The sequence below is a fragment of the Lissotriton vulgaris genome, chromosome 3_2, assembly GCF_964263255.1.
Source record: "Lissotriton vulgaris chromosome 3_2, aLisVul1.2, whole genome shotgun sequence".
NCBI classification, from domain to species: domain Eukaryota; kingdom Metazoa; phylum Chordata; class Amphibia; order Caudata; family Salamandridae; genus Lissotriton; species Lissotriton vulgaris.
In genome coordinates this window covers 236,563,654-236,635,742 of record NC_141690.1, presented here as the reverse complement: position 1 = coordinate 236,635,742, position 72,089 = coordinate 236,563,654, and the positions used below count along the sequence as shown (strand labels likewise).

Below are 72,089 nucleotides of genomic sequence, written 5' to 3'. Positions count from 1 at the left end.
TAGACATTTCTAATAACTCTCCATTAGTATATATACATGCACCAGTATACTAAATATGTGGTGTTAATGGTTGGGACATCTGAGGACGCCAGATAACTGTACCAATACATGTGTGTGTAAATGTATGCTTAATTCAGTATCAATATTGAACCTGACATTTATAAATGCACAAATGCGTGGGGCGTGGGGGCTATCATACTCAGAACATTTCTCATGAACTTGTATATACCACTTTCAATGGGCAAATGAAGATATTCAATCTGTCGCTCAATACCAATGCTGTTTAACTAAGGTATACAGGTTCTAACTAAACCTACGCAGAAAAATGCAAACCTAATAGACAATGCAGTAAAATTAAATAAACGTGTAAAAGTGCATGTGGTTGAATCCCATGGTGTAGTTTAAAAACCCACGTATGGGTTGATATACTGTAAGCAAATTGATGAAAGAAAGCTATGATCAGGCCTATAATACACTGCTATTCTCTATTGACATTTTACAGGTGTCCAAAATATCTAACTGTCCCCATCAATCTTGGGTTGAAACACAGATATTTGTGAGAATATAGATATAAGTGCTACAGCCTGTTTCACTGACTACATGGTGATGTTGCATTATGTAAAAACAGAAAACATATCATCATTAATTCTGTACTACACAGATTACCCAACTCAAGGAAAAACAACACTATATTGGAGAACTGAAAATTAGTCATCTTATGAGGAAATTAGAGGAAGTGGTGTATATCCTCAAAAATGTTCAGTCCCCTCAGGGTCTTGCTGTCGAGCTTAAGTATATACTTAGTTTCCAGTTGTCTTAGTTTCCTTTCACGATCACCTCCCTGTTTCCTGCTTGGAACACTGTCTATAACGAAATACTTGAGCATATCAAGATTACCTGAATGTTCTTCGTTAATGTGTCGAGCTACAGGGTATGTGCTATCCGAATTTACAGTAGCACGTAGGTGCTGTAAAATTCGTTGGTGGACTGGCAGTTTCGTGCTGCCTACATAACGTAGGCCGCAACCACATTGTAGCACATAGACCGCATGGTCAGTGCGGCAGTTGCAGTGACCTTTTAATTTCACAGGGATTTCGGAAAAGCCTGTAGTGTAGGTTTTGGTGTCAATTGAAAACTTACATGCACGGCAAGTGCTGCATTTATGAAATCCTGCACTAGCTGTAAGCCAATCTTTCTTGATATCCATTTCGGGACTGCTTTTTACAAGATCAGCTCTCATGGAGCAAGCTTTCCTATAGGTGTAATTAGGTCTAATGGGTAGGGTCTGTGACAATACACTGTCAGTGAGTACAATCGGCCACTGTGCATTTATGATGCCTTTAATGGCCTTAGCTTGTCTATTATAAGTTGATATAAAACGACAAGGTAATTTGTCTCCTATATTGACCTCTTGATCACGCTCGTTCCTGAGAGGGGCTGATGATTCGCTTTCTGCAGAGACTGGAGTTGTCTTTAACAGTTCCTTCCTGTCTTTTGCATTGGCCCTAACTAATGCAGAATCTAGCAACTTGGACTGGTAGCCACGTTCTAGAAGTCTGTCTCTGGCAGCTTTTTGGGCGGTTTCCATAGATGACAATGTGCTACAGGCTCTCCTTATTCTAAGGAACTCCCCGTAAGGCAAACTGGTGATGGTATGCTGTGGATGGAAACTCGTCGCATGTAACAGGGAGTTACCTGCGGTTGGTTTTCGGTACAACTGGGTCGTAAGCTCATTCTGTTCAACTTTTACAGTGATGTCCAGAAAAATTTGCCCGGATGCGATCTATGTGAGCAGTGAACTGTAAGTTGAGGTTGTTACAATTAATGGTGTTGATAAATGCCTGTGCCTCTGCATGGTTGCCTTTCCAAACAATAAATATATCATCGATATATCTCCACATATGTATCAGATGTTTTGCCACCAGGTCTCCATGTTGTCCCCTGAGTACATGCTCCTCCCACCAGCCCACGTGTTAACACGCGTAGCTAGGGGAGAAGCATGCACCTATGGCGACCCCCTGTCGCTAGAAAAACAGAAAGGAGTTGCCTGGTCCACAAAAATGTTTGTGTGTTGCGTCAGAACTAAAGACCGTGAGACCATCAAATCACAGCTGTGATAACACTGGGCTGAAAAAATTCCCATCAGCCCACCCTTCTGGTGGAATGTCGTCATGTGGGATACATATCATAAATCCAGATCTCACCCAACGCACCTGGTAATAATGCAGAGATGGATTTTGAAGATATTCTTCTAGACCACAGCGTTTCACAGGTAGTGCTAATGGAGTGCAGTGCTAGTGAAAAAGTGAAGGTAAAGTGAAAATAAAATTGGCTCCTGGGACAAAAATTGAATTTAATAGGTATTGTCCTAGGGTCAAAATTTAAAACAACGCCTGATAGTTTTAAATAATAACTATATAATGGCGCAGTGCATTGAGGTCGACATGTTTCAGCTCGAATGGACTATGTGTCCAAGCTTTCTTCAGGACCAGATGATAATAGCGACTGCAATTTGTGAAAATTAAGCTAATAATTGTGCATTGAATACCTTCCCTTCAAACAGGAAAAGATTGTTGTGTAGACACCAATGCATCATGGAAAGTAACATTTTGTTGTGGTTATAAAAGGAAATATCTCTATTCTGTAGAAAATATTCCGATGCTGCTATTCCATCTTGGTGTCTGATACTGGTATACAGGGAACAGATGTCAAGAGTCATTAGGAGATAATCGTCTGCCCATGTAATTGAATCCAACTTACAAAGAAAGTCTTTACTGTCTCTCAGGTAGGTGGGTAGGGTCATCACATGTTCTTGCAAGTAATGATCGACGTATTTGGAGGTGTTTTCGAATATACTGTCTCTGGCAGAAATAATGGGACGACTAGGTACTGGGGTGACAAGTTTGTGGACTTTGGGAATTAGGTAGAAGGTAGGTAAAGTTGGATGCTCCTTATGTAAAAAACAAAATTCGTCTTTTGTAATTAACCCTTCCCTTTTCCATGCCATTAATTGGATCTTATAGTCCTTATTTACTTTACTCACCGCCATTCCATTTGAATGTTCATAGCATTCCATATCATCCAAGTGTCGATATGCCTCAGTCTTATAGGCACTTTTGTCCCAGAGTACCAAATTGCCACCCTTATCTGAGTTCTTTAAGACAAGCGAGTTGTTATTTTTCAATTTCTCCATAAGTTGAAAATATTGTTTGGATTTGTTTGATTTGCATTGTTGCTCTTCTCTGAGTGTTTTTTTGTGTAGCTTTTTCAACTCTTCCGTGACGCGGTCGTGGAAGATATCCAGTGCATCGCACGGCATTATTGGCACGAAAGTTGACGGGGCCTTGAACGGGCTTTTCCCTGTTGCTGAAATTGCCACCCCTTCTGTTTCAGCGATGTGCTGTGTATTGGCTGGCTGTTGGCTGTTGTCAGAGGTATCTTGTCTTAGGGAGAACAACGTCTTTAGTAATGGCATTTGTTTAGCAGTAAGACCGGTTGGAGCATTTTGTTCTGATGGTTTAGCCTTAGGTTTGGTTTGGTTCTTAATCTTAAAATATTTGGCCAATTTTCATATATATATATATATATATATTCACTGAAAAAACCATAGGTTATAGACCATATATAGTTAGGAATTTGCATTTACAAAACCTTGAAAATTCACTGAAAAAACCATAGGTTAGAGACCATATATAGTTAGCTGGACATTTTATTGATATAAAACCAATGAAATTCCATATATAGTTAGTTGCACTAACTATATATTTCGCGCATCCGCAATCCAATGCTGATGATGTCACATATTACATCATTCATGACATGGTCAGTGGCATCACTGATGACATCACTGATGACATCTCAAATGACATCACTGATGACATCACTGATGACATCATCCAGTGTCTGTGTGTTTTTTAAAGTTTAAATATGTTTTACATATTGAAGAATGAGTGGATGTATAAGAGTATGGATGAAGGATTTGCTTGTATAAGTGAGTAAGTATGTGTTAGTATATGAGTGAAAATGTAAGCTGTTCTGTGTTTAACTGTATAGATGAAGAAATCAAAGTGTGATTGATTCTTTACAGGACTGACTAGGTGTGTGAGTAACTCCATGGATGAGTGGCAGTGTGTGAGTGTCTGCATAGGTGTATGAGTGCATATGATAGTGTTGTAATAATGAGTGACTGTATGTACGAGTGATTGTATGGGTGAATGAGTGAATGTGTGTGTAGACGTAGGAATCAGTGAGTGCGTATGTAGTAACTGGTATTGGTGTGTCAATGGTTTAAAAAATGATACTCTGTATTTAACACTAGGTGTAACAGAGGTTATATTAGAGTGTGAGGAGGTGCATTGTATTATCACATGACGTATATCATCAGTGGTGTGATCATTGATGTCAAATGAGATGTCATCAGTGATGTCATCAGTGATGTCATTTGAGATGTCATCAGTGATGTCATCAGTGATGTCACTGACCATGTCATGAATGATGTAATATGTGACATCATCAGCATTGGATTGCGGATGCGCGAAATATATAGTTAGTGCAACTAACTATATATGGAATTTCATTGGTTTTATATCAATAAAATGTCCAGATAACTATATATGGTCTCTAACCTATGGTTTTTTCAGTGAATTTTCAAGGTTTTGTAAATGCAAATTCCTAACTATATATGGTCTATAACCTATGGTTTTTTCAGTGAATTTCATTGTTTTTTTAAAAGCTAATATCTATAGCTGTAAAATATATTCTTTATTACGTGACGTATCACGTAGCCACGTGAGACGCCTCATGACGCGTCGCATAACCGTGACCTATCGGCTCTGCAGTGCAAACAAAACCCATAACGTAAGCGCGCCGGAGCACGCTTACAGATATATATATTTTTTTTAACCTTAATTAGACAAAATCCACACGTGCACATATCTTGAGGCCTTGCAAAGGCACATCAAACAAACAGTCCCTACAATTTTACAAAGTTTGGTGGAAATCTATTCCCTTAAATATTTTTTTACTGTTTCTCTTGGTTTTCCCCTTGTTACGCTTACCGGGACGCTACCCGGTACGCGAACCGGACGCTCCAAAAACACAGGATGGCGAACTCCCGTTACGCTGCCGGTTAGCTGCCCGGTTCGCGTACCGCAGGGCACTTTAATAGCCCCCTCATCAATCCTAGGGGGTCAGGAGGGGTCTACCTTACCCCCTTTCATTCATTTCCCCCTTTTTTTTCCACCTCTTGTCTCTCGATCCTTCAGAGAGACAAGATGGCGGCCGCTCCGGACTGTTTACAATGTTGACAGACACCGGAGAGCCAATCAGCTTCGCTTCGCGAAGTTCCGTGGCGCGTCCGGTACGCGAACCGGGGCGCTAACCGGAGCGCTGTCACAGATATATATATTTTTTAAAACCTTAATTTCTCAAAATCCACTGGAGCACATATATTGAGACATAGCAAAGGCACGTCGGGCAAACCATATCTACAATTTTGCCAAGTTTCATGTAAATCCATTCAGCCGTTCGAGCTAAAAGTGAGTCCAACCGCCCTATAGAAAAATGAATGGGAAAAACGTGTTTTGGGACCCCCCTTTTTTCTCAACCCCCCCTTGACGAAACCCCCCCAAATTTTCAGGGGCTGCTCAGGAACAAAATGTGCCATTTTCCTGAAAATTTCAGCCAGTTCCGTCCACAAACGCCAAAGTTATTCGACATAGAATTTTCAGAAATCCCATAGGAAAAAAATCCTAACTATATATACCTACTGGCTATCGCCAGTAGGTAATATATATATATATATATATATATATATATATATATATATATCTTCCTACAAAGCACAGCGCTAATCAGTGATCTTTAGATTAACTTCCATAACGAGGAAAGAAATACAGAGCCCTCATACCTATATACCAATACAATAAGGGGCCCCCTGAGAGCGATGTAGGGCGAGCCAGCAGGGGAAAGAAGCAAAAACAATCGAAACGAAGGCTGCCCTATATATTTAGATTCCTGGCTCAAATGAGTCCAATGATTTCAGTTGCGCAATTGTGAGCTCACTAGGTTTCAAGGCCGCACCACATCATGAACAAAACACGAAATAGAAAGATACAAACATGATTTCATTTATTTTCTTTTTTCAGAGAATTCACTTTTTATTTTAATTAGATTATAAAAAGACATTTAATATGACAAAGAGTTCATAACAATATAACAAACAACACATCATAATCAATGCCGGAGACCCAAGGTAGTGGTCTCAGGACGGAGAGTGGCGCTTCCACTCTCCGTCCTGAGACCACTACCTTGGGTCTCCGGCAATGTGCTGTATCTTCATTTTACAACCTTGGGATTTGTTCAGATTATGATGTGTTGTTTGTTATTAACTAGATGTGTTGAATGGTGTGTATGAGGATATGTTTGATGTGTGATCTTGCTGTCTCTGAATGAATGACGGTTAGGGTAATATGGGGTTGTTTTTATGACTGAACTCTTTGTCATATTAAATGTCTTTTTATAATCTAATTAAAATAAAAAATGAATTCTCTGAAAAAAGAAAATAAATAAAATCATGTTTGTATCTTTCTATTTCGTTTTTTGTTCATGATGTGGTGCGGCCTTGAAACCTAGTGAGCTCACAATTGCGCAACTGAAATCATTGGACTCATTTGAGCCAGGAATCTAAATATATAGGGCAGCCTTCCTTTCGATTTTTTTTCCCTCATACCTATATGCTAAGCCTGCAAGCCTGTGCTCAGCTAAAGTCCAAAACTGCAGCAGACTGTGTCTGGTGTGAGTACCAATGCCTTCTCTCCAGACATTCCACACTGGGATGCATTTGAAAGTTGTTCTTCTGATCATAATGTGAAGTTCGAACAGTAGCGTGTGAAAATGTAGAACATCTACAGTTTTATAGCAAGTCTTCCAAGAAAGGTAGTGATGTGTGTTATGGAGGAGTAACACAACTATGTATGAAGTGTTATATAAATACTAGCAGGTAGTGTAAGTGTCACATAGTTATTTCTGGAATGCTGCATAAATCCTGTACCAATTATGCATGGGGAACATAATGATATCTGGAATACCCAATAGTGCCACTTAAGTGTGACATAACTATTTCTCAATAGTTAATAAAACTGATGCATGTAATATATAGGTAAAACATAGCTATTGGTCTCATATGCATACAATTCTGCATGTGCTGCACAGGGATTATGTAGCAATTTGTGGATTACTGTATGAGACCCCTGCATGCAATGTTGCTATTATGAAGTTTTTTTCTGGAATACTTCTGTCAAGCTGATTAAGTTGATGACGTACATAGCTGAGAGTCCTGCTGTCTCCGAATCTCTCTGGAGGTATTGATTACTCAAATACCCCACAACAGAGAGAAGGAAATGAGGAAGGGAGAGCGAATAGACAGCAGCACTTGATGCCGCAGGTTGGTGTTGGCAAAACCAAGGGAGGCCAAGCTGTGGATTGGCAGCAGGGCTCATTCTTAGATGGTGTATGAAGGGAAGGCCAAATCCTGGACTGTTGGGTAATCATGAGAATAGAAGATACCCGGATACCAGTGTCTCCCCCCCCCCCCCCGCAGTGACCAGGAGTCCGAGATCAATGAGCAGCAGCAGGCGGAAGGGCTCCAACAGCAAATAAAGTAAGCACTACGCAAGGGAAATAGAATGGGTAAAAAAAAAAACACAAAGGGTGAGACAAAGAAAAGATTTACTGCTAGTGACTCAGGAGCACATTTCCCTGAGGCTGTTAGTGGTCTAGCTTTCCATTCTCTTCCCTGTCTGAGTCAAGGGATTCGGAATGGGGTTTTGGGGTGGCGGCCGACCGGGATGGAGGCTCGCACTCCCGGGGTTTTTGGGCCGGGTGGTGCAGTCCAAGCCCAATTGGGCTCGCATTGGGCGGTATTTGTGCGGCAGGGCGGGGGGTATCTATACGGTCATTTGCGGGAACCGTGTCATCATTTTGGAAGGACACGGCTGCTGTTCGTGGTACCGCCAGCTAGGGATGTTTTTTCCCTCCCTCCAACCCATTTTAAAGGACGCAGGGAGGGGTTTTTCTGTTTTTGTTGATATTTGATGGCTTGTTTTCATTGGGTACAGGTACATCAGGGGTTTTAAATGATATGTACTTTGGTTGTCGCTTGAAGCAGTTGCGTGGCATTGGTTACCTAATTTTGGCCAATTGTTACTGTTTCATTTTATGGTTGGGGACAGGTAGATAATGTGGTTAGGATAGGTTAAACTTAGTAGATAGATTTGTAGACAGGTAGAGAACAGGTTACAGGGTTAAAAGGGTTAACAGTTTTTGATCAAGTAGATAGATCTTTAAATAGTTTGAGATGAGGTTACAAAGTTTTAAAGGGGCGAAAGTATTGATCAAGTTGGGGGGTCTGTTAAATAAATTGAAATTGTGTGTGGGAAACCTTAGGGGTGGGGGGAGGAGGATAAGTAGATGAAGTTTGTAAAGTTACCTATAGTTTTGTGAGGCAAAGGCCGAAGCTATGTTTTTGTAAGGTGCACGTGTCTTCAATAAAGCAGCCTTTTTCACACTTAACAGTGAGTCAATTGTGGTTTGTTCCGTGCATTGCAGCCCAAAGTAGAACGAGCGGCAACACGTCTATTGGCGAACCCCTTCCTTCAGTGTTTTTTTACCAATAGCTGCATAGTTCCCCCGCCTACTACGCAGGCGCCATGTAGCTATTTCCTGCATGCATTCCTGGCATGCATTGCAGGTGCCACACAGGCATTTATATATGCCGCCTAAAACCCAAGTTTTATGCAGGTGTGATTCCTGCTCAATCCCCTTGAGTGTTTTACAAGGGCCACATAGCTAGGTATGGGATACTGCATAGACCCATTGCGTGTTTGCAGGAGTTACATAGCAATGTGTGCAATGCTGCGTAGATCCCATATGCTTGATGCAGTGTTATATTGGTATTCCTGGAACACTGCATAAACACCCTGCATGTTAGGGCAGGGTCACAGAATTATTTCTTCAAATACTCCTACATCCTTTTATTATGCTTGGTCACAGATATTCCTTGAACATTGCATACATCTCCGCTGTGTTATGCAGGAATCACACCGCTACTTATGTATTTCTGCAGGAATCTCTTGCCAGTGGTGCAGGGATGACATGGCAATTTCTGAACTAACAATGAAAGATACTTCATGAAACAATTTAAATCAAAGGCTGACGTCACCACTCACTAATGAAAACCCTTGTGTTGCTCCATGTTTCCGTTCCTTTAGGCAGCCCACCACCCATATGTGGTGTTTGGGCAGGAACAGTGGCAGATAGGTGTTCTATCAGGTCTTGAAAGCATTTAACAATTCTTTACACACGCGTGTCATCGTCTAGTTCATTCTGTCCAGGAAGCCTACCATGCTTTCGTCTTTCCGTCAGTCCGTCCACATTAGAGACACGCGTGGAAAGACCTATGACTAGATCAGTACCTGACTTTGTGCTGGATCTATGCAAGGATCCCCCGATACCGGAGTTGACCCACCATGCCTCAACCTCTCACTGCACCATAGGACTACAGTGGAGACAGGGTCCACATCTCTCCTCTTCACCCCCAGAGATTACTATATGCTTCATAAATGGCTTCAGCGTGAAGGCTGCCGGTGGCTCCAGGTAGTCTATCTCAAGCCTGTACAGATCTTGTGTATTCAAGAATCAAAGAAGTTTGCAGAATCATCTGGACCCTTCTCCTCCTCTCACTTGGGGTGCACCTTTTATACCTATTTTACAGTGTTAACGTGCATCACATGCCTTGAAGCGTGATAACATGTTGCTAATGTTTATACCTGTCTGACAGTATTAACAAGAATTACAGGCCTTGAAGCGTGCTAACTTGTTAGCACTGTGTAAACTTGTCCAACAGTATTAACATGCATTACAGGCCTTAAAGTATGGTAATTTGTTACTAGCGTGTAAACCTGTCGTACAGCGTTAACATGATTACAGGCCTTAAAGCGTGCTAGCATGCTAGTACTGTTAAGACCTGTTCTACAGCGTTAATATGTATTACGGCATTGAAGCGTGCTAACTTGTTAGCACTGTTTATGCCTGTCCAACAGAGTTAAGTGCATTACAGGCCTTAAAGTCTGGTAACTTGTTACTAGCGTTTAAACCTGTTGTAGGGCGTTAACATGCATTACAGGCTTTGAAGCGTGCTAACATGTTAGTACTGTTTATTCCTGTCCTACACTGTTAACATGCCTTACAGGCCTTGACGTGTGCTAACATGTTCAGTGTTGCTGTGTTTAGAGTATGTTCAGATTCTGCTCAGTTAGCATAAGTGCATCATCCCTGAAAATCAGGCATCTGAATAAATACCAGCTTCCCCTTCCTGTATCCCCACCACAAATTGCAGAAAGTCTGTGGCCTTGGCCAGGCTTGCAGAGGGCCCTTCTTAGGGAGGCCACTACAGCATGCCCTACCCATCCCCTGAAATATAAATCCCATAGGAAATGATGGGATTCATATTTCAGCGGACAGGATATCCGTCAATGTTGTGACGGAGTAACCCGCCCACCGAAATCTAAATCAGGCCCCATGTATCAGGGAGCCTCCATCATGATTTGTTGATAAGGGCCTTGGAGCCCACGTGGCCCCCAAAGCATGCCCTGTTGCAACGGGCAGATGCAGGGTCATATGTGGTGACCAGCGTTGGTCCTAGCCTTCACAGGTGTGACAGGGTTTCCTCCTCCGACAGGCATCAGAATGGCGTTGGGCAGGCTTGGCCATGGGGTACAGAGATGACAAACCCTGGGCCACAAGCGGTTGCACTGATAAGTGGGGTTACTTGGCACAAAAGGCAATTTAAAATGGAGCAGGAAATCTCTGGTTAATGCCATCCCTGATGGTTATGCCTTAGTGAGACTGGACAGAGAGGGACGTGAGGGGGGGGGGGGGGGGGGGGGGGGGTAATTGGCATTCTACACAAAACCTCAGTAAACTGCCGCATCGAGTGTCTTCCATCCCCCCAGAATTCCTTCCAGGCTTTACATTTCTCTCTTAGCCCCTCTCCTACGGTATCCTTTTCAGGCATCCTTATCTATAGGCCCCCCGGTCCCAGGTCCGCTTTCATCGCCGAGCTCCTTCAAATATTGGAACCCTTCATTGATAAGCCCAATCTCACCATCCTTGGTGATTTCAATTTCCATTTGGAAAACTCCATCTCGGCCGACACTTCATCCTTGGTGGACTCGCTGGCCTCTTGCGGGTTCTTACAAATAGTGGGAAGTCCTACCCATTCTGCCGGCCACACTCTGGACGGAGTATTTACCAATGATTCTAGGTTGAAAACAGACCTTCCCCTTCCTCTCTCCTGGTCAGATCATATGGCAGTCCCCATAGATTTTACATTTTGTCTACCCCATGTACCTTCAAAGGACGAGAATAACTGGGCTTCGAAAAGGAATTACAGAGGCCTGAATAATGAGTCCCTTGGCCCTCTTATCCCCAATCTCAAGCTCTCCTCCAATTCTGATATTCATGTTGCTGCTGCTGAGCTTGTCACTACCATCTCGAAGGCTGTTAACATCTTAGCCCCGGATAAGCCTTATTATTGTGCCAGGAAACGACTGTCGGCCTCCTGGTACTCAGACTCCCTCAGACTGCTTAGGCAGGGATGTAGAAGGCAAGAAAGGGTCTGGAGGACCTATCTTGACCCCGACGAAAGGACTAAACACAAAGACCTGATTAAAGAATATAAAACCGCAGTCCTGGCTGAAAAACAGTCACATTTTACTAATCTTACTACCTCTCTCAGCTCTCCCAGCGAAATATTCAAAATTGTAGACTCTTTATCCTCCGCGCAATACTCTGATCCCATTGTTGCATCCCAAGAGCTCTGCAATCAGATCTCCACATTTTTCCATACCAAAATTGTGGACATCTATACTACCTTAGAAGCCCTTAATCGTACCCCCGCTCTATCCCCCTGGCAGGAGTCGACTTCTGTTCCCTGTGGAAACCTATCCAATTTCCAATCCCCTTACCCTCGAAGCGCTCAATAAGCTCCTCGACAAACTTAAATCTGTATCCCCCCTGGACCCCTGCCCCTTAAAAATTCTGAAGAACTGCAGAGAGGTCTTGCTTCCCCCGCTTCTTGAAGTAATTAATCTGGAAATCTCCAATGGGGCTTTCCCCTCACCCTGGAAAATGGCCATTGTCAAGCCCCTTCTAAAGAAGGCCGCCCTATTTCCCTTCTCCCTGCTCCTGCTAAGATGCTCGAGGCCCATCTCAATCACCATCTCAGTGCCTTCCTTGATAATTCCAACCTGCTAGATCCCTCTCAGCATGGCTTTCAGAAGGCACACAGCACAGAATCAGCGCTTACAGTGGTAGTCAACAACATCCGGGCTAAGGTCGGCAGTGGTCAGACGACTCTTCTGATCCTGCTCGACCTTACAGCCGCTTTTGACACCCTGTCTCCCACCATTCTGGCCACCCGTCTTAGTGAGTGGATGGGTCCGCTCTGAGCCTCCTAACTTCCTTCCTTAGCCAGCGTGAACAAAGGGTAAAACTGGGCGACTTCCTCTCCTCTGCCAAGCCTCTGCAATGTGGGGTCCCTCAGGGCTCATCTTTGAGCCCTACCCTCTTTAATATATATGTGGCCCCACTTGCTAGGCTTGTAAGATCCTTTGGATTGGAAGTTTTGTCGTACGCTGACGACACCCAGATCATGGTCTCCCTTTCGCAATCTGTGGAGAACACGGCCTCTAATTTCAGGAAATGTATGGAAGCAGTGGCAGGTTGGATGACCTCTAATTTCCTCAAATTAAATGGGGAAAAGACCGAGGTCCTCATCTTTGGAGGTAAACAAGATGTCTGGTCGGCCGACTGGTGGCCCACTGCCCTTGGAACATGCCCCAAGCCCTCCTTCGTTGCCCGTAATCTGGGTGTTATCCTCGACGGGAAACATCACTTACAACGCATTTATTACAACGCACTACCATTACAACGCAACCATTACAACGCAAACCATTACAACGCATTGCGCTGGGGGGCGCTCTAGGATAGGGAATATATTTAATTTACTATCCAACACCTTCCCTACTATCCACGGGGACTGGAGTTGGAATAGTAAATTAAATAAATCACTATCCAGCGCTTAAAAGCACTATGCGTTGTAGTGGTATGCGATGTAAAAACCGCGTTGTAACAGCAGGCGTTGTAATAGCCTGCGTTGTAACGACACCAATCCTGGACACCACACTCTCCTTTGATAAGCAAGTCAACAGGACTGTTTCTACTTTCTGTGGTGTCCTAAGGATTCTGAGAAAACTTACACACTATCTCTACCCGGCAGCACGTAAGCAAGTCTCGGTGGTTCTCATCTCCCCTCGTCTGGACTATTGTAACGCCCTATATTTGGGCATTAGTAAAAGACTAGTCCATCGCTTACAAGTTGTCCAGAATGCAGCAGCAAGGTTTGTTGTTGATGCTCCCAGGCGGTCCTCAGGATCCTGGATCAGAAAGAACCTTCACTGGCTTCCTGTGCAGGCCAGGATAAACTTCAAGGTTCTTGTACTTACTTTCCGTGCTCTTCACGGTTCTGGTGCAGAAGACATTAGGTCTCTTGTGTCCTTCTACACCCCGGGCAGGCAGGGCCCTGCGTTCCGCCAATAAAAACCTTCTGTCTGTCCCTCGAACCGCCAGGGCCAGATGGGGAGGGAAGGCTTTTTCTTCATTGGCCCCGAAACTCTGGAACCTCCTTCCTGCAGAACTTAAGGGCATGGCGTCTCTAGATTTGTTCCGTAAAGGTCTGAAAAATTGGCTCTTCGCAGAAGCCTACCTGTAACCCTTCATTTGTGTTCACATTCTCACTCAGCTTTTTTTCCATCTTATGCGCCTTGACGCCTCCGGGCAAAGTCGTGCAATACAAATCTCTCATTCATTCATTCATTCATTCTTGTAAGGTTCAATGCACATTTCACGGATTTTGTGTTTTCTTTTATAAGAGAAAAGGCTCAATGACTCTAGAAACCCCAAAGCATTTCATGTTAACACATGTGAAATATGGTGACATCAAAAAAGTAATGTTTTAAAACATTGCAAGTACAACTGAAAACATTTATTAGACAGACATTTATGTATTTGTGTCAAAGATACGTATTTCTATGTTGAGGATAAGCGCATGGATGTAGAATTTCCCTCCAGTTTCCACTACACAGGTTTAAAAACACACAAAAATAAATGGTGAGCTTTCCCTTTAGATTTCCTCCATAACAGAAATAAAATTTAAAATAATAGGATGAAAATAATGAAACTTACAGAATACCACTGATAAGCATAAAACAAATGAAAGAAATTTGTTGGGAAACAGACAGCACCCTCCTTCTGTATGTACCAAAATAAGGTATTTTATTCAATCCAGGGGAATTACAAATCACAATGAAAAACAGCTGATCCAGGAGCCGGGTGAGTGATCTTCAAATGCAGCCCAGGTTACCCCAATCTTCAGACCCTGCGTTCGATCCCGCTTCAAGGGCAGCCAATGAGGCTTTCGCATGGACCAGCGGACATGGCAGACATGTTGGAAGAGAAGATGCAGATTCCGAAAGAGTGTAAAGTTGAGATGCTGAGGCACTGGTTTAAAGAGTCTACAATTCACAGCATCTTTGCCAATTCTATCGCTGCATCCGCCTCGCGAGAAGATCCGCCTGAGGGAACAAAAGTAGATGCATCGTAGTGTATAGCAAAAGGAACACATATCACTGTCATCATGTCACACATATTAGGTCTAATTGTGTAGAAACCCTGGGAAAAGAAAGATAAGTTCACCAACGAGGAGACCAGTATATTATATCTGAAGAATTTGAATATTTATCCATCAGTATTGAGTTTATTGCCCTTTGGCAGTGAGTTGGGCAATGAAGTGCTGCACACAATAGGAAAAGAGAAACATGGTAAATAAGGATAAATATCACAGAACATCAGCTGAAGTTGTAAAAAGATTCTCAAATGATGTTGTATTATGTTTATATTTGCTCATGAAGAGGCATGGTAGGAACCATATGTATATTCATGAATGTGTTAATTGTTAATCACATATGAATGTTGTTCTCTATTTGTGTGAAGCCTCTAGTATTGTATTAGTTGAAAATGTTTCACGGCCATAACAGGCCCAGGAGCCTTAGTGCCCCTTGTAGTCCATTGCACATTTTCAGTAAGCACAACCTCCTTTTCAACCACCTTTTCAAGGCTGACAATAGAAGCTGGATCTTGTGAGAAGAGTTAATAATTGTGCTCATGAATATCTCCCCATCAAGGCCGTCCTGCACTTCCTTGCGGGGAAGATCTTCACACTGGGCACTAGATGAGGTTCTAGTGAGAACAACAAACCTGCCGGTGCATAATCCCACCTCAAAGTCTTCTAGCAAGAGACTTGGTCAGTTGAAATGACATACATGGTCTCTGTGCTTATTTGACTTCTAGCCTTGTTGATATTCTTAGACTCGCCGGTGTCCAGGTACCTTGTTTGTTTTACGCTGAAGAAGCAGTCCTACTGGCTCGTACCCCTAACACCTTGCGTATGCTAATGGATCACTTCATTCTCTTTATGAGTAGCCTTATCAGGCTACTAACTATGGCAAGTCACAAATCATGGTGACCACCCCACCGCCCAGGAGGAGGACTCGCCATCGCTCATAAGACCTCCCTTCGACTCTCCACCTCCAACACAAAGAACCCCACTCCAATACAGAACACCTCGACTTCCAGATCCAGACCAACCCCAGGACCATGCTAAGGGCCACCCTCACCTACAGACCCCCTGGACCACGCATTCAGTCCACAACCACCATCACTGACCTCGTCGCACCCCACGCCATTGCTTCCACGGACTACATTCTACTCAGAGACCTCAACTTCCACCTCCACAATCACAGCAACCCTGACTATATTACCCTCCTCGATAAACTCTGCAACCTCGGACAGGAGCAGCTAGTCACCACCCCCACGCACAAAGCTGAACACACCCTCGACCCCCATCTTCGCAGGAGAGACAAACATCCATTTCAGCCATACCATGCAGCCCCCCTGGACGGACCACCAATGCATACACTTCACCTTCAACACATCCACCGGACCCAAACCACCCCCACGCCCGCCTCGAAGGAACTGGAGCAAGATCACAGAGGAGCACCTCAATGCCACCCTCCTCCTAGACCCAACCAGCGACACGACCAACGCCAACTCCACAGCCCAGGAACTTCACTGCTGCATCTCCAGCTACGCCGACAAGTTCGCACCCCTCCACCACCCCGGCAATAAACGCCTGCTAAAAGCAGCTTGGTTCACCACTGATCTTCAAGCAGCCAGGCACTCCTGCAGATGCCTCGAGAAAACTTGGCGAAACCGGAAGACCTTTACAGCTACCGGAACGCCCTGATGGGATACCACCAGTGTTTAAGAGACACCAAGCGGACTTTCATCAGGAACAAAATCCACACCAATGCAACGAACGCTAAAGAACTCTTCAACATCATACAGCAATTCATTAAACCCCCCAGCGAAGCCACAGACATCACACCATCCCAGGAACTCTGCAACAAGCTCAGCTCCTACCTCCATCTGAAAATCAAAGCTCTCTATGACAACTTCAGCGAACAGACGCCAACCCCCACCACACGCCCCACCACCTCTGACAAAGAGCCGGCAATCACCACCTGGAATCCTGCCACAGTCGAACACACGACAGTGACCATGAAGAACACCCACTCAATTGCTCAATAGGTGGTTTAACGCTGAACTCAAAGAGAGGAAACTCACAGTACGGCAGGCAGAGCGCGCCTGGAGACGCGCCTACTGTCCCACACTCAAACTGCAATACACCTCACTTCTGAACCAATACAAGAAAGCCATTCTCTCTGCCAAGACTAATTATTTCTCCTCGAAAATCCTATCTGCCGAAAACCAACCGAGAGAAATCTTCTCTATTGTGCAGGACCTAGCCTTTTCCGACAGAGTTACCCTCAAACCTTCCCCTTCCCAGGCCCTCTGCGACTCTCTCAATAATTACTTCATTGAGAAAATCACAACAATTAAGTCTAATATTCCACTTCCCTCCCCCTCCTTCTCCGATCCCCAGCCCCCTCTTAATTGGTCATATCTTGATCAAAAACCTCCCCTGACCAGGGAGACGTTCCTGTCCCTACGTCAAAGGGTTAAGTCAGGATCCCCCTCAGACATCTGCCCTGCACACATCCTTAGACAAATCTATTTGGCTTGCCCCTTGCCCCCTCTCACCTTTCTCAATGGCTCCCTTGCTCAGGGCATTGTTCCACAGCCACATAAATCAGCTCATATAATCCCTATTTTAAAGAAGCCCGGTGCTGTCCCCACCTCCATGGCAAATTATCGCCCCATTTCCCTTCTCCCCTTTTTAGGTAAAATATTAGAATGACACGTTACCAAAGTGCTCAGTGCTTTCGCTGAGGATAATGGCTGTCTAGCCCCTTGTCAGGCAGGCTTTCGCCCCGCGCACTCTACGGAGTCAGTAGTTCTCTCCGTCATGGACAAACTTAGAGAGGGATTGGACACCAATCTACCCCAGGCTTTGGTCCTTCTTGATTTATCCGCCGCCTTCGACACAGTTGACCACTCCATCCTTCTCACCCATGTCAGGGCGGCTGGCATCTGGGGATCTGCTCTGGTCTGGCTCTCTTTCTTCCTGAGGGACCGCACTCAGGCCGTCCAACTGGCCGACTTCTCCGCACCTTCCCGCAAGGTTCAATGTGGCGTCCCACAAGGTTCTTCCCTGTCCCCCCTTCTGTTTAACTTATACATTTTCCCTCTTGTTTTTGCACTACAGCAGATGGAGGTCATGGTCTACAACTACGCCGATGACCTCCAGCTTATCTTCAATCTGTCCTCTTCCCCAGGCTCCATTCACAATTTTCAATCTGTTATGATTTTTATCAGGGACTGGATGAACTACAACCACCTGAAGTTAAACCCTGATAAAACCGAATTGGTCCTTACAGGTGGTAGCTCCAGTCCCTAGAATTCTTTGTTTTGGCCTTCCTCCCTGGGTCCAGCTCCCCTCCCCTCTTCCTCAGTGAAGACTTTAGGGATAAAACTGAACGATCACCTTACCCTGCACTCACCGATTAGCTCAGTTGTTTCATCTTGTTTCCTGATTCTCCGCACTATCTGAAAGATTTCATGCTTCTTCTCCCCCGCTGCCCTTAAACTTATTCTTTTAGCCTTGGTCATTTCCCGCCTTGACCATGGCAACGTTTTGTACACTGGTGTCCCTGCCTATGACCTCCGGCGACTACAGCTGGTTCAAAACCAGGCCGCCCGACTTGTTTATAATCTCCCTAAGTCTCATCACGTCACCCCTTTACTTAAAGCCTTGCACTGGCTTTCTATCCGGGAACGCGCCCTCTTCAAGATGGGTTGCATATTGTTCCAGGCCCGGACAGGGACGGCCCCTGCCTTCATTAATTCTGAAATTAAGGCCTACATCCCCTGCAGAGAGCTGCGCTCCTCCTCCCAATTTCTTCTTTCTGTTCCTCGCTTTAGGAAGAAGAAATCGGGAGGTATGAAATTCTCCACCCTGGCCCCTGCCTTTTGGAACACTCTTCCCCTTTCCCTTAGGTCCTCCCCCCACTACTTAGAGTTCCGAAAAGCTCTCAAGACATTTCTCTTCTCTCAAGTTTTTCCACATTAGCGGCCTGCTTACCGCCCTGCCTAAGGGACTGCATCCCTAGCGCCAAGAAACCGCTTGGTAGTTGTGCGCTTTATAAGTATTTTAAATTCAATTCAAATTCAATTGCCCCAACGGACCCCTGCCCAATGCACATCTACCACAGGGCCCGACGCCGCCATTGCACCCGAACTAGGATGCACCATCAACGCCTCCTTCGAATCTGGCACTTTCCCCGACGACTGGAAGCAGGTGGAGGTCAAACCTCTCTTTAAGAAGCCCACGACCGACCCGACAGACCTGAAAAACTACCGGCCCAGCTCTCTCCTTCCTTTCACTGCCAAAGTCATTGACAGACTCGTAAACACCCAGCTGACTGCCTTCGTCGAAGAAAACTCCATCCTAGATGCCTCCCACTCCGGATTCCGCAGCAACCACAGCGCTGAGACGTCATGCTTGCTACTAGACCAGGGGCACACCACAGCCCTCATCCTTCCAGACCCCGCCGCAGCTTTCAACACCATCTCACATCGCACCCTTGCTGCCAGACTCCACGACATGGGGATACGAGGAACCGCCCTCTTCTTGATCTGATCCTTTCTCTCTGGCAGAACCCAGAGGATCAGACTCCCTCCTTTCCTCTTCCCCAAGGATCATCGCTCAGCCCCACGCTCTTCAACTCTACATGGACCCCCTCGCCGCCCTCATCAGACAACACGGACTCAGCATACTATCTTACGCCGACAACACCCAGCTCATCCTCTCCCTCATAAAAAAAACCGAAGACACCAGACTCTGTTTCCAGGAAGGAATGAGAGACGTAGCCGCCTGGATGAAAAGCAGCTGCCTGAAACTCAACGGGAGAAGACAGAGGTCCTCATCCTCGGACCCTCCACCTCTGCCTGGGACGACACCTGGTAGCCCTCTGTCCTCAGGAGTCCGCCCATCCAGACAGACCATGCACGGAACCTCAGCATCATTCTCGACTCCTCCCTCTCCATGACCCGCCAGATCAACTCCATGGCCTCTGCCAGCTTCAACAGCCTCCGGATCATCCGCAAGGTATTCAATTGGATACCCCCGCACTCATAACAAGCAGTTTTGACCACGGCAACACCCTCTATGCTGGAATCAACAGAACCCTCCTACACAGGCTACAGACCATCCAGAACGCCGCAGCCAGACTCGTCCTCGGAACCCCACGGCACAAACACATGACCCGACACCTTCGCAACCTACACTGGCTCCCGTCGAGAAGAGAGCTACCTTAAAACTGCTCACCCACGCCTACAAATCCCTCCACAACATCAGACCCAAATACCTCAACGAGAGAGTCTCCATCCACATACCCAAGAGGAACCTTCGCTGCACAGACCTCGCCCTCGCAGAGACCCCCCGGATCCGTAGAACCAGAGCAGGAGGTAGAGCTTTCTCCTACATCTCAGCCAATGCCTGGAATAGGCTCCCAGTGAACATCAGACGCACTGCCACCCTCCACACCTTCAGGAAGAACGTCAAGACCTGGCTCTTCGATTGAACCGGAGCTGCACCCCCAGCGCCTTGGGACCCTCACAGGTGAGTAGCTCACTTTTTAAATCCCCTGATTGATTGATTGACTGATTGATTGATGACTTGTGGGCCTGTAAAGAAAACTTAAAATAGACTTATTGTTAAAGATCAGCACTTGGTAAGTGTCAGAGAATTTAGTTACCTGAGAATGACTTTCAACTCCTTAGGTACGTGGCACCCTGAGGTGACCTCTTGTCGCATGAAGCTTAGCAGAACGGCGGGAACTGTTTTTAACCTTGCCAGCCCCACCCTTAAAGGTATGATTTGGCCTTTGTTAAAAATATCTTGTGTTCAATGCACGCTGGGGCAGTGTATGGGGCATCGATCTGGGGTTACCAAAATGCTTCCCTTCTCCAGTCCTAGGAAAACCACATGTGTCTTTAGTTTTCATACCTTCCTCCACCAGCTTCAAGCTTTACCACTCATCTTATATAATTATGTAAATCAGAAGTTCAGAGATTTTATTATACTGATCCACACTTTTGCTGTATTATGATTTTATCCTTGTCGACACACCAAATGGGGATTTTGATGTCGATGGTGTGGCTCACTGGTTAGAGGCGGCAGACCCGGAAGCAGAGAACGGCCCGGGACCAGGGTTCAATTCTTGACGCGGCAGGGTCGTGAACCAGGGTCAGCGGACTCGATAATTCTCGCCTCAGTGCCTACTCTAACCAGGGATCACACTCGGCAACTCTGGGCATTAGCTTGCCTCATCTCTACAACGGCCCCTCACATTCGCCGGGGATGCCTGGTTTCACCTTGGAGATACCCAGTAGGAACCATCTCACAGGGAAAGCCAGGACGGGTTCCCCAGCGGTCTACAGCGCCACGACGCCTCAGGGCAGCAGTGCGCTTTACAAGACAAGACACATACATAAATCATCATATGTGGTAAACTGTTTTTATCTGTCTTTTATGGCCTTATTGGCCGAATAAACATTTTTTGAATTTGAAATGACATCTGTGTTTGATCGTGTGCTTCGCTGCCTGTTATTTTGCATTAAACGCTGGTTGGACTTTAGGCTTCTCGACGTGTTGGGCTTCATTTTTAAGAGGGTGCATAAGGTGTCAGGACTCCTGAAGAAGCATTGATACTTCAGCCAGGGTAATGACACTGGACAAGAGTGGAACAAGGAATCATCTAGGATGAGCAGGACAGAGCATTGTGGAGGTGCATGCTGGGAGTCTCACTGTCCAGGCAAAATTGCTCCAGAGTTTTAGATCATACTTTGAGCCCAAGGGGATAATTTAGAGTTTGGGGCTCTGTTCAGGGTCTTAGGATGCAGTGGGTTTATACAGGTGGAGCCTCAGATTTCTTCACAGGTGTAAACCTTTGATATGACAGCCCATCTGCCAGAGGGCTACCACGTCCAGTGGCGTAGCAAGGTCTTCTGGTACCCAGTGCGGAAAAAATTTTGTCGTCCCCCCGCCCCTCTTGAGTACAAACTGCAGAGACAGACTTCGGCAGAAAGAAACACCCCCTCCCCTTACTTATCCATACGCTCTCCACCATTTTGTCACCCCCCTCAGTGATGACACCCGGGGCGGCCTGCACCCTCTTCCTACGCCGCTGAGCAGGTCCCTGTAAAGCATGCACCCTCTACTGCGGAAGCACTTCCATAGCCTCCATTTACCTGGCAGGCAGGCCAACCAGGATGAGGACGTGCTGTAATAACCAAAGCTGCCAACTTTGAAACTGAGGAACCGGAATCGAGTCTCAGCATCGGATCAACATCCTGTGATCTTGGACATATCACTGAATCTCCCAGACAGAGGCAGCTGGTGTGTGGGTAGAATGGTAGGGTGCGGGAGGAGGAAGGGGGATGGATGACAAAAGAAATACAATTGTTTTTAAAAAAAAAGCTTACCTGCCGTATCGCCGTTCCACGCCTGGCCTGACTGACGATGATTTGTACTCCCAGTCAGACTGGGAGCCTGTGCCTGCTCTACAACATGGTACCGCAGCTGGGGTTGGAGAGAGCTTCAGTGGAAATGACGGATTGGCCGTCCTGAGACAGCCGACCAGACCCTCATACACACTGAATAGCAGTGCAACCATTCCTCCACCAGCCTGTCACCTCCCTGGCCCCGCCCCCAAGCCTCAGCACCAAGAGCAAAAATAAAATGATGATAAACAAAGGTTCATTATAGTTTTATTTTTCATTTTTTGGGCTGATGGCAGGTGTGGCGATGCCCCTGTGCCATAGCGGAGGAGCCGCTGCTGCTCCCCGTACCTACCAAATATGAGTGTGTCCTGGTGTAATGTAACTGGTGCTCATGTAAAGCGCTCCAATACCGTTGGGTCGAGTTTGCGCTATATGAAGAAACTGCAAACCCACCAGGCTGTAAATGAGCCCCTGAGTGGCTCCTTCCTCTGTTTACCAGTCGGTTTTGATCATCGCCGGGCTGGGGTGGGATGGCTTTAGAAGGGTTTGTGGGGAGAGATGGAGAGAGCTTAGCAGGGATTCATTTTGCTTAATGGAAGGCGGGCGCTGTGTTTAAGGTACATCAGCTTTGGGATTAAGGGGCACATGCATCAATATTGCATTTTGCGATTCCTTAATTGCGAAAAATAAGGAATCACAATTAAGGAAATGCAAACTGCAATGCTTCAAGAAATCGCTATAAAAATAGCGATTTCTTAAAATTCCTTAATTGCGATTCTCTAATTGAGAATCGCAATTAAGGAATACCTCCCCATCCATTCCTATGGGCCTAGAGGCCCATAGGAATGAATGGGAAGACATTCTTAATTTGTGATTCACCATTAGAAATTCGCAAATTGAGAATGCAATTTCAAGGGTGCAGGGGTGTCCAAAGGACACCCTGTTGCACCCCTGAAATCTGCCTATGAGTACATTTTGCACACACACATGCCCCAAGGGCATGTGTGTGTGTAAAATGGAACTTTGAAAAATGCACTTTAGTGCATTTTTTAAAGTTTTCGCAAATTACCATGAAGGTCAACTTCATGGTAATTTGCTCCGATTATTTGCAAATTCGCAAATTTTTAAAGTGTGATGCATTGCATTTAAGGAATCTCAATTTGAGATTCCTTAAATGCAATCGCAATTTAAGAAATCGCAATTTTGCGATTTCTTAAATTGCGAAAGTACAAAAATGATAATGCATCCCAAAAATTGGAATTGCATTCGCAAACGGACGAATTGTGCGATTCCCACCATTTGCGAATGCAATTTCCATTGATGCATGTGCCCCAAAGGAACGTGGTGATATTGTGCAAATGTTTAGGTAAAGAATGTCCAAGATCGTTAGCTTGGTTCACTTGTATAATTTTTCTAATTATCTTTAAGTTTACCTGCTAAAATCTGTTGCAAACCCCCCTCAAGAGCGAGAGTGCAACCGAACTGAGAAGGGAGAGTAGGTACCTGGAAGAATCCCCACCCCCCTGGTGAAAGACACAGGAGAGCCGGCTCCAGCTGTGTCCTGAACATCTGGGCCTGAAAGCCTGATCCAAAGGCTGTGGTATACAGCCTATTGCTGACCCCAGAAGGATACAAGGGGTCATAACCTGTCCAGACAGCGCATCCCTGCTGCTTAGAACTTCTCACCTAAATTAGGAGTGTGTGAAAGATCCGATGGGCAGAGGCAGCTGCATCCATGGCAAAGAAAAACACACAGTTTCGAAATGTTGGAGCACCAGGGAAGAAGTTACAGATCTTACGCTGAAAAACGGGGTTTGAAATGTTCTACCAAAGGAGAACATAAAGTACCAAGCTCACCTGAAGAACCATTAGTGGTTACATTTTCCTGATTTAACCTGTTCAGAGGTTTTCAGTGCAATGCTTGAGACTGCGGAGGGGCCGTAAACATATATATCTGGCCTTGTGGAGCTCACCTCGGCCTCAGTTTCCGGCCTTGTCTCTCAAAGGTTTTCCAACTACAAAAAAGTTTTAAAAAGTCTGAGAGTAAACTTTTTGACCGAGGCTTCCTTCATAGCCAGTCAGTGGCAGAGAGGGTTTTCTAAGTCTCAGTCATTCATGAAACTTTAGCAGAATGGTCAGCCTGTGTTCAACCTCCCTCCATTGCCAGCCAGCGTCAGAGGTCGCCCAGGTCCTGGTCGAACACACCATTGGCTTGCATTATATTTTAGTTCTGATTGGTTCCCAGTATGATGGTGTTTGATGTTTTTATAACTTCTTTTGCACAGTTCTCAGTTGTTTTGGTAAAGTGTAAAGTGTTATGTCACACAGCTTGTGCTGAGTGCTCGTCTGCTCAGTACCTTCGAAAGAGCCAAGTCTTTATGAGAAGACAGAAGACTCTATGGATTCGCCCAACTGGCATGGGGAGAAAGTGCTGACAGCAAAACTGCAACACTGGGGCATATGTATCAAAATCCGTTATTGCGATTCTCAAATAGCAATTTTTTGAGAATCGCTGTTTGAGAATCGCAAAAGGGGATGTATTTAAAAATTCGGGAATATTTTGCGATTTCTTGTTATTCCTTAATTGCAACTAGCAAATTGCGAAATCGCAATTAAGGAATACCTTCCCATTCCTTCCTATGGGCCAGGAGGCCCATAGGAAGGAATGGGAAGTCATTCTCAATTTGCAATTCGCAATTAGAGAATCGCAAATTGAGAATAATTTCAAGGGTGCAAGAGTGTCATAAGGACACCCTGATGCACTCCTGAAATTAGCATGTGTGTGCATATGGCGCACATACATGCCCTAAGGGCATGTAGGGCGCCACATGGCACTTTGAAAAATGCCAAAAAGTGAATTTTTCAAAGAAATCGCAAATTACCACCAACTTGAAGTTGGTGGTAATTTGCAATTTCTTAAGGAGAAATCGCACAACTTGGGTGCTTGTTACATAGCATTTAAGGAATTGCAATTTGCGATTCCTTAACTGCTTATGCAAAATGAAGGAATTGCAAAATTAGCGATTCCTTAATAATGCGATGCGAAAATGGCTCATACATCGCGTTTTGCGATTTTGTATTCACAAATGCTGTTTTTTTGCGAATCGCAGTGTTTGCGAATACAAAATCGTTTGATACATATGCCCCACTAAGAGGTGTAGAGTAAATGGGCTGTGTGACAAAACTTTGGTAATACTTGTAACCTTGTTTTGTCTTAGGGTTCATGAAGGACTTTGTGAATCCTATAATGGGCTCTAGGGGACCCATTACACATGGGCGCAATTAAGGAAAGTGCATTGCATTTTGGGGAATGCCCTGCCCCCAGGGCAGCTGCAAACTCATGCTGCCCTGGGGGCAGCGCGTTCACGTAAAATACAGAGCAGCTGCTTTACAGTCGATCCGTGTTACACTGTGCAGGTGGCAACCCGTCTGCACCATTAAAGAGGAGTAGAGATCCCCTTGCAGGCGGGTGCACTGAGCAACTGCAACCGACTGCAAGGGTATGTCTGGGGGTCTTTAGTACCCCCTTTACCTCCTGTAGAGGGCTGCTCTCAGAAGGCGCACTGGCAGTTTGTCACCTTTTAGGGGGTGCACTGCCAGTGCACCTCCTGAGGGCTGCTTTGCCTCAATGCACGCGTTGGTATTCGGCACAGGTGTGAATCATTTGCATAGGGCACATCCCATAAAAATGAGGGACAGCCATCTTGAAGATAGCTCTGGCGCTTTATGTGAACCATCACTGCTGGTATTACAGACGGGCCCCACGAGCACCTGGAGCCCCTTCTGTAATACCAAAGTGCCCTGGCGCACGCAAAGCGGGCACAAGTGCCTGTTGTACCCCCGGGGAACTTTATGTAATACCGTCCTAGGTATTTCATATGTAAAACAACCGCCCAGTGTTATTGCATAGATCAGACCCTCATGCTCAGTTGTGAGTTAAGTTTGGCTCCCAGATTTGTTTATTGTTGCAGATTAGATTGGACAATGGCTCATGTCTGGAGGTCAATATCCTGAGAATAACAGACTGAACTTCCCCCCACTTATCTACCTCTGTCTTATCTGCGTTGAGCTTCAGACTGGAAGAGCCCATTCACTCCAACAGTCCTGTGAACCTACTTCCTGTCTAAGCAATGGATGATCTTGGTATCATCGACATACATTAAAAAAGGCTGGAAAGAAAACTGAGTCTAGCAAGAGGCACAACAGACATCAAAAAAGACAGGAAGTTGGGGACATATTTATGAAGGTTTTGCGTCGCCCTTGCATGACAATGCTTTTGCGTCAACATGCCCCAAGTGAGGAGAAATAGCTTTATTTCTCCTCATTTTATCCTCTTTCTTTGTGTGCTGCATTGTGCAGCACATATAAAACGAGGAATACGCCTCTCAGGATTGTTTTTGTGCAATAAGGTATCCCTTCCCAAATAAAAACAATCCTGCTTACAGTGCAGGCGCCCTTGCACCGTGGTGGAAGAGTGCCTGCGTTGGCGCTAGGCAGCCAAAGGGGTGCCAGCGCAAGGAAAAGACAGGAATGCGTCATATTATGTTAAATACAGCGCATTCCTGCCCCTTTCACGCAGCGCACCAAGGTGGCTTTCTGCAATGCACTGTGTGAAAGCTACATAAATATCCCCCTAATTATGTGGAACCTCGAGGTCATCTACATAATAAGAGCTAAGATTCGGGAGATATGGATTTTTTTTCTGAGGAAGACTGCACTGCTTGTGCCACGCTACCAAGGGTAAGACCGAGGTCTCTCAGTCTCTCACACTTCAACAGCCCAGTTCCAACACATAGCAGCTCACTGTCTGTGAGGCATCATCTCATGATTATGTAGCAGGAAAAAGAGGCAGTAGGCAGTGTAGGGATGGGATACCTAAAATGAAATGAAATGAAATGAAAAGCAATTTATAACGCGCAACTTTGCCCAACGGTCGTCAAGGCGCGTGAGTAGTTTAAAGCACGGGTCTGTGAGAGACTCAGTAGTAGAGATTCACAAATCTATTTCACAATTCAGTTTGGCGGCATGCCCAAAATAGACAACACGCCAATTTGGGAGACAGAGTACTCTCCGGGGCATCGTTCGGTTCTTCAAATAGCTGGGACGACCTTCCACTTATTAATATGAATATTCTTCCTTGAAATTCCAATATCGTTGGTTTAGGACTTGCTAACCATTTGGGCATTATTTTGCATTGATGACAGTCCCTTAGTGCTTCAGATACAGATATCATAATCTCATTTATCCGGGAGATAAGCTTTCGCGCCCTGAGGAAGTCTTGGGTGAATGCCCATATAAGACGAAACACGTGTTTGCTTTGTGGCTATTAAAAAAGAAAATGAGAACTGAAGTACTCTGACAAGATCTGGCACAATGAATCAAGAAGAACTTTGGAGAAGACCACTGTGTGAATTTATTATGGACAATAATATAGGAGTTTTGCTCAAGACATTGATTTTGTTTTGTCCGAAAATAATTTTGTTTTGTGTAAAATTATTTTTCAAAACACAAAAATGTGTTTTACAAATGTAAAAATCTTCTCGCACGAATGAAAAGGTGTTTCCTCGTGCAAGAATACCGTGACGGTTTAGGAACACTGCTAACTAACACAACATGTGTTACTTGTGAAGCCCAGTTCATCCGAAGGCATCTTGGTGTTGAATAACAGACGTTTATTATCACCCAACTCAACAGTACTCATTTTATCAATCTCAGATGGATGAAAGGCTGAGTAGATTCACCAGGATGTGTACCTGTGACCGTGAGGTCGAACACAGGCCCCCTGCAATGGGTGCATTCAGGGCCAGCGCTAGGCATGGGCAGTGTGGGCAGCTGCCCAGGGCCTCGCGCTCAGGGGGCCCCCTGCTTCACTGTGAAAGGGCACGCTTTCACAGTTAACCTCCAGGGCCCCCTGGCCCACGCAATGAAATTACAAATGCGAGGTGTCTTGACCTTGCTGGCAGGGTGTGATGGCATTCCTGGGTGCACAGGGGTGGGGAGGGACAAACAAAGTAGGGACTGCACCGCAACTGGGCCAGCAATTATGTGTGCTCACAGTGTCAGGGGGAGGCAACACCTCTGTTAAGTACCGGCCATTGCCTTTCTGCATTTTGTTGCTAGGTGACAGAAAGCCCCCTTTGTTAGCGGAACCAGCCAGACACAGGTAAGGAGAGGTGGGTGAGGGGGGGAGGGAGCAGCCAGATCAACTGGCTGTGTTTACTTTTGTATCCCCTATTTTTTTATGGGAATGTGCATTCAAAATGTATGTAGAACTGTCACGGTAGTGTTTTACGAAATGCTTCTTTACTGCTTGGAGGCCCAGGGGAGGGGGCCCCCTTTCCCTGGGCCTCTAGGCACTAGAGCAAGATCCAGGTGTGGGGCCCCGTCCTTGTGCCCTGTAGCCATTACTCTCTCTTTCCTTTCTTTGTCCCCCCACCCAAAAAAAACATGCTTGCTGGAAAGGTAGTCTTTTTCTGACATTTTTCACTTTAAATGTGCTCCCTCGGGACGGACAGAAATAAAAGGTTAACATTGAAAAATAACTAAAGCAAGACCGTGTGGATCGAAAAAAGTGGCAACATTGATTTTATTCAAACCAAAAGGGGCGGCTCACACGGAGAGGTTGGTCTAAAACTCTTGCGCTTATCGGCCGCTGCTTTCCACCCGCTATCCCACTAACCTCCCCGCCCGTTGGTGTAGTGGCTCAATGCGCGCTAAGCGTGGAGAGGGTGGGAGAGCCGGGGGAAAAGTTCAGTCACTTACGCTGCGGTGGAGCTTGGCTGGGTTGCCAGGCTCGTACTCCGGCTCCGCCGCCTCCGAATCTTCCGCATTGCAGTCTCACAGAGCTGGGCGAGAGGCTGGAGCGGCGCGCTACTCTGCCGTGCTGTCCTGAGCGAAGACCGCTACCTGGAGCGTAACGGCCTGGAGGGGTTCGCCTTCCTTCCTGCTTCCGCTGTCGCCTCGTCGTCTCCTGCCGCCGTTGTTCTTTGGTCCCTCCTTTCGCTTCAAACGATGTTGTTGTCGCGCCGCTCTCCCAGCTCCTCGAAGACGTTGTGCTTCTGCTGGGGAGCGGCGGCGCTTAAATCCTCACAAAACCCCTAGGGGGTCTCAGGTGAACCCCCCTAATTGGGGGGTTCAAACATAGCTTGGTTGACCATTGGGCGCCCCTTGGGGGCGCCCGGGTCACGGGGTCACTTCCTGTCGGGGTGGCTGGTGCGCACCCCGCTTCCGCTGGTTCCTGGCCGCTTCTGGGCGCCCAGAACCAGTTCACCCCCACTACTGGCACCGCGTGGGTTATGGCGCCGGCCTTCGAGCCTCCCCCCCTCCCCCTGCGGGAGGGTGCGGCGGCCTCTGCAAGACCGTGTGGATCGAAAAAAGTGGCAACATTGATTTTATTCAAACCAAAAGCACATTAGCGCCAATTTAAAGAGTTTGCCAGTGAAGCGCTACTTTTGTTTTTTATGAGATGGGGCCGAGGCAGGGTGGCCGAGGCAGGGTGGCCGAGGCATGGTGGCCGAGGCATGGTGGCAGACGGAGAGAGACAGAGGGAGAGAGACAGAGGGAGAGAGACAGAGGGAGAGAGACAGAGGGAGAGAGACAGAGGGAAGGAGAGAGACAAGGAGGGAGAAAGACAGAGGGAAGGAGAGAGACAGAGGGAGAGAGACAGAGGGAAGGAGAGAGACAGAGGGAGAGAGACAGAGGGAAGGAGAGAGATAAGGAGGGAGAGAGACAGAGGGAGAGAGACAAGGAGGGAGAGAGACAGGGATGGAGGGAGATAGAGGGAGGGAGACAGGGATGGAGGGAGATAGAGGGAGAGACAGAGGGAAGGAGAGAGATAAGGAGGGAGAAAGACAGAGGGAGAGAGACAAGGAGGGAGAGAGACAGGGATGGAGGGAGATAGAGGGAGGGAGACAGAGGAAGGAAGAAAGAGGGAGAGAGAGAAATAGATGTGGGTATGCTGGTCTGGTGGCTCAGTGGACAAAGGCATCTGCTGCAGGGACCTGTGTGAAACCCCATGGTCACAATTTTTTTTTGCTTTCCCCCTCTGACCCTTCCCCCACCGGTGCGGCCCTCGGCCAAAAACCACACTGTAAATTTGCCCCCCCCCCCCCCGAGAAAGTTTGTGAGTTCCCATGCCCTAGATCAGTGGTTCTCAAACTTTTGACTCCTGAGGACCACCACTGAGTCAACACTGGAAGCCGGGGACCCCCAAGCAATTTGTATGAGTTAAATTTCAAACATTAAAACAGTAATTAAAAAAAAATACACATGTGTGCACACAAAACAAATACTCGAAGTACTAAGGATTTTGGGGCCAGATGTACGAGCATTTCATTTAGCGCCTTGCAATTGGTGACACATTGCGAGTGGCAAATTGCGAGTTGCTAAATGAAATGAAATGTACAACAGTGTATTCCCAATGGGGTCGCAAATTGTGAGGTTCATTAATATTAATGAGCCTCTCGCAATTTGCGAGCCCATTGGGAATGCCAGCCCTCGCAGCGATGGTGGCCTGCTGGGCTCTGCAGGCCACCATGTCTCGGACTGCTTTTAAATAAAGCAGTTTTTTTTAAAAAATGCAGCCTGTTTAACATGCATTAAAAAAAAATGAAACTTTTTCGTTTCATTTTCTAAGGGCAGGCAGAGGTCCCTGGGACCACTGCCTGCCCGTAAAAAATAATTTTGCATAATTTTGCTTAATTTTGCATGCATTCGCAAAAGGGAAGGGGTCCCATGGGGACCCCTTCCCATTTGCGAATGCATTACCATCTACTTGAAGTAGGTGGTAATTGTGACTGTTTTGCGACCGCAAAACATTTGTACATGGTTTTGAGACTCACTATTTGGAAGGGAATGCCCCTTCCAAATAGCAAGTTGCAAAACCTATTTAGAGAGTCGCAAACAAATTGCGACTCGCGAAATAGGCTATGTACATGGCCCAATAGGTTTTTGCATGCGCAAACGGGTGAGCGAACCCGTTCGCGCATATAAAAACAGATCGTACATCTGGCCCTTAGTATTTTATATTGAAGTAATGGCCCCTCTGTCACATGTATTTCATTTGTTTTGTAGCATCTCTCATACCATTGTAGGATGTCAGAGCTCTTTACATCACACACATATAGAGACATTGAATCATACATGTAAATCAGTGTGTATATAAAATGGTTAAAGAGTGCTTGGTCTGGAAAAGCACAAACTCAGGATTCAGAAGATAACACAGTGGCTAGCATTGACTTTAACATTAAAAATGTATTTCCACCCAAATATATCTTTTTAGCAGCATCAGGATAATGAATAACTTCGACCAAAATATGTTACTAACTGGTACCATGCAGTTTGCAAGCAGCTCTTTGACAGTTTATAGGTCCCTCTGCTAGATTACGATTGTCACTTATGAAGTGCACATTCACAAAAGAAACTCTGTGACAAAAGCAGTAACCACGAACCTAGGCACATAAAATACTGCTTTTTAAGATGCATGTTACACGTTCTTTGCAGTAGGCACATTAACCCTCTGTGCTACATTAGTTAAATCAAAGTTGCCACTAAACAAAACTCTCCTTGCTCTCCAGCAGGTACATTAATCACTGGCATTCTCTTGACACTTTTACTGTTGCTGGAAAGCTGCTAATTATACAAGAAACATTTCTGTGCTTTTAAAACTGTTGCCTACGGTCCCCCTGGGAATGTGTCACAGACCCCTGGGGGTCCGCGGACCACAGTTTGGGAAACAATGCCCTAGATGGTCAGGGACCCGGTCATTGAGGTCACAGGACCCTTGAGCAGGGAGGCTCTAGGGCGGTGGGACCGGTGACATCGCACTGAGCGCTCACTTCGGTGGGGGCGTCATCTGTAAGTATATTATGTTTTTAAAAGCACTTGCTGCCTCCTTCCTGGCCTCCAGCAATTTTCGGCAACAATAAAAATGTCATGATAACTCCAGTGATTAATGTTCCTCCTTGAGAGAGATCGAAGTTTAGTCTAGTGGAAGTTTTGACTCATGGAAAGGTAGAGCAGAGTATTAATGTGCCTGCTGTAAAGAACATGTACCTGATGCAGATCACAAAATGCACATATTGTAAATAAGTCAGTTAATAAGTCAAAATCCTAACATTGAACAGTGAGCTATTAACTGTCATCTAAGAGCTGCATGCAAACTTCAAGGTATAAATTGGAGGATTATGTTTTTTCCCCAGTCTTTGGTTATCTTAATGTTGCAAAAAGGGTTCATTGGGATAGAATTCAATTCTGGCTATTAAAGAGAACCTCCAACCATGGTATTACGTTCTAAATTCAGAGTTTGTGTTTTTCCAGACCTATCACTAATAAACTATAATGCCTAGTAACATGATTGTCTGATGACTTCTACACCTTGCAGTCCTTTGTCTTATGTAACATTTCCTATACAGTGATTGAGACATTTATGAGAGATTGTCTCTGTATAATGTGTGTGATATACATTTCTCTGACACCCTACACTGGTATCAGTAGCGCTGTAAATCAAATTAAATGCATCTCAGTGAGAATGTGGTTATGGAGACTCGAGGGGCACTGTTAAAGGGTGGTAGTGAGGGAATCCGTGGCAGAGGAAGTAATTAGGGCACTAACAAACATTGTTGCATAGGGCTCCACCAGCGCTAAAGCCGGCCACTTGCATTACTAACACCAAATCAAAAACGTTGATTTAAAAAAAAAAAACTTAAATCTGCAGCATACCTTCAAGTCAATGTATGATTTAGTAGTGGTCTCGGTTGTTCTAGGTCTTTTTTTATTTATGTACAATCTTAATTTGTTCGCAATGGTGTCTTGTAATTTTGTATTATATGTGTTGTGTTTTTGCACTCAACATAATTCTGGCAAGTAAAGAGCCCACACACAAAAAAGATTGTCCTACGACTCTTAGCATGTGCGTGTGGTATACTGGTGAGAAGATTTACGTTAAAAGAAATTACTTAGTATTAATGTCATCCTAAGGTGGCAGCATAATGACACAAAATGGTAAGGGAGACTTTAGAAATGTGTGAGGTTTGCTTTTGTGTAATTTTATATTTTGAATGATCCCGCCCCTCATTACCTCAACAGGATCTCCCCCCTTTATGAGACAGAACTGGAATTTCTATCAAGCACTCATCTGGAAACGATCAGTTAACATTGAGTGAAAAAACATCCATCTTCTAAGACCTGGAACTAGCTTTTCCATCCCATGCGACAAATGTAATCCATTTAATACAGTTTGAAAATATATGGACTTATTTCATTTGTATATTTATCTTTTTGTCATTGTTACTGATATCCACGTTAGGTCTCTTCAGTGATGCCAAATGAGATCAATAGTCCTGCAATGTCACTTTCTGTGGTCACTTCTTGTGATGTGATACATGCAAATTAGAGGGGCCTCACATCTACCATTTCGCCCGGGGCCCCAAAAGTTCTAGGACCGGCCCTGGGTGCATTAGTCCACTGAGCCACCAGACTCAACTCTATCTCTGTTTCTGTCCAATCACCTTTTTTTCTCCTCCTTCATCGCATTGTACCTAGGAAAGAGCTACATAGTATTTCTCTGGCGGCAATGAGAAGGGAACGCCTCCAAAACTAGTGGCGGTGCGGGGGAAAGGGACAATTGTGGAGAAAAAAAGAACACTCGTAAACAGCACAATTACCCAGAGTTATTAGTGTGCAAACCCCACTATATGGTAATATGGCAGAATTCACAACAAATATGGCTTGACACTCGTGAGTGCCACAAGTTTACAAGGAAACAGACACAGCAGGTGGGGTTTATAGGACTTCAGAAAGAATGGGCGCACTACCTAGTGTAAACGTGATGTAGTGAAAAAATTGATGATAGGGTTGTGTTGCGGAAGGGTGAGCGGATAAGACCCCTTAACCATTCAAATGTGGGTTAGACTTCTAACCTACAGAACAATAAATAACTACAATGCCCTCGCACACACAAATTACAGTATGACCATATAGTAGGCAAAATTACAAAAAGATTGAAAGTATAGAGCTTGATTAAGACAATTGTATTAATCAAGCTCTATACTTTGAATCTTGTTGTAATTTTGCCTACTATATGGTCATACTGTAATGTGTGTGTGCGAGGGCATTGTAGTTATTTACAAGGAAACATCCAGCCCAAAAGCGCAGAGATATTCCTGTTGGAATCGATTCCAGCGCTATACAAGCTTGTAAATAAATAATAAATAAATCCAATCATTTTTTTGTGAATTTCCAAAATTTGTAAATCTACCATCAGTCAGGCCCTAATCTTGCTTGCGCAGAATTTTTTTTTATATTAAGGCCCTAAAAGTCAAAATGGATAATGCTACTGGAGAATTAAAAGCTGGGAAAAATAGCACAGTCGTAAGGCAAACAAATACAGTAACAAGTTGCCACATTTTGCTTTAAAAGAAGAGGTCTCGATTTCATCAAAGTAAATCAAAATTCACCGACATGTTTGATGAAGGTTAAAGGGCAGCCACATAGCTCAAACGCTGCACTACAAATAAAATTAGGCCCATGACACATCACTAGATTGGTGAGATAGAAAGTGAAGCTGGACAATTCAGTTGGGAAGGCAGCCTTGTTTCTTAGAAAATGAAAGCAAGCAAGCAAATCCAAACACAGCCCTCTGGCCTCTAGGTGGCAGTATACGCATATCTGTTATTCAAGCTAAAGAAAAGAAAAAAGGAAAACGACAGCAGTGTCATTCCTCAGTACACTTAGCCTCTGAAAATGTTTGATAACAAGAATTAGATCTTAGATGGATGCTCAAGTATTCACAACCTGCATCGTTGGTGAAAATGGTGTGCACTGTTTAAACATATCGGCTAGCATGCCTCACTTACATGGAACAGTAGAAGCAAAGTGTAATAACCTTCCATGGTTTTGAAACTTTTCAACTCAATTCTGTCAAACAACTAAGATGAATGTGTTTGAAACTTTCCGAGTTTGTTGTGCATGGTAATTCTGTACAGTAAGTTTCCCTTCACCCCATTGTATTTTGTTTTACTGAAATGTAATTCACTACGTATAAGGAAAGTCTCTGACTACCCCCTTTTAGGTTTCGCCTGCACAGCGATTGTGTTCCGCTTGAGAAATCTATTGTTTTTAATATAAACTTAAAAGGGACTTGCATCCCACCCCCTCTCTTTCCTGGCTTATCATTGGTTCCTGTGTGTGCCAATTACCTTTCCTCTATTTCTATTGCCTGTAGAATATTTCCCTGCATTTACCAGTGTTTGTTCCTCGTCTGCTTCTCTTATCAGTTTCCAACAAATACTGTTAACTTCCACTTTGGGGGAACTATTTTTCCATACAGTTTTGCCTTTTACTCTTGCAGCATATTTATATTACAATTTATCACCCGGAGAGATTAAGTGATTCACACAAAATCCCCGGATGTTGTCAACCCGCGGATACTCGAAGCAGATCCCCAACTCTTGAGTCAGCAGCACTGGCCACTGGGCCATATCCTCTCCACTCCTGTGTTATTTGTCCGGGAGCTCTTTCCTTCTCCACTTCCCATATAGGCTCAAAACAAAAACAAGACCCTACAGTCACTCACATACATACATGTAAATGTAAATGTACATGTATTTATATAGCGCAAATCACCCACATCGCAGGTATCTAAGCGCTTGCTTAGGGAACCGGTCCTGGTATTCCCCTATGAGATAACCCCGGCAGGGTATCCACAAGGTGAAAGCCAGGCATCCCGCTGCGAGGGGCCGTTGTGGAGATTAAGCAAGCTATTGCCCAGAGTCGCAGAGCGTGAACCCGTGAGTCGAGAAGGCACCGGAGCGAGAATTATCGAGTCCGTGGAATTATTGAGCCCAAGCCCCGTCGAGGCAGGGAATTGAACCCTGGTCCAGGGCCGATCTCAGCTTCCAGGTCTGCCGCCTCTAACCCCTGAGCCACACTTCTCCAATGATGAAGCTTGCAATTGATATGGGTAATAAACATGATTTAACTCTGCATATTCAGTGTTTGTCGTCTCCCACTGGATTGGCATGCGCTGTTTTGTATTTCTTTTAGTTTTTCAAATAAGAGTCGTGAGGTTATTGTGAGTATGTTTACACCATGCAGTCACTCATCCCCCAATTCATAGAGCCAGGAGCCTCTTATTTGACATCAGTAGAAGACTGCCAAAGTGATAACTACAAGAATCTTGTGATATCATCTTGCTGTTCCTCAAGTCAAGTTTGGCGAAAGACCACGCTGGAAACAAGGACCCCATTCAGAGAGAGGGGCTCTGGAGCAGTTGCCACCAGCACACTCCTCAGGACTCCAGCAAACATTGGTATGTAGTGAGACCTCGCTAGGGCACGAGCACACCTGTTATTGCATCTTAGAAAATAATACCTCATTTAAAGTGTTCCTCACATGGCCTGTCAGGAAAGGAAGGCATTGGGTGTGACCAAGAAGGTCTGGGTACAGTTGGCGTCGAGGTCAATGTAGATTCAGCTCTGTATCGGAGTCGGGAATTATGATGGGTTTGGTGCCGCCGGTGCTGGGAATAGGACCACTGGTCTAATCCCTGGCAAAGGTCATGGATTTGCAACCAGAGTCCGTCCGGATCCAGGAATGGATCCAGAAGGTCCAACTGACTCCGCGGGCAGAACTGCCAGCAGAGACAGGACACCTCCCAAGCCTGTGGGGCCCAAAGTTACTCCAGAGAGGTCCAGACATCCAAATGTGGGGTGCATAGTCTCATGAACCTCTTTGAGTTGAGTGGGGAACTCTCTGGCTCCAAGGACATCAGCAGATTCAGGCTCCACAGGGGAGGTGTGGGATCTGTGCTGAGATTTGTGGCATCATTCCCGTGCCTCGTACAAGGACTTGGACCGGAGCATCGAAGTCAAAGTGACATTTGACTCCTTTTGGTGGGACTTACCCAATGATGATTTGGACCTCGACGAGGACCAGTGGGATTGGCTCTGAGCGCGGGGGTGTGTAATTGGTTGGGGGGGTGAAACCCTACTCAAGCAGCAACCACACTCCTTGTGAGGGTCAGACACAAGCAAGCTCCAAATGAACATGTGCTCAACCATCTGGTAGGTTGGCACAGAGCAGTCAGGCTTAACTTAGAGCCAATGTGTAAATTATTTATGCAGCACTCCAAATAGTAATAAAGTAAAAACACAACACCAGAAAAATCCGACACCGGTTTTTAAAATAGAGCAAAATGGGATAAATAATCAAGACCAAAAACGAAAAAATCCAATCCAAAGAACCGGAGATATGGTATTTTTAAAGGTTTAAGCAAAACTAGCGCTAAAAAGCTGAAATGACAGCTCTCTGGTTGTGTGAGACCAGGAGAAAGTCACAAGTTCAGACCGACCGCAAAGGAGCGTGGAGCGGATACAGTAACAAGCTTAGTTCCGCTAGAAATGTACCTTCTCAGTCCAGCATAAAGATTCCCGCTCGCGGTGGAGGCGGCATTACAGATGGTTGTCAATGGAGTGCGAAGAGCAGGCCTGACGTTACAGATGGTCGTCGCTGTAGCACAAAGATCCTGTTGTCATCTGAAGCGGGCAGGCCAAAGCTTTGCAGTGGCGCTCTCCATGAGTGGTGATGGAGCGTGATAGTGCTCTAAAACTGTAGGGGTGCATCATAATCATGGATAGTCCGCACCCACACATATTCTGGTGTTGCATTAACATTGATCATTAGAATTGAGTCATAATATTAAAAATGTGTAAGTGAATGAATAAAAAATTATTTTGTGCTATGCAAGTGAAATAAAATGGCATTTATATTTGAAAACTGTAATCTTCGGTGTATTGCATTTGCCTAGCGAACAGCTTATGTGCAATGTAGTGCATTTTGATTTAAACATGCATCATAATGAAGATTTCATGTGGAAATGATAAGTTGTGCTTAACGTTAATAATTGAAGATGTTTGCAAAGCAAAACATTATTAACATGTGTGTATAATTTGATGTGTAAAGGCCTAATTGAAATGTTCATGTTGTGCATATGAAAGTACTATTCATTTATTCTTATGTTGGTCAAATTGTGTAGGCCTGAAAATTATTTCCCTGGTAGGCTCTCGCATTTGGAGATGTTCAGCGTATTTCATGCGCATGTAAGGGTGTTCTATTCTCACGTTTCAGTTGCAGGTGGAAGAAGCTGCCTTTGTTGGTCAGAACTAAAGCCTTTTGTTTTAGGAGTTAGGCATGGAGGAGAGAAAATACTTTGTAAACAGAAGGTCGATAATTGGGAGCCGGTGTTCTTTCTCGCGGCGGAGACTTGGGAAGCAAGGTCATCCGACTGCACTTGGAAAATGTGAAGAAAATGGTGGAAAACTACCAAGGAGAGATGTCCGTTAGAATGAGGTGATCTGTGGGCGTGTTTTTACATCTTTACATTTTGTATTAGGGACAGTGCCCCAGGGGTTGAGTTAGGCGAAGTGGTTAGGAGATCGATCTGGAAAGAGCATCTTAGAACGAGCTCTGTAGCTTGGGCTGCCTGATTGTGAATGTACTTCTTAGGAAGTCTTCACGAGCTGACACCTGGGAAATGCTAGGTAGGGATGACACCTTAGAGTTAGAGTAGGGATAGCTAATGCTTTCTACTTTTCAGCCACAGATAAAGTCTGACTTAAATATTGGAGCAGTCATTGTTTGAGTCTTATTTTTGGAGCTTTTTATTCTTTTCACGATTCATCGGATTAGGCTCATTCGTAGATATAGCTTTGTATTAGTTCCCCTGTATTTTTACAGCTTCGTCTTGAGGTGCATGTATATTCAGTTGTTTTTGGCTTTGTAAGAAACCCACTAAACTGGAGTTTGGGGTCTGTGATATTTTGGGTCATCATTATCATTGATTGTTGAATTGACTACAATGAGTGTTTCTCCCCTTTACACCTCTCAGCAGGTAAATAAGATACATTGACCGAGGATTCCTTGTTAAAATATGATAGCGGAACCCGGCCTTATCAGTGGACATTGCTATAACGCAAAGAGTTGGGTTGATGGTAATTCGTGTTGGCGGACTGGGTGAGTGACAAGGGTTCAGCACAAACGGTCCCGTCGGTGGTTGCAAAGTTCACAAAAAATTCAATTCAGCCTCTCTGAGACCACAACAAGGATCTAGCACCCGAAGGGCACCACTTGGAGGTGAGGGGCTTGCTCCAGTTGGATCTCGGCGCTCGTTCAGGTGGCTGTGAGCTTCTTATGTCATTGTGGCTCTGAACAGGCCAGCAGACTAGCCCTTGGAATCACACCGGGAGACCTGGGTTCAGGAGAAGGGCCAATCCCTCTGACTCAGGCAGCCGTTTAGCAAGGCAGTCGTCCAGCACGGCTAGAGTCCAGCAGAGTGGCGGTCCTTTCAGAAGTGAAAACTGAGTTTAATAGTTTTTCTCTACGAGGACATTTAAAACTTAACAGTGCATGTCCAACCTTTTAAATACACTGCATCCTGCCCAGGGTCTACCCTTGGGGTGCCTTATATGTATTAAAAAGGAAGGGTTTAGCCTGGCAAAAGATTTCTTTGGCCAGGTCAAATTGGCAGTTTAAAACAACACACACAGGCTGCAATGGCAGACCTGATTCATGTTTACAGGGCAACAGTGATGCAGGCCCACTAGTGGCATTTGATTTACAGGCCCTGGGCACAGACAGTGCCACTTTACTAGGGAGGGACTTACAAGTAAATTAAATATGCCAATTGGGTATAAACCAATTATGCTTTTCTTTTTTATTAGGTAGCACAAGCACTTGTTAGCAGTGGTAAAGTGTGAAGGGTCCTAAAAGTCAACAAAAATGGGTTAGGAAAAGAGGAGGGTGAAGGCAAAAAGTCAAGGGATGATTCTACAGAAGGGGCCAAGTCCAACAGCAGGACCAGGACCTTCCATATGAGCAGGAACTGGAGCAGTGCAGAGTCACCCAGTGACAAGCTGCCAGGAGCTTCATGACATGCTCCCAGATCACCTTGGGGTTCTAGTACGGCAATCTAGGCAGCTCCAGGCGCAATTTGCACCCCCTTGGATTGTCCCCCTAGGCACCAATCCTACCCTGGATAGGGTTTCAAGAGTGTTCAATGAACTCATAAATAACCACAGTAATCTGAAAATTTTTAACTACTGGACATATTGTTTTCTTCACAATTATGCCTTCATTTGTCAAAATCAAATTGGGGTCTTAATCTAGAAGACTACAATCTCCATGATGCATTGTACCAGAAACTTGAAATTCAAGCGTGGATTGCATTATTCAGAGTTCTACACATCACAATGCAATTTCTGGCATACCGCCAGTGCTTAATTTGTAAAATATGAAGTGCAGGTGCTCAAACGTTTGTCGGAGGCCACACCTACATTTCTCTGGCTCCACCCACTTCCTCAACTGGCTCCACCCACTTACTCTATTAGCTCCACCCACATCTTCAACTGGCACTGCTCAAAGTCGGATGTAATACCTGATCTGAATTTCAGCAAAGGAGCCTTCCCCATAGTAAAATTTTGGTAGGAGGTTCCTATGCCCTGTGAACGTTTTTTAAAAGATTACATCAAAAGTGCATTTCAGCACAATTTGAGAATACATTTGCTAAAATCATAATGCATTGAAAAGGGAATATTTCAGTGCTCTATGTGCTGATTTGGGGAAAGGACAATTCTGGAGTATCAGAATGCTTAGCACATATTACAAACGGTCATTTTCTGTTTTACTGTACTGAATAAGCTTATGCTTTTAAAGACAGCTATTTTACACATCTCATTCCAAAAACGAAGCTTCTGTATGATGATGTTCACAACCTAAAAAATATACTGCTAGTACTTCGAATAAATAAATCAGTGATATGCTAATAATTGTATTGAGTCATCTGGCTTTTCTAATGACAGGAGTATTACCAGAATTAAGTGACAAACCACACAACCATAGAAATGCCATGGGGTGGATGTCATTTTACTTGTCTTTGATGCAAGTACGACCTGAAGGGAGCAGTTAGATTTAGGTACAAAGGGCATGATGAGAGAGCTCCAAATAAGCTATGCAAAGAGAAAGGTGGGCTTTTGGAGAAATTGTTACCCGAAACATGCTGACTTTTAGCTGTACGTTTTAAAGTTGGAATCGTGCCCTTGGCTATATAAAATGTTTCTTTATTTTGGCAGATTAAAACAGGCATGAGGCCTGTCAAGTTTTTGGATGGCAACTGTTTGTGCCTACACGGCCATATTACACAAAATGTGGAATGTTATCATTAGAAGATTTAGCATTTAGCAAGTAAATAAACTGAATCAGCAGTTCAGAAAAGCAGATTTCTAGGACAGCAAAGAGAAGGTACACAGCCATGAATAATATTTGGAGTCAGACCTAAAACAAGAGCTCAGCTTAGTCATTCATACGGGGTAAAGTTGGGCACATATGGACCATTTTTTAATCCGCTGTCTGTGATTAATCTCTCATTCAAAAGAGAGTGAAGATAATTCCTCAGACTCACTAATCTTTTAATGAAGCCTAAATATGTGGATTAATGCTAAAACTTGCAACTGCTCAAATGGCAGGCAATGAATGGAGCCATGGGCGTCGTCATCCACCAAAGTTAGAGGTTCTAATTTTCTGTCTGTGTGGTCACAGGTTTAAATCCTAGCAGGTCCCATGCCTTTCATCATTCTGAGGTCGATAAAATGAGTACCATTGAGCTGGGTAACTATAACGACCTGTTGTTCAGCTCCAAGATACCTTTGGGTAAAGCGTGCGCTTTACAAGTTCTTATGTATACTTTATGTTACGATTTGCAGTATAATTTCCATTCTTCTCCCTTCGACAGGCTAATACGGAGATAAATTAACAGGTACCTTGGTGCATAACAGCAGTGTGCCATGGCGTGGTACTAGGAGGACATGATTAAAGTAGTAACTGGCATGTTAGTGTGTGGTGTGCACTACATAAATGAAAACGTATGTCTGAGGCTTGCACACTGCACAGTGAAGATTCAGACCAACTTCGGGCCTCATCATGATTATGTTGCATTTTGTGGGAGAAAATTTATGAAGGTGTAGAGGTGAAAAGTGCAGTGCACGGCTGCACTAATAGAAATTAAAGTCATAACGGCCAGAGCTGCCAACATTGGTGCTGGGGCACCAGGTTTGAGTCTCGGCAGGGAAGCTCTACACACAATTAAATAGAAAAAAACGAATAGTGAATGTGCAATTAGCTCCCGCAATTTGAGTACAATTATAATCTCATTTGCATCCACAAAGGTTTCGTGGCCATAGAGTCTATATTGCTATGCCTGCGGCTGCGCAATCCCAATAAAAGTTACAATCCTATCCTTTGCCAGGTTCAAGATGGTGCTTACTTCTCTTCCCAGCACAAGTGCGCCGCACAGTCATCCTCTATGCCTGACATCTCACATGACCAGTGTGTTATATTCATGGATTTTTGGAATAATGGTACAAGTAAGCGTCAGCTTGCTATTCCTGAGTCTTGCTGACAACCCATTTGACATGCCAGAGAGGAGCAAAGTCTGAGGTGACTATAGCCTGATCCGACCCCACCCGCAGAACGAAAATCCACCCCATATCATATTCTTGGCATCATGGCTACTGTCTACTACTTAGTCCTTAAGTTAATTTAACTGTGCTGTACTCGTGGAGGGCAGGTGGTCGGCCAGGACACTCACTGCCTTATTGACTGACTCAGTGGTTTCGTAACGGTTAGGCGGGAGTCAGGAATGGGCCCTGCGTGATGCTTCCCGCCTGGCGCCTTCCCGGACGCTTTTTAAAGTTTGCCGCTGCATGACAGAAGAACACTGCTCTAGGCTAGTACACCGTCCCAGGCGAGGCAGTAGCACTGTAGCAGGCACTCTGCCAGTGATGTCACTCAGTCAGTACCCTCTTCCTGGCACTACTTCACACTATCACACAGTAACCCCACCATAGCTGCCAAGGTTTCAGATTGCCAAGTGTGACATTTTCAAAATGTCAGTGTAATTATGAGTGACTTTTCACAACTATGAGTGACATCAAGTAATGAAGACCAGGGAAATAAATATCAGAAATAACAGACATGCCCAGGGGCTCCTCCCACACACAAATGTAGCCTGTGGTTAACTTTAAAGGTATTGGTAAAGTTTTGCGAACTCAACGCTATAAGCAACAACTTTTACCCTTTAATTGACTGTATGATGTGACCAGCTAAATGGAAGAACTATACTTTTCAATTCAACATTAAACTCAAAATTACTAAGTCGCAAGCGTGATTTGAAAATCAATAACATTTTCGCACCAGACACAAAAGCTAATATAAACTGCTCCCTCCGTTTAGCCAGTTGCGCAGCACATAAACCAGCTCGAACCTGGAAAATCACTGCCTACACATTAACAATAGACATTTCGGTAGTCAGTATTTCTGCTACTCTATTGTTGCCTGCTGTTAGACTCTCAAAGCCAACACCGGGTTACCAAACATACATCAGTCAAACTCCTGAAAGAAAGTATTTCTTCGAACATCCTGCCCCTGTGGTAGCTTCACGCTTTTCCGACAGGGCTTGTTAAGCAGTGTGATTAAATCAATAGCCGCAGTGACGACAATGAGCACTCTGCTCTCAGCCTAATCTCCTTACCCAGCCCCCGCCACATTTGACTCTCTCCCCCCACTGACCTTAGCCAAATGAACTTCGACAACTTGGTAGTAGAACGGAGACTCCGCAATCACACAGTAAATGGTGGCACAGCATCTTTGGGAGAGGCGGCCGCCGTCAGAAGCCCGTTTACGGCACTTCAAGAGTGTTGGCGCCAGGATGTGAGGAAATCGCACCAGGCGCCGTACTGCCAGCCGCAGCGGCAGCCAATGAGTTAACGCACGACTTGTGTCTGAGAGGGCAGGCCCCGGGGTCCCAATAATTTTAACTGGGTGCGTCTTGATGTCACGTGATGTCAGCGCTGCGGCAGGAATCAGCCAGCACCCTGCCTGCAGTTTTGCAACATTATAGTAGCAAGCATGGCAATGAAGCATTTGCGCACCGACTGGCTCTCAGAGCAGCCTCCGATGTTAATGACTGTTTCCTGGAGTCTGCAGGGAGCGAAAGCTGTCAGCAGCCGCCCCCCCCCCCCCCCCCCTTCCGGGGCACACAGGTCAGAGGCACCTGCACACATACGCGCGCGCCCCCAGCAGTGCGTGACGATCCAGAGTCAAGTCAAGTCAAGTCAAGTCAAGTCAAAAGAATTTATATAGCACGCTACATACCCAGAGGGTCTCAAAGCGCTTGAGGAAGGGTGGGGGGATTACTTGTCGAATATCCAAGTTTTAAGTTGCTTTCTGAATGCTAGGTGGTTCTGAGTGAGACGAAGGTGAGTGGGGAGTGAGTTCCAGGTCTTAGCGGCCAGGTAGGAGAAGGATCTACCTCCCATGGTGGTTTTATTGATGCGAGGCACGGTAGCAAAGGCTTGGCTGGAGGAACGTAGCTGGCGGGGGGGGGGGGGGTGTAGAAGGAAAGTCGAGTGTTGAGGCAATCGGGTCCGAGTTCGTAAAGTGATTTGTGTGCGTGGGTTAGGAGACGGAAAGTAATCCTCTTATTGACGGGGAGCCAGTGGAGTTTTTTCAGTTGACTGGAGATGTGGTCTTTACGTGGGATGTCGAGTATTAGTCTGGCTGATGCGTTCTGGATGCGTTGGAGTTTTTTCTGGAGTTTTGTGGTGGTGCCGGCGTATAGGGTGTTTCCGTAGTCCAGGCGGCTTGTAACCAGCGCATGGGTGACCGTTTTTCTGGTTTCGGTGGGGATCCAGCGAAATGTTTTTTTGAGCATGCGAAGAATGTTGAAGCAAGATGATGAGACGGCGTTGACCTGTCTGGACATCGAGAGTGAGGAGTCTAAAATGACGCCCAGGTTCCGTGCGTGGTCCGTCGGGATGGGTGCTTTTCCAAGAGCCTCTGGCCACCAGGAGTCATCCCAGGCGGAGGGGGAGGTTCCTAAGATAAGGACTTCTGTTTTATCTGAGTTAAGTTTTAGACGGCTAAGCTTCATCCATTCGGCTACTTCTTTCATTCATTCATGAAGGTTGGTTTTGGCGGTATTAGGGTCTTTGGTGAGTGAGAGGATCAGTTGGGTGTCATCTGCGTAGGAGATGATGTTGAGGTTGTGTTGGCGTGCGATGGCTGCGAGGGGGCTCATGTATACGTTGAAGAGGGTGGGGCTGAGTGAAGATCCTTGTGGCACGCCGCAGATGATGAAGATGACAATAGCAGGGCTGCTTTCCAAGTCGGACCCTTCCTGGCAGTTTGTGTAGTCACTCAGTGTTACTGTTACGTTACTTCAAGTTAAATAACAAAAGCAACCCTAACAGTAACACTCTGTGCAGGGCAGCGCTATCAAAATCAATGAAGTGCTGCATTGTGTGTAGACCCGGCCCTGATAATTAAGTGCCGGTGCTAAGCACCAGAAAGCACCGGTACAAATTAAGCACTTCATACCGCCCTTCTTCAGGGGATAAATTCCGGTGAAGGTAATGAGCTTGGGTGCGGGCGCAAGATTCCTGTTCCAGCACCACAAACAAACCACATAGTTGGCTGTCACCAACATTTGCCTGTGTCAGGCTTAACAGGGTTTAAACCCACAGGCTTCTAAGGGGACATCCCTGAGGCACACTGGGAGCTGAAACCTCAAAGTAATTTAGACAAAAAGTAAAAAAGGTAGTCAAATAATGCCTGTGGCAGCTTTTCCGGATCGGCACTGATGGTGTGGAAAGAAAGGAACTAGTGTCAGCATGCTGGGGTGATGCCTACAAAGGTATCTCATCTGGCGCGGACGACACCTATAATGCAGAGGCGGAGATGATTGGCGCCACCTACCAGCTTGCAGAAGAACTGCTGAAGATTTTCCGGATCTAGTTTAAAGCTGGAGAGTGATCAAAGGTACGGAATCTGCGGCTCTATCAGACATATCTATTGCTTCCGGGATGGAAGTGTGGTGAACATCTGTTTCTTTCACTTAGGAACTCTTAAAAAGGTAATGCAGTCTCTATATTTTGTGAAGAACTTAACAAGTCCCAGTAATCAACTCTTGAAAAACCTTTTTGTATATTGCCCTCACAACTCAAAGTGCCAACTGAAGAGAATGTGTACCATATTAGACACCCACCCTGTAAGGAAAATAATATTCCTTTCGGACAGTTTTTAAGACAAACGAAATTGTTCACAGAACGATGATTTTTTAAAGCATGCAGAGGTACTATCGACCAAACTTATCAATAGAGGATATCCAAAACGTATGGTGAAACAAGCTTTTAAAAGAGCTAGATACTTTAATAGAGATAATCTCTTTAATGAGAAAGTCAAAGAGAATCAAATGGATAATAGATTAGTATTTGTTAGTAATTTCAGTGGAGTGAGTAACAAGATAAAAAATATAATTATTCGCAATTGGAATTTAGTAACCAAAAAGAATAAAGATAAAGTACCAAAACCAATGTTCGCGTTCAGACGCAATCGGACTATAGGAACAGCTTAGTCCATACCTACAGGGAAGATAACAAGAAGACCCAATTGACTATAGATAAGAACCCACTCCCTCTAGGTACTTTTCCATGCAGTAATTGCTCAAACTGTACAAATATAATCAAGGGCGACTACGTGGAACATAAAAAAAACAAACATAGAATAAAATCATATATGAACTGTAGATCCAACAATATGGTGTATTTGATTAAATGCCCCTGTGATCAGATATACATAGGAGAAACAGGCTAAGAATAAATGAGCACAAATCTGCTATTCTCTGCAACAAAATAGGTGCTCCCTTAACAGACCACTGGAAAATTGCAGGACATAGTGTAGATGATCTACGGTGGTGTGGTCTAGTACTAACCGTCCAAAACAGCAGAGGAGGGAACACCGACCCTAAACGTAAAAAAGGCGAACAATTTTTCATGTCCAGATTTAATTCAGTAAGGGAAGGACTTCACACCAGAGAGGACTGGGAAAGGATCCTATAAACCTATTGAAGTTTGTAAACACTGTTTTAACTAACATCAGATCAGAGATTATCAAGTCTGATAATATCTTAGAGACCATTAACTTTGATACCAAATAGGAACCCTATTGATATATATAAGAACTTTATGATTACAAGTCAATAGCTTTTTGAACGACAGGGCTACTACAGGAATTCGGTAGTATTAAATAGAGTCCAAAAAGTCAAACCACGAAAAAAATTATTGAGGATGGTCAAATATTCGTTAAAAGTATAGACAACGAGCAATAACTCGACTAGCTAAATTCGTGGTGTTTAATAAAACGCAAAGCAGTATACATCTTGAAAAATGCACATAGCTCGAGAAGGATAATTCAGAGATCCGTTTTAGTACATGAAAAGTATGGCAGAAAACACGATGCCCAATACTGTTCCATACAACATTAAATTAATGTGAGGATAACAAATACTATAAAAAACGACAACTGTAGTCCAAATAACGTGCGTCGCACATATATGACGTATCGCGTTTAACTACGTCCGGCGTGAGCACGTCGCCTAAAATAATTCAGAGATCTATCTATGTACATTAAAAAGTATGGCAGTAAACATGATGCCTAACACCATTCCGTACAATTTTAATTAAATGTGAGGATAACATATATTACAAACAACTACAACTGTAGTCCAAACAACGTGCGTCGCACATTTATGACGTATCGCGTTTAACTATGTCCGGCGTGAGCACGTCATCTAAAATCCAGCGAGAAATCCTTTAAATAACAAACCATCAAATGAGAGGCCAAAACTTCGATTAAATCGAGACTGTGAGGAGCGGAGAGGGGTGCAGGGAGGCTGAATGAAGACTATCAGGTAAGCTTTGTTTCCCCGAGGCGGATCCTGAAACGCAAACGATCCCCCAGACCCAGTCCCAACCTAGTACTAACACCGCTAATAATGGCAATTGTTTTTGCATAATTTATCAAAATAGGATAACAATAGCCACGAAGATATACGTTAAATAAATAAAAGAGCGTACAATGGTTAAAAAGATGTTCCACTTAACCGGCAGGCTTTTTCTGAATGGTGCAGTAGAAACGAAGACACCAATATTTATAATGTTGCGGGAGGCAGCACTGCGAAGGATGTTAAATGGATGGCAGTAAACGCAGTAGTTAAATTAAGACCGTTCCTGAGTACATACTTGAAAATAAAATATAATTAAGCATAGAACCGTAAAACCGAATTTACCACTGTGCTGTAAAAATGTAAAATGAATTATAAGAGCCAGTTAATCCATCAAGATAAAACAAATGAGATACAAACAATGTAACCCTTTGTAGGTGAAATTGAAAGAAACACTGCAAACACAGTATCTCAGCACTGGGAGAAGTTAAAAGAATCCAGTCACGCTGCTGTGAGGGCCATATAACCCTGTCAATAGGGTGAGTACCATGTTTTAAATAATCAACTAGAAACAGATCAGATTAGTTTCTTTATATAAGGATCACCATATGTTTCTGATGTGCAGGTAATACCTGTAATTCCATCTGAATTACGATCAGCCTAATGGTAGTGTGTATGTAATCACACTGTAGACAGTATCAACCAATGCACACCTTACCCTAATGTGTATACGTATGCTTCCTTATAGTGACACTCTTTTAAAAAACGGTGGCCCCCCTCCGGCTTTATCCTCATCATTGAGTTCCAGAAATGCACAGGTAATATTATTTAACAGAGTCATTGATAAGCTGCAAACAAATTGACAAATGAATAGTGACCACTCAAGTAATAGTCACCTTCTGTTATCTTGTGCCCCTCCCAGAAAGGAAGTTTATATTTGACTTGGCAGACCAGAGCGTCTTTTCTATGATCTACAATATGAACATGCAAACCTCCAATTTATACGAGAGGCATAATTAAACATTTGCAGGTATGCACAATGGTTTATCCTTTTAAGAGCTACCTAATAGTGACTTGAGGTCACATAGTCAGGAACCTGAATGTATAGCCCACTATAACTCAATTGCCACACTATTAAACAAATAGGAAAGTAGACTTGTGTAGAAAACAATGTATAAGACTCTTTGAAAACTCGACTGTGCCTTGATAAATGTAAAAGAAATGTGCTTTCTTAACAAAATCTAAAGATGTATCTAATTGTACGTTTTCTTTGTATAGAATTGTTTGTCCTGATGAAGGTGATATCATAATACACCGAAACACTGCGTTGACACCCTTGACAACTCTGAATTTTGTGGTTTTGATAATCTTGACAACTCTGAATTTTATGGTTTTTATCTGTTACAGATGTGTATAGTCACTTTAAAAAAAAAAATAACAACATGAAATTTTTTTTATTGTATGGCACTGTATTGATGTTATCCATTACTGATTTTATTGATTTGTAATAAATTGTGAAATTTGTTATAACAAACAAAGATTGTTTTATTAATTTGGTGTAAATCTCTTGCTTTCATTGTATGTCTAATATGGTACACATTTCTATTCAGTTGGCACTTTGAGTTATGAGGGCAATATACAAAAAGGTTTTTCAAGAGTTGATTACTGGGACTTGTTAAGTTCTTCACTCCTTTTCTCCTTGTCCCTCATTGGATCAATAAGGAGGCCTCCTTTTCTTTTACTTGTGTCTCTATATTTTGTACATCATAGAGGCAGTTGCTGCTCTGATGCTAAGGTAGGTTACTCTGATAGTGTCTACTTTGGCCTTCACAAGACATTAAAGTATTGGCAACAGTGGGTGTCAGATGCAGCTTGTAAGACTCCACGAGGTATGAAGTACCAGCATGAATACCCCAGGTCTTGATGGCTGTCTTTTCAAAATGTACAGGACTTTCAAGGTGATTTTGTATTGTGCATCTATACATAAATTTCCAGGGACCAATTCATAAAGAAATTCTGAAATGTGTATACAGAGGTTTGCAACCTCACATGGATGCATATTTCTGGATTTTAAGAATTCACAAAGTATTCCTTGAAACCTGGGAATATATCAATTTGACAGAAGTGAGAATTGGTTGGAAAAAAGGTTTCTGAACACCAACAAACAGGCAAGTTATTCGGTGTTCTTAATTTTCAAAAGCATCAACACCCTGGAACTTCCTTTCTTGGAGTACAATATACAAATGCGGAATTTCACTCCACTGTGGTTTAATGTTCTACATGGACACATTCAGGTTTTATGAATTCCAAACCTGGAATTTTACGTGTAAAACAATGTAATACTTTCATGCACTAAAGACTTTAAAAATTGTGAATTCAAGGTCCAGATTTCGCACAAGCTGCATGCATTCCCTCTTCCCAAGAAGAAGTGTATTGCTTAGCTCCATATATTGGTGGATCCGCTATTGAGAACAGTGCACTCGAGTGGGCAGATCTTCTCAGGACTGGCAGCAAAATCTTGTAATACCCTCCCCATCTCCATTAAAAACAGGAGTGACCATCATGCCTTCCAAACAGTTCTTAAGTGTGGCCAGGTCCACAATCACAATACCTGTCTCTACACTATTTGTGGGCCTGTTGATCACTGTCCATGTGTTTTTGTTTGTCTTTAGCAACAATAGGCCCTGTTGGCTTTTGGTCCACCTTATTTGCTTGTTTATTTTTTATTTGGACGTTTTACGAAGGGCAGTGAGCCGAATTACAAAACTTAACATTAGGGTTCAATGACTAAACAGAATGCTTTGTTTCTTACCAAAATATTTTTCACAATTGTTTTCCTTGGGTTTCTGAAGTAGGCACACTCATCTCCATCACATAGTTTGATTTCTTCGGAAACCTAAAACACAGTTAAGACTTTGAGGCGTGAGGCAGTAGAAATATTATTACAGCATGTAAAAAATAGAAAGCAGCTACTTTCCCAACAAAGATTAAGGAGAAACTATTGAATTGTATGCAAGGTAAATAAACATCTTAACCTTCTATCCAGAACTTGTTTATAATTATAGGACATTGGCTTTTTAGGCACACATGGTATGTACAACTAACAGAGCAAATGCGAAAAGGGTGTTTGATTTGCTTTCAACAGTATCCAATGATTGTAGGTGATATAAAAACATTTATCAACATAGGGAAAGCTGATAATGTAATGCTCCACTTTCTTTTGACTTGTCATGTCATTAAATATGTATTGCTATTAGCTGTTGTTACCAAACAGGATTATATGTCTGCATTTGTTGATCATAATTATTTATAAGGCGCAGTGTCTAAGATTCTGCCAATATTTATAAGGAAAAAGCTTAGAATTATAGCAGCAAAAAATGCATAGTCCTTTATCAAAATGTACCTACTTAGGGAGAGATTTACTAAGATTGTACGTTGTGTTTGCGCCACAAAAGTGATGCAAAATGGGGCGGAATCTTTTTTTTCTAATTTAATTTCCAACGCTAAACTTGTTTAGTGCTGCACGTATACAAAGTGGGAAAAGCTTTCCCTGGTGTCCAGGCATGTTATTTTGTACAGAAATGGTACCCTTCCTGTACAAAACCTATGCTAGACTCACACACCCTAGCGCTATTGCACTTTGGTGGTGCGTGGCGCATGGCAGCTGTAATCAGCACCGGTGGAAGGGGAGGAGAGAGCCATACCTTTAAAAATATGGCGCTCTCCTGCACCTTCCCTGCCGCACAACGCAGCGCAGCCTCATGGGGGCCTGCGCTGCATTACGTGCAGATTTGGTAAATCTCCCCCTTAGAGTTTATTTGTGTGTTTGATTGTAGGGTTGAAACTTGTAAACAAGAGCTACATGGTGTAAATGCCTACAACATAGTAACAGATTGGATGGCCAAGCCTTGAGAAATCTACTCGTCTGCTTGCTATGGCGAGTCATTTTTTATCAGAATGAGCTGTTTTTTGGGCCCACCGGCCCGGTCTGGTGAGAGCTTGGGTCACATTTGCTGTGTGTTCAAAGACTCAAGTCAAATGTTAGCCCATGTCTTACAAATTGCAACTTATTTTATCCTAGAGATTGGTGTTTACTTTTCTTTCTCTGACTGCAAAGTTAAAGAATTTTCAAAAGTGAATTGCCTAGCAATTTTGCTGTGCACACAACGTTTAGATAGCTTGTGAATAAAATGTGCAAACGTTTAAAATATATTTCAGCAGTTAGGCACTTTTTTGTAATTCTGAAGTAAAATGGAAACAAAGATTAATGGGATTAAAACAAAGCAGAATATTTTACTTGGTGATGACAATTGATTAATAATATATAAGAGCAGGGTTGAGAGAGACAGGGTGTAAGAAGATGCACTCAGTGTTCTGTGGATTCATGTTTCAGAGTGAGGTGTACATTCCAGTCCCAAAGGGTGTTTATCTAAACACAGTCACAAGTTGGCGGCTTTAAATAATACTGGGTGACAACTGCATAGTCCACTGCATAGTCATGTATTATAATGATCTCATTGTGAGTAAGAGTAAAAGAGACAATCGTTAACCCCTTCGCCGCGGGGCTAATTCCCCCGCGGCACTGGGGGAGGTGGAGCGCGTGCAGCGCCACTATCCTTGTGAGGAGCTCAGCTCGTCATGACCACGCCCGTTTAATGGAATGCTCAGCACCGCAGGGGAATTAGCCCCGCGTGTGAGCGTCGCACGTGTCATGACGAGCTCAGCTCGTCACGAGCACACAGCCATTGTGCCTCATGACGAGCTGAGCTCCTCATGAGCACGGAAGAAGTTAAAGTGCCCTACAGAAAAGAGGTAGTGGAACTTTTGATCTTCAGAAATTGCAGCAACCTAACCTGGAATCAATGGTTGTAATCAATGCTACCATGTCAAAGGCCCTGAGTGGTCAAGTCCCACCCCCATCAGAACAAGCATTGCCACCATTCACAATCCCACAATGCACAGAACATCACCTGAAACGAAGGATTTGGTGTCTCAGTGCTGAACTAAGTTCTGAAGCTAGGTTGTTGGGGGCACTGAAGGTGATGCTTCACAAAGCTGGATTATAACTGTCTAGTCTCTATTTTCTACATGAGTTTGCTGGCAAAAAACAGTAATTTATGGATAGGTCTGTCTCTAGATGTCAAAGGGTTCACAAGTCTACTTTTTTAGCAGAGTTAAATTAGATATATTTGAGAGAAAACTGGCACATTCCTTGAGAAACAGAAGTGCTCTTTAATTCCTTTAATTGGTGGGTGAATGGGGCCATATAACAGCACATGGTTTTGAAAGTCAGAGCAGACAGGAATAGGCAGATGGGGGATTGGCTGAGCTGGTGTTTTTCTAGCATCAATGTGTGCCTTGATTTGTAAGACTTCATCTTTGCAATAATTGGCAATATTGGGGGCATTCTATATCGAGTGAATAATAAATCGTTTCTTGAGGAGATTGAGACAATGTTTAATAGTAGAGAAAAGCTGCCAATGGGTTAGAGGAAGAATTAGATTTATTTTAAAAGTATTGTGCTTTTAAATCGATTACCAGAGCTCAATGTAGTTTTAGTTGTATCTGGGGTCTTAATGATTCCAGTACTTCAGGTGATTTAGAGGCGCCCCAACATATTTGCAGTTTCCAAATTCGACTTTAACTTTCATTGGCTGCTTGTAAATACCAGGCAGTAGCAGAATGGTGTTAAAGATGTGATGTGAGGGAAGTGATCTTCTGTTGTAGAAATCTTTAGGCTATGTAGCAGACATTTCCTTTATAGTCTTGAAGCATCAATGTTAGTGCAGACAATAGCGCTTATACATGGATCTTTTTAGATAATTCAAAGCGTTAGTACCCGAATTAGGGCTAGATGTAGGTGGGTTAATACCGGTCGGTAACGGCTGAAAATCGGTAAATTTCCCGTTACCGACCGGTATTTAACCGATGTAAGAGGCTGGATTTAAGGATTCGGGCATTTACCGATTCATTATATTAAGGAATCGGTAAAATACCAATTCCTTAATTTAAAGAATAAGTAAATTACCGAATCCTTAAATCCTATGTAGGGAGCACTCAAGTGAGTGCATTTTTGGTTTAAGGATTTTTTATTTACCACCAACTACAAGTTGGTGGTAAATACCGTACACCTTTAAAAAAGCAATTTTGTACTTTTTCAAAAGTGCCATGTGGCAGACGTACATGCCCTTAGGGCATGTATGTGCGCCACATGTGCACACATTCACGATTCAGGGGTGGAACAGGGTGTCAATGTGACACCCTGCCACCCTTGAATATGCTCCCCCTATTACCGATTCGGTATTTACCGAATCGATAATAGTGAACGGCTTCCCATTCATTCCTATGGGCCTTCAGGAATTCCTTATTACCGATTCGGTAAATACCGAATCGGTAATAACGAATATTACCGAATCGGTAAAATTTACCGATTGTTTACCTACATTATATTTACCGATTGTTAAATACCGAATCAGTAAAATTTGGTATTTAGGAATCGATAAATAGACATTACCTACATCTAGCCCTTAGTTTCTTAATTTTTGATGGGAGTGACCCATATGAACACAATGGTTAGGTCAAAGGACATTTTGAGAGCATCTTTCATCAACCTCTGGTAGATATGACACAAACAGCAGGCATTCCCAGAGAAATGCATATTACATTCAAGCAGTATTAACACTTCTAAAGTGAAGAGAACAACAAAATAACATTTCCAAACCAATTTAGAGAATTCAGAGACAATTATAATGAGCAAAAAAGGACACAAAGATCACTCAAATTGGACAGGACATGGATGTTAAACTTTTAAGTAAAAAGCTCCCACAAAAAGTAAAGTGCCAGTGAAGAACGTCAGCTCACGGATGGCCAAGACCTAGGCTCAATTTCAGGCTGAGTGCAATGGAGTGGAAGTCGGATACAGCAAGCAAGTACCTCTTTTCTCCAGCTGCTGGGAAAGTTCCTTCTGATCAGTTCTTCAGCCCCTGCAGAGGCCTGCTTTTGTCTCCATCCAGGTCTCCTGTAGAGTCCAGTCCTCTGTGGTCTGCTGCGCTCTCTTGGAATCAGACAGTCTTCGGCTTCTTGGGTCCGATTCACAGAACTAACTTAAGACAAAAACCTAAACTTACTACCATTTTGGTATTCACAGACGGCACTTACTCATTGATGAGTAAGTGCCTTCTGTGAATACCAAAATGAATAAGTGCCTTCTGTGAATACCAAAATGAGTAAATGGTAGTAAGTTTAGTATTTTGTCTTAAGTTAGTTCTGTGAATCGAGCCCCTTGTGTCCATGAAGCAGGAAAAAGGGAGGCCAACATCTTAAGAACTGGAAAGTAGCTCCAGTCCCTGGGTGATAGCAAGAGTCAAGAGTCCTCAAGTCTTTGAATGACCCCTCTTCTTCCAATAGGGCCTACTTCTTCAGGTGAAGGCTAATCAGGTCCACAAATGCTCAGCAGAGATGGTGGTTGAGGTGCCAGATTTATTCTGTTCACTATCACCAATTGGAAAATGTTCTCACTGAATCATGATCTTAGCCTATGCCCACCTCCTTTTGTTACACGTCCTCTTGAACTTACTGTAATATTGCCCAGGAGACCCTGTTGCAAAATGATAGACCCAATCTGCCACTGGGCCGGTGTCTCTTGAGATTTCTGCCACTCCTCTATTTAGATGAGTTCTCCTCTCATCTGACATAGTCCAAACTAGTTCTATTCACCAATGTAACCGAACACAGGCTGTCTAAGAGAGTTCTGAGATTCAACAGAAGCAGTCTATACAGGAAGGACAATTTTCTCTGACATGTGTAACTGCAACCCAGCCAGAGCAGCCGTGTCCATTTGAGTGAGGTGTAAGGTCACACTGGAGCCCACATGTGACATTTAACTTTCCAAGCCACATGCATATTCTCTGCACCATTTACAATAGACTTATAGTGAAGTTAAATTACACCACATAGGGAAGTTCAATGTACAGCATCTCTTTTAGGGGGAAACACAGACACTTTACTACTCTTTAGGAGCAGTAAAGCATACAAAGTTCTAAAGCCAGGAAAATCAGACTGGAAATAAAAGGGGAACCATAACAAAAGTGATGTAATTCCTAAGTTACTCTTTGAAAAAAAACATTACATATGGCAACAAATAAGTCAGCAACATGATCGGTCCAGTCTAAATTAAGTGAAGAAAGTTGGTTAAGAGAAGATTAGGTTAAGGATATTGCTTTTGTGTGGTTTTCAAAGAGTGTAGTTGGATAAGTTGCAGGGATAACAGATATTTCAAAGAGGAAAGGCCATGGAAATTTAATTTTTATACTGATAAATGCTATTATCTAAAACAAAATTGTGAAGTTGTAGTGGAGAGCCAATTTATTTGTTAACTCTAAGAATTAGGTTATTAGTCGAGGGGGAGAGACCCACTCAAATAATAAACACAGTCCTTGTCAGCGTGAATCACAAAACTCACTAAATAAACTGCGCTTAGCCCTCTATTAGCATGGCACAAAAGCAGTCAGACTTAACTTAGAGGCAATGTGTAAAGTATTTATGCAGCATTCAAACAGTAATAAAGTGAAAAAGGTAGGCAGACAAAATATCGATATTTGAATATCGACCTACAATAATATCGATGATTTAATATCGAAGGGACAGAATATAGAAGGTAAGTAATATCCATTGCTTTACTATCAAAGGGACAGAATTTCGAAGGTAAGTAATATCTATTTTGTTAATATCGGTGTCACTAATATCGATGTCAGTAATATCAATGTTAGTAATATCGATGTTACTAATATACATTTTTATACGATTTTTATTTATATTATTATGTATTTAATATGTATTTTTTTTTAATGTAATTTCAGTAAATTTTGAATTTTAGTACCGTAGCGGGTTGTGGATTTATAGGGGAACAGGGTGGGAAGTAATATAATTATACTAAATTAATTGCAAATTTGTAGGAATTATACATTAATTTTAATCAATTGGTGATTAATTTTTATTAATTGGTAATTAATTTTAATTAACTGATTAATTGATCATTATGTTCTGTAGCAGGTTATGGGTTTATAGAGGAATAGGGTGGGAAGTAATTTAAATGTAATTAAGTAATAATTTATTTTCATTAATTGTTTTTGCTAATTATACTAATGTTAATTAATTATTAATTGGAAATTAATTTGTATTAATTGGTAATTAATTTTAATTAATTGATTAATTGATAATTATGTTCTGTAGCGGGTTATGGGTTTATAGGGGAATAGGGTGGGAAGTAAATTAAATGTAATTAAGTAATAATTAATTTTCATAATTTTTTTGCTAATTATATTATTGTTTATTAATTGGTAATTAATTATTATCAATTGGTATTTATTATTAATTTATTGTTACTTAATTATTCATTGGTAATTATGTTTTTAATAATTATGTATTGGTATTTGTAAATAGTTTAGATTTATTTAATAATTCATTGTTTAAATATTTTAAAATATTAATTTATTTATAAGTGTGTTATTTTTAACTTCTACACTATACAACACTTTCCCTACTGTTGCACTCTCTGGAGTTGGAATGGTAATTTTTACCCCTACGCTATCCAACACTTTCCCTACTGTTGCACTCTCTGGAGTTGGAATAGTCATTTTTACCCCTACGCTATCCAACACTTTCCCTACGGTTGCACTCTCTGGAGTGGGAATAGTAATTTTAACCCCTACGCTATCCAACACTTTCCCTACTGTTGCACTCTCTGGAGTTGGAATAGTAATTTTAACCCCTACGCTATCCAACACTTTCCCTACTGTTGCACTCTTTGGAGGGGGAATAGTAATTTTTACCCCTCCGCTATCCAACACTTTCCCTACTGTTGCACTCTCTGGAGTTGGAATAGTAACATTTTACCCCTACGCTATCCAACACTTTCCCTACGGTTGCACTCTTTGGAGTGGGAATAGTCATTTTTACCCCTACGCTATCCAACATTCTCCTTACTTTTTTAATGTTTTTTACATTTTTATTTAATTTGTATTTATATTATTATTTTATGTGTATAGATGTATTTGTATTTTAAATATTTTTTAATTATTTATGAGTTATTAAAATAATTATTAAAAGGTATATATATTATGTATTTTATGTATATATTTAATTCATTTTTTATTAAATTATGTATATTAATTTTAAATATCATAACATATTTTTAACTATGTTTATTACATTTATAAGTATTTCATTTATTTTCCATATTTCTTTTAATTAAAAAAACTATATTCTTTAATTACGATATTTTTGACATCGATATTTTTTTTCGATATTTTTGTACTTACCTTGTTGGAGATAGGATGTCGATATTGTTGACATCGATATTTTTGTTGCGATATTTTTGTATGTCGATATTTTGTATATCGACATTTTGTCAGAAATTCGTGAAAACACTACCAAAGAAACATTCCCAAACCAATTTAGAAATATAGAGTAGATTTTAAGAAATAAAATGACACAAAAAAGACAAAAATACAATAAGTAGAACTGGAGATATGATTTTTTTAAAGTTTCAGGTAAAAACCAAGAAGCACAAAGCACCATTCACCGTTATTTGGTCATGCTGGAGCGGGTCAAAGTCACAAGTTCAAGCCAACCACAATGACGTGTGGGTTGGATACAGGGACCTGGTATGTCCCAGTGGAGAGTTTACCTTCTCTCATAGTCCGGTGCAACACGAGGAGCGTCAGCCGTGGCTTCACGTAGACGGGAGCCGCAAGGATATTGCTGTTCTTGCCATCAGAGCTTCGTGTTGGCGGGTGATGCAGTCGGTCATTGCTGATGTGCAGAGCAGCTTGGCATCAGATCTTCACTCTGGAAAGAGATGCGGGCGTCCAATTGTAGTTGCGAAGAACACACAACTTTTCACCTTGAGCTCTTCCAGATTGCATGGTGTAGGAGTTCACTCTGACACCATACAGGGGTCCAGAACCTAGGGAGGCTTCATTTGGGGGTCAGGACTCATTCCAGCAGATGGCAGTAACATGGTCCAGGAAGTCCAGTTGGTGCTGGTCAGCTAGGCACTTGCAGGGGAGGCCTCTGGAAGTTTGTTATGTCCCAGTAGCCCAACAAGAAGTCAGCAGACTCCTCTTTAGAGTATCTTCTGAAGATCCTGGATTCAAGGCAAGCAGGTCCAGTCTTCTTTCTTCAGACAGCAGGGCAGTCCTTCTACTGACTCCTCAAAAGGTTGAGGATCTTCTAATGAAAGGTTCTGAGGTTGCCACTTTTTTACCCAGTGCCAGGATGTGTGTGGGGGGTCATTCTCTTTGTCTACCCATAAACTGGTTCTAGTCAGTTCTTTCCCTTCTCCCAAGTTTGGCTCCAAACTGTCTAGGGTGACAAAGGGCAGGCGGGCCCAGGTGGGAGCTGCATATGCCAGTGACAAAGTTGGCAGATTCAGAAGTCAGGAAAGAGGTGGGCACAGCCGACAGGATAGCCTTTAAAAGTCAGGAAGGGCAGAGTACAACTCCCCAGGCCTTCCTGCTCAGGAGAGGAACACCACTCCCCACACCCAAGGCCCATTTGTCTAATGTCTAGAAGGAATACACATCACATTACATGACAGCCATTAAAAGTAATGCGACACTGGACACTGGTCAATAGACACGTGGTTTAGGCAGAAAAATGACAACTTTCTAAAAGTGGAACTTTCACAACAGTAACTTAAAATCTGACTTTACCATTTAAGAGGATTTAAAATTACATTTTAAATGAGTGGAAGAAGTATCTCTCTATCACTCCCAAATGGAAGTCATCATGTAACCCAGTGTTATTTTATGGGGGAGGTAGCCTTGCTACAGTGAAAAACGCCTAAAGGAGCCAAACTTAAGTACACATCTCCTACCATCTTCCTATGCTGTTCCAGACATGACAGGGTTCAGACAACCTTACAGCAGCAGTCCGTGCAGGTAATTGCATTGGGGCGGGCGGGGCGGGCAAAGGAGATGTCGACAGATGACGGTATAGGAATTCTTTATTTATTTAATTTTCCCTATTCCGTTGTATGTCGAATTCAACCCCCACTCGCCCCACCCTGCCCCCGCCCCTCTGCCCCACTGTTCTTACCTGCACGGACCGCCGCTGCAACCTAAGGGGACAATGCAAAGTTAAGATATCTTCCCAGCAGTATCCCGATTCCACAGTAGAGATTTAGTGACGTATCTGATAGATGTTTGCTATTTTACAAATAACACAAAGTTGAATATGGAGTGAAGACTTTAGTGGGGAGGAAATATTTCCTGTAGACGTAACTCTAGAGCCTAAACGCTGGTTTAGAGAGTTAACTCTGTATAAATATAATGCAACTAACTGTAACAATATGAAATATATGGGCATTACCAAGAGCGGAATGGTAATGATTTCACATAGTATCTGAAATAGCTTAATGCATAACCTTGATAGAATCAGTTGCAATCACACTGGCAATGACATTCAATAGTAAAATAAAGCTGTAGATTTCAATGTACGTAGGTAGCGCCCACTATAAAGCGATGTACCTCTTGGTGCTAATTGGTTGTTGGTAGGATCACATGAGAGGTTCAGATGTCAAAGAGTGCCTTTTTTATTCCCAAATGTGAAACAGGAGAGAGTTTCCGTAGACAAGGGGTTCCTGAGAGGAGACGTAAGGACATGAAAATATCTGCTGCGGGTGATTCTCCATGAACGATTGTAGCCAGGACAGGACAGGGCAGTGCCCCTCACTCCTGCCTGTCTCAGTCTCTCCAAAGGATCGGGTGGGCCACAGTATCGAAAGCTGCGGACAGGTCAAGCAACACCAGCATGGCTGAGGCGCCCCAGTCCGCAGATTTGCGGATGGTTTCAGAGACTTCAAGAAGTGCGGTCTCCATGCTGTACCCTGCTATGAAACCCAATTGTGAGTCACAGAAGCAGTTTTTTAAATCTAGGAATTCAGCCAGTTGCTTCTGGACTTCCTTTTCCAGAATTTTCGTTGGAGCTGGCAGAAGAGAGATGGGCCTAAAATGATTGTGCTTCCCTGGATACGGATCTGGTTTCTTAAGCAGAGGCAGCAGAAAAGCTTGTTTCCAAGTTTCCAGGCAGCTGGGTAGGTACCATATGACAGGGAAGAGCTCCAGATCTGGTTCAGGAGCGGATTGAGCCAAGGGGCCAGAGATCTGAAGAACTGAGCCAGGCAGGGGTCTCCCAGAGAGCCAGACTTACACTTGTACAATTCCCGGAGTGACACCTTTGGTGACAACAAATGACATTCAGACCAGGTCCCAAGAGGGTGTGAGGTAGGGCTTTGCATGTGGGAAGGGGGGCACATTGAATGATGAAAGGTGGAGTAGATCATTTGGATCTTTCCCTCAAAGTAGTCTGACATGTCATTGCAGAAATAATCCCTCAGCCTATGAAATGTTTTCATTGTCTCTTTGCAGAGGCCTTTAGCCACTGGATCATAGGATTTTCACCAGGAACGTTCCAATTTCTTGCAAAAGCTTTTCTCTGTTCTTAATTCAGTGGATAACCGGGGGGCTGAGGGTTTCCTTCTTGTGTGGGGCGACCCTGTCTTAAGCGGAGGTAACCCTGCAATTAAAGCTGGATACATCACTGTCGGGATCACCGGTCAGCTGGGGGAGAGTGTCTTGAAGTACGAATCCCATAGCTTCTAAGGTGACCCCCCTTCCAGTTTCTCCTCCTGTTAGGAATTGACCAGGAGTTAGACTGTTTGGTTTTAAGCCTGAAACTGAACAGTACCAAAAATTGATCCGTCCAGGTCAGGCGTACGGGTGCCTCCACTTTTAAAATGGGACTGTTAGAAAAGATAAGGTCAAGCATGCGGCCCGCCGTATGCATAGGGGCAGTCACTAGTTGTGAAAGATTCCGACCTTCAAGTGTTTCAACCAGCGATGATGCCTGGGAGTATTTTTCATAGTCCACATGGTCGCTGAAGTTGCCTAATACAATAAAATCGGTGTACTATAGAGAGAGTTGAGCGATAGTGTCACTAAGCTCTAACAGGTAGTAGAGTGGACTGTCAGGAGGTCTGTATACTAACATCCCGCCTACTGAGGAGGAGGAGGATGAGAATCTGGCACAAAAGAACAGAGCCACAATGCTCCCAATGTGTTCCATTCTCCTGGTGGATATCTCCCAGCCACCCCTCAGGATAACAGCCTCACCCCCTCCTCTCTTGTTGCCACCACGCTTGGCACACATAATCCAAAAGCCATTGGATACCGCCCGCATCAAGTTGGGGTTAGTGCCTTCCCTCAGTCAGGCTTCTGCTAGAAACATAAAATCCCAGGAGTTTGACTCCAGGGATAGACAAATGTCCTCAGCATGTTTGGGTAGGGATCTACAGTTAAATAAACAGGCCTTGATATTGGTGCTATTGGCCAAGGGGGATACCGATGGGGCGTCTGGATTATCATGCTACCACTCACCGACTCTGATAGCCACCAGCTTAAAGAGGCATGTGCTGCAGCAGAACTCAGAGGTGTCCTTCTTCAGGTCTAACTTGGCCTTACCCAAACAACCCTCTTTGTCCATATTAAGCAGCTGATCTCTCGGCCAGTTAATATGGGTCAGATTCAAAATTCAGGCAGCAAGGCTGGCGTTGGCTGCAATCCAGACGTGAACGTGCACCAGTTGCGAGCATCGGCGTAGTGGCTCCTATTAAATAGGGGGTTGGGCCGGCCGGCTGACGACTAGACCGTCGACCCTCAAGATGGCGCCCAAAAATTTTCCAACAGGGATAATAGAAAATTGCAGCATCAAGCAAGGCAGGCAAGCACGCCATAGGCCCCTCTTGTCTAGCACAAACCTGGTAAGAGTGCAGAGAAAAATTCAATGAGAAAAATTGGAGGTCAGTGCTCCTGCACCCTGCAACACGCAACAGTGCCGGAGCCTCTACTACCCCAAAGCAGAAAGTGTGATCACAGAGTTCATAAGAACAGTACATAAACACAGTTTAGAGCAGGTTTAAAATTATTTAAAACAAACGGGCAGCAGGAATACAATTAACCCCCACTGGAGTCCGCTGCGTATCCGCATCGTGGCTTACATTAAAGAGGGGTTGGGCCTCCCAGTCAACGACTGGAACACCAATGGCGCCCACAAATGTTCCAACAGGAATGAAAGAAAATGGCTACACCCTGCATGGCAGGCAAACACGCCAGAGACCCCTCTTCACCAGCACAAACTAGGTAAGAGTGTAGAGAAAACTTAAATGCGAAAAACTGGAGGTCAGCGCGCCTGCACCCTCGAGTGAATGCGAGACCTGGCTGAGTGTTCTGGGAGGGGAACCTACAGGGACACCAGATTCTTTTGCAGATGTAGCTTTTTTTCATACTTTGAGGTGTCCTCCAGATCTGGTTCAGGAGCGGATTGGTTTTAATTGCACTTACCTTCTGCCTTGTGTGTTGTTTCTCCAAGTCTTGACTCACAAACTGTTCACTGTTCACTATGTGCAACGACTACTAGCGCTTTATACTACTGCAAGTCATGTATTTGGTTTATTGTTCTTCACTAACTGCAAAATTATTTGTAAACAAGAAGGTCCAGGGTGCATAGGTGAATGTAGATGGTGATTAATGATGGAGGTACATGGATAAGTTGCGATTATGCTTCATCCTTTTAATTTCTGGATTACAGTGTTAGACAAGGTTCCTTTGTAAAACCTATGCCCCCAATACCCAGCTCTGTTTGGTGCGAAGCAAATTTACAGTCATGGTAAGGGTCTTTCACAATAATCTGAGACATCATGGCCCGTCTTAACTGGCACTATTTAGTAAATCATAAGGGTTACATATAACAGCCAGCTTTATGAGCAGTAATCACAAAAAAATGGGGTAACCCAAAAATAGCCCTAAGGACCTGGGTAACTTATGATACAGACAAACAATGATCAGATCGGGAAAAGCAACAAGAGGCATAGGAGAACTGAAAATATCAAAAGATCTCCTACCACTATATGGAAAATCCTTATCCACAAGAGCCCCTTCTCTAAGCACTCATCTTTATCACTTTATCCATTTGTGGATCTAAGAGTTTTCAATATATTGTGTAAATTAGAATGCTGTTTGAGACTGACTTATATGTAATTAAACATTCAGAAATGCAATTATGTGTATTTGTCTTAATCGTCTGGTTTTGAAATCTTGTCTGCTGCCCTAACCTCGTTACTGTGGATTGAATCTACAAGACTGTTTTTCTTCTTTTCCATATAGTGGCAGGAGATCTTTTAATATAGTCAGTTCTCCTATGCCTCTTGTTGCTTTTTGTAATCGGACCAGCTTTATGACCAGGGCAAATTTTCCAAAGTGAGTCTTGCACAGAAAAAACAATACAATACATTTTTTTCCCAAATATATTGGTTCAAATGGCATGTATCTTAGATACAGTTTAGAAGATGAGCTGTCACAAAATTATCATACCACAAAAGCAGCTGGAAATATATTTATTTAGACATCAGATATTTATGTGACCCGCAGACACGGTGAATGCACAGCTGAAAAATGTGTTGCAAGAGAAAGTGTGACTATTAAAACATATCATTTAATTGCTGGTTTATCCAGAAAGGGAATGCTGTATACCCCCCTGTAGATTTGCTCCAGTAAGACCAGATATATTAAAGCCCAAACTCCTATGAACGAAATATTGGAACTAAGGCACACCAAGATGAAGGGATTGGCTAGGATCACACAATGTGATCAGTCAGGTATCTCCCATGCAGGCATTAGGCTTTCTAGGGAGAACACAGGGTTTGGAAATATGTTCCTTGGATGCCTCTTAATAATGTATCTGTACTTCAAACGTATGTTTAAAAATTCTGAATAGTAGCCTGAGTTATACCATTTTGATCCAAAACCTAACATCAGACTACCTTCTGGTAGACATGTATGAACAACGGCTATGCTTTAGGTATTACGTACGAATTCAGGCTGATGAACAATGGGAGAGACATCACTTACCTCTGGAGACTGGGAGAAGTCCAGCTCCCTCTTACCGCCTGGATACCACCCATGAGACCAGTGCTGAGCATGTGACAGGTGGGCACTGGCAGCTGCCAGCACAAAGACCAGGATCAGCAGCTTCCTTTGACATGCCATGGTGCCAGCGGTAACACTTCCAATCTGATCAACAGAACAACAAAACCAGGGTCAGCCATTCACATGTGTGGATTAAAAGCAGCTCTTGTGGAATACCAGTGGCAGTCAACAGTGGGTCATTCTGGTGCCATTTTATATCATTCTAGCAAGATTACTTTTCATGCAAACTGATTCCATTTTGTCTGGTCTTCTTAAAGTCTACTTAAAAAAGAGAGAGTTTTCCCCACTAAACCCAGGAAGGACCGGGAGATAAAGTAACCAAAAAAAGGATTTCCTTTCTGTGTATTCAAATTCTAAGTAAACAGTGACATTTGTTGTAAATAATTACACCAACAGACCCCCAAGGCACATTGCATTTAAGTCAAAACATAACATTAGATGTATCTAAATGTATTTTATTGATAAGTTTAAAAACAGTTACTTTCATATACTCAGTATACACAATTTCGTTAAAAACACAATCATATAGGTTATTCTCAAAAGAACATTTTACATAAATTCAACCAATTTATCATCACATAATACATAATCAAAATCAATACAATTTTAAAAAGAACCCACTATCCCCGATATTTATTTTGGATCAAACTTTTTTAATATATTACGGGACCCTTGTTTTTATCAACTAAATTAATACAAGGTACCAGGTTAAGTGAGGACGTCCGTTTTTCTACTGTTCATTGTAAGCCGAGTGTGTTGATATACAGAATATATTAGACACGTATAGGGCGGTTTCAGTATGTCTCCTTCAAACAATGTAAAAATGAATTTTGGCACAATATGCTTGTACCAAAAGGAAACTTATTTTCTAATTAGTTGTAGGTTTATATGCCCTATCCAAAAGAGTAAATACCACACATATTTGTTAACATTAATGGAACTTTTTCCATATAGTACATATGATTTTCTAAACAGTTATTCATGTAACCATTATTTTATGAGGACAAGTCATGTTCAGAGTGTCTCATCTTAACTGAGCTCTATACAAGTATACATTTCATGTATTTAGGATGTTACATTTGATCTAATGCGCTAACAGTTAACATAGAAAGCTTACTGGATCTGATTTTGACAATTTTCCATTTCTGCAGCGTCAGTGTTATATATCAAGTACTCAAATTACCTTATACTTATTTCTCATCCTATAACATCGCTACTGCTTGATATAATTGTCCAGGCTAGACAGTCAGTTGGGTACTATCTCACTATTCTTTCCCATTCTTCTCTGCTGTTAAGGCCCTCAGTATATGATCTAAATTTTGACATGAAGAATTGTTCTCTCTGTTTGCGTCTTATCTCAGTGTTCCCTCCTCCCATGGACATCTTGATTTTTTCCAGTATAAACCATTTAAGGTCATCTTCCTTGTGGTTTTCTATCGTCCACTGTTCAACTAAGGGGGCATTCTTCTTATGATTTTTAAGGGCTGATCTATGTTCCGATAGACGCAAACGCATTTCTCGGCCAGTTTCACTGATGTATCCCTTTTGAAATGGACATATCAATAGGTATGTAACATTGGATGTCCTGCAGTTGACATGTTCATTCATCCAGTGTGATATACCATTGAGTTCAACTCGGTCAGATTTAATAATGGACCTGCAGTGGGAACATGTTCCACACGGTAGATTGCCACGAATGGGTTTGCCCTGGTCGATGCTCAGTTGGCAACTTTTTTTAGGTTCTCTATATGTTTGAACCAAACAGATCCGGATCGTTTTGTTTCTTCTATATGAAAAAGTTGGTTTAGGTAAAGGTTTCTGTCCTTTTCTATTTAAAATTGACCAACTTTTGTTAATTAGATTTTTAAGTTTCATACTCATACCATTATAGTCTGAGCCCATTATAAATTGCCTGATGAAATAATAAGGATGAGGTGTTATTAAATTAACCATAACTCCTGGACCGATCCCGGTATTGCAGAATAATATTGCCTTAAATGTAAGACAATCGCAATTTTTCCTTCCAACAGTAATATAGTAAAAACCTCCCAATACATTGCAAAACTAACTAATGTTATGTATCTATTTTTAGAATGAAGATGTTTTAAATAGTCCTGAGGAAGGTGTTCCAAAATAAAGAAGCACCGAAACGAGTCGACATACTTTTTAAAATTGTATTGATTTTGATTATGTATTATGTGATGATAAATTGGTTGAATTTATGTAAAATGTTCTTTTGAGAATAACCTATATGATTGTGTTTTTAACAAAATTGTGTATACTGAGTATATGAAAGTAACTGTTTTTAAACTTATCAATAAAATACATTTAGATACATCTAATGTTATGTTTTGACTTAAATGCAATGTGCCTTGGGGGTCTGTTGGTGTAATTATTTACAACAAATGTCACTGTTTACTTAGAATTTGAATACACAGAAAGGAAATCCTTTTTTTGGTTACTTCTTAAAGTCTATCCTGTCACTTATCACTCTCTCACCTCATTGTAGTTCAGTGCATCAATTCATGCAAGAAGGTTGAGAGAAGTACAATGCCTTCAAGTCTTTGGAAATAAAATAGGACTCTAAGGGGCTGATTACAAGTCTGGCGGAGCATGCCGGTGTTGGTCTCCCGAACGCCCTATTAGGAGTTGGGTGTTCGGACCGCCACAGTCCTGCTGCAGCCGCAAGGGAACCGCCATTGCCTGGCAGTGTTGCAGCAGTGTAGAGGCGTTCATATGCTTGACAGGGCTGCTGCGGTCCCGCCAAGCATATTAGGAGTTTCCTTTCCTCCAGGGTTTTCATGGCAGTTCCACCTCCATGAAAACCCTGGCGGAGAGGAAACAGAGGGGGCCCTTCCCTTAGTGCCTCTGCGCCCTGTGGATGGGCCACAGCGGGCACAACTTATTACCCTCTGTGTGCATGTACATCAGTTCATGTACAACATTGTCTTTGCAGTCCATGGCATGCAAGAACTGTCTTTGGCATTCCCATTGCGGTGCCTGTTTTTAGAGCCACTGTTGAGGAAACTTCTAATCTGGCAGCCGGCCCGACCACAGCTCTGGAGGTGTGGCCGCCGGGAGGGCCCAGCGCCGCACCGCCAAAGTTGTAATTGGGCCCTTCGTTTGCAGCTTCTTTTGTCTGGTGGGGTTCGTAGAAAAGGGGGGCATCACACTGGAATTAAACAAGAGCTAACATTGAAAGAGAAACTGGCTTAGGGGTTTGTTTAGCGTCCATTTTAGTTTCATATCGATGTTACATCACTGAAGTCATAGGGATTGCAAAACTTCACGTGTCACACAAGGAACAAGGGTAACAAACAGCCATGTCCATTCAGCAGGAGAGTAGTAAGGGTATATTATGTGGGGTGTATTGCATTTTGGACCACACTGTCAAACATATTACTAAAGCATGGTTTGGTAACGCACTGCCATTTACGGAGAGCACATTCTCCATTGCAATAGCCACTAAATTGGCACAGAGAGCAGTCAGCTTTACTGATAAAACTATATTGTGCACAAACAATCATATGTGAAAATAGGGTTTCAGCAAATATTTATCCTATGCACATTAACAACAAAAATGCCTTGATTTGTTATGATCCTATTAAAATCTATGCTTCCATCACAATTCAGAATTACCAAAAAGTTTACTCGTGTGTGCTTTTCTAATGGCAGGCTGATATATTTTGAAATATTTGTAGAGTTCCTTTACAGGTATATACATGCTGTTGACATTCTGCCTCCTTTTCTTTCACACTCCCTTACCATAACAAGAGCCACAAGACTCACTCTACAACATCCTCTCCCTTTGAAGTCAGAGAAGAAAAGAAGAGTAAAATCTCAATCTCCAAGTTAAAAAAACTAGCAGCAATATGTCAGGAGACTTAGCCTGACATTTGACCTCTGTCGTTGAACACACAACGAATGTGACAAGATAAACACAAAAATAAAGGCATCTTTATTGGTCTTTCACCATCTGAAATCCAGAATGGGTTTTTTGGGGGTGCTACATCCCTATTTTGAGCAACTATGCAAAGAAGCCTCTTCGATGATGCGCTCTTCCAAGAAGTGCAAAGGATGTATTTTAGCTGGATGCTGGTGAAGGCAGCATGATGGATGCTCAGAGCCTGTAATACAAATTATTCTAAAAAAACTTCTTGTCTTGAGCACATTATTAGGTGCTCTTTTAGCTCTGAGGCATCCAATGCATTTATTCGGTAAAACATCCCTTGTTTCTCTTTTGGTGACATGTGGCACATTTGCAGATGACACATTTTTCCAATCAATGACTGAGGATGGTTGGTTGACAATAATTTCAGTGGCATTGATGCATTTCAGCTCAAGAGATGCATTTACAAGTTGCCATCAGCAGGAGGTTGGCCCTTTGCCTATTGGTTTATATTAGATTTGGCCCCTTTTTAACTTGAACATGTTAAACAAGACATTTCATTCGGCAGCACACGTGGATGAGTGTATCAGTCGGCAGTCACTGTTGAAGGAGTTTGGAAGGCACACTTTAGTTCCACCTGGGGTACCTGGGTAGGCAGCTTCCTTGACATCACTTCAGACACCAGACAACCATCTTGCTTATGAGTATTTCTTGAGGCACTTCCCCCCTGATTTAACATTTACACTGTTGAGCCCATTTAGTGAGATGAACTGACTGCACAAATCCAGATCTTGGCTAAGCCTCCCTGTAGCACACGAAAGCCCTTTGTGCGTGCCCATTTCTGCAGGACTTACTGCGTGTTTTACTGTAACATATCTCACAGCGCCCATCACTACCTAAATCCAATGTGGCTGAACCTTTCTTCCCCTGGTCAGAGCTCTCTGTGCCCACCCAGAGGTGTGAGTATGGACATGGGCAAAACCACCTTTGTCCAATCCAGTTCTAGGGCAAGTTCCCCCTCCCACTGGGTTTGGAGCCCAGCTGACTACGAAGAAAAAGGCAGAAGATCTAGTCATGAGATTCAGCTGCAAGTAAGAGGGTAGGAAGGGGCTGGGAACAGCTCTAAAACCATCTTGCTCAAGGAGGAAAAATACCTCTTCACAACCAAGCCGTTGTAAGGTGGAATATTATGTGGTATGGCTGGGAGACCTTCCCATGCAATATTCTCACAATACACAGACATGATTCTTGGATTTAACAACAATAATCCTTAGCTCAGCTCAGCTTAGTCCGACCGACTGACACCGGAAGACTCCACTATTGGAAGGCAGGCGGGACTCTTTTTCAAGATCACTTTAACATGGACACCGCTTTGGATGCATCGAATTGAAAGAAGTACCCGACCCTCAGATCCCCATTACTAACATTCTTGACGGACTGCCGCATCAGGCACTCAAGTTAACTTCACTGCAATCTCCTTGCCTTTCCGGGCAGTTCCCGAGAATACTAAATTCTTAGCACGGGCTATTGCGACGGACCACTCATCCAGAATCTCCATTAACCCAATCAGTCCCATTTTGACCGCCGTGACCCAAGGTCTTTTCAACTTTTGAATCTGATTAAATAAAGGTTCATTTGGGAATTTCATGGCTTCCTGATGAAGGCTCTCAGCCGAAACGTGCGTAGTTGTTGTAACATCTAGCCATGTTTTTAGATCGCAAATGATCAGTTGGTATAGCACCACCATCACAGTCTCCAAATTATGAAATGTTATAAACTGTATTGAAAAATAGAAATGAACAAAAAAGTATAGCATATGACATATGTAGATTAAACATCACATGTACAGAGGAGACATCAAACTGTGTGCCTTTTAATTATAAAGAAATCTTTAAATAAAATAAAATATATATTTTTGTACCATGCATGGTGTTTAACCAGATTTATTACTGTCTGATGTCAGGTCGTGTCCATTACCTAAATATTGTTCCTAATTACCTGTTTTTTCAAACTTATCTGTATATCCCGAATTAGGAACTCTAGTCAGGGGTACCCCCTCCTTTATTTGCATACACCACCAGTGATGAATTCCCATTAAAATGGTGGGTCAGTGTGGGGGATATCTGTGGATAGTATAGAAATTCCTTACTAGACAAGCCTAACCATTGTTTATATTTTGATTAAAAAGCTATCTCCAATGTTTTTCTCTGCAGTTTAAACAAAGGGAAAGAAAACTAGAGAATATAAGACTGAAAAGCGATAATAGGTATATGTTGACCAGAGTAATGACCCAATAATTTATACCTTATATCCCATGGGAAGCAAAATATTGGGTTTTACGCACCTCTGTACTCTCAAGCCTTGACTTCTATGTGCATAAAAGTGTGAATTCCAGTGATAAAAATAGTATACCTCCACCTGATTGAAAAGGATATTATCTAATGGAGCCTAACTAGTTTGCTGGGGACCCAAGCTCTGTGGGGCATCATAAATTCACAAACAATGTGGGTCCCTGTTTGGTAGATTACAACTGATAAGACAAGAAGAAGGTGGAGATTTTACATACTTTCCACTGAAACGTGAATAGACCGGATTATTCAAGACTCTGACCTACAACTCAGCAACGGCTGAGATATTTGCTACTTCCTGTTGTTCTTTGATGGTGACAATTAATAATGGTTGGAACAAACATCTATGGTAAAATTGAGGGAATAAATGTGTGAGAGTGTGTGGTATGAGTTGTATAGACAGTCTGGGAACAGAAAATTTTCATGAGAGACTACTTTCCATGAAAAAAATGTAAACACATGGAAATGTGTTTTCTTGTGTTGTTAAGACTGAAAATATGGTCTATAAAAATGAAATGTAATGGACTGAGGAATTAGAATTGTTATTTATTGTATTACACTGTATAGCACTGCATATGTCTGTATATAGCACTACATATATTGTTTGTATTTCATTTTTTTTAACAAATACATTATATTTTCTCTTTCTCTCGAACAAGCTATGTATTATAGACTAACACATTTAAAGTCAAGATAAGACAGGGCCCGATTCACAGAACTAACTTAAGATAAAATCCTAAACTTACTACTTTTGGTATTCACAGAAGGCATTTAGTAGTAGTAAAGTCAGTGGCGTCACTAGGGGGGTGCGGGGGGTGCGAACCGCACCGGGT

The 72,089-nt window shown here is 43.2% G+C and overlaps 1 protein-coding gene across 1 annotated transcript; it reads right to left on the bottom strand.

Moving 5' to 3' along the window:
• Positions 1-14,317: 14,317 nt before the first annotated feature.
• Positions 14,318-65,087, bottom strand: LOC147725587 (progonadoliberin-2). The gene is made up of 3 exons (XM_086964550.1): positions 64,942-65,087; positions 50,787-50,870; positions 14,318-14,693 (listed from the first exon to the last, which is right to left on the bottom strand). Exons 1-3 carry the CDS (start codon positions 65,077-65,079, stop codon positions 14,661-14,663), a joined length of 255 nt encoding a protein of 84 aa, XP_086820676.1. The 5' UTR covers positions 65,080-65,087; the 3' UTR covers positions 14,318-14,660.
• Between the last annotated feature and the right edge of the window lie 7,002 nt (positions 65,088-72,089).

Bases quoted from the DNA above. Each gene is read 5' to 3' on its own strand.
- LOC147725587 (XM_086964550.1), bottom strand. From the start codon at position 65,079: ATGGCATGTCAAAGGAAGCTGCTGATCCTGGTCTTTGTGCTGGCAGCT. The intron at 50,871-64,941 runs GTAAGTGATGTC...ACTGTGTTTTAG, and splicing joins ACTTCTCCCAGTCTCCAGAG to GTTTCCGAAGAAATCAAACT. The intron at 14,694-50,786 runs GTAAGAAACAAA...TTGTTCCCTCAG, and splicing joins CAATTGTGAAAAATATTTTG to GCGGATCTTCTCGCGAGGCG.